This window comes from Macaca mulatta, chromosome 8, assembly GCF_049350105.2.
Source record: "Macaca mulatta isolate MMU2019108-1 chromosome 8, T2T-MMU8v2.0, whole genome shotgun sequence".
NCBI lineage: Eukaryota > Metazoa > Chordata > Mammalia > Primates > Cercopithecidae > Macaca > Macaca mulatta.
The window spans coordinates 14433937-14506025 of record NC_133413.1 but is presented as its reverse complement, the minus strand read 5'-3'; the positions used below and the strand labels follow the sequence as shown (position 1 = coordinate 14506025).

At 44.2% G+C, this 72089-nt stretch overlaps 2 protein-coding genes and 1 pseudogene across 3 annotated transcripts in view; 2 read left to right on the top strand and 1 right to left on the bottom strand.

Moving 5' to 3' along the window:
* The window catches only part of LOC106995552 (SH3 domain and tetratricopeptide repeat-containing protein 1-like), a 19751-nt gene extending 7043 nt beyond the window's left edge, over window positions 1-12708 (bottom strand). Inside the window, exons 1-4 of the mRNA XM_077942761.1 lie at window positions 12672-12708; window positions 4290-4469; window positions 2721-2901; window positions 1406-1556 (exon numbers count right to left, since the gene is read on the bottom strand). Coding sequence (XP_077798887.1) covers window positions 1406-1556; window positions 2721-2901; window positions 4290-4469; window positions 12672-12708 — 549 coding nt within the window. The remainder of the gene's footprint in view (window positions 1-1405; window positions 1557-2720; window positions 2902-4289; window positions 4470-12671) is intronic.
* Window positions 12709-30883: 18175 nt separating this feature from the next.
* Window positions 30884-56399, top strand: LOC100430375 (uncharacterized). The gene is made up of 3 exons (XM_077942760.1): window positions 30884-31045; window positions 38704-39811; window positions 56390-56399. The coding sequence occupies exons 1-2, from the start codon at window positions 30884-30886 to the stop codon at window positions 39679-39681; spliced, it is 1140 nt and encodes a 379-aa protein (XP_077798886.1). The 3' UTR covers window positions 39682-39811; window positions 56390-56399.
* LOC144330571 (zinc finger protein 705D-like) lies at window positions 45418-68521 on the top strand (annotated as a pseudogene). The gene is made up of 4 exons (XR_013396862.1): window positions 45418-45534; window positions 64801-64935; window positions 66668-66742; window positions 67804-68521. The product of XR_013396862.1 is annotated as a zinc finger protein 705D-like (transcript).
* The last annotated feature ends 3568 nt before the right edge of the window (window positions 68522-72089 follow it).

The following is a 72089-nucleotide window of genomic DNA, read 5'->3' as shown; positions in this document are numbered from 1 at the left end:
TGGAAGGATGAATGGACGGATGGATGGATCAACAGGTGAATGGATGGATAGACGGGTGAATGGATGGATGATGAATGGATGGATGATAAAAGGATGGATGATAAAAGGATGGATGATAAAAGGATGGATGGATGAATGGACAGATGGATGGATGATGGCTGGATGGATGATGGATGGATGAATGGATAAATGGATGGATGGATGGATGATGGATGGATGGATGGAAGAATGAACAGATGAATGGATGGATGATGGAAGGATGGATGATGGAAAGATGGATGGATGATAGGAGGATGGATGGATGAATGAATGGATAAACGGATGGATGGAAGGATGAACAGGAGGTGAGTGTGATGGATGATAGAAGGATAGATGGATGATAGATGGATGGATGGATTTATCAATGAGTGGATAAATGGATGGAGGGATGAATGATGGATGATGGAAGGATGGATGGATGAATGGACGAACAGGTGGATGGATGGTGGCTGAATGAAGGGATGATAAAAAATGGATGAATGATGGATGGACGGATGGACGGATGGATGGATGGATGGATGGATGGATGGATGGATGAATGGAAGGATGAACAGGTGAATGGAAGGATGAACAGGTGAATGGAAGGATGAACAGGTGAATGGATGGATGCTAAAGGAAGGATGGATGGATGGATGGAAGGATGAGCAGGCGAGTCGATGAATGATGGAAGGATGGATGGATAACGGATGGATGGATGATGGATGAATGGATGGATGGAAGAATGAACAGGTGAATGGATGATGGATGGATGATAGATGGATGGATGGATGATGGATGAACGGATGGATGGAAGAATGAACAGGTGAATGGATGATGGAAGGATGGAAAAATGGATGGAGGGATGGATGGATAGGTGAATGGACGGATCATGGATGGATGGAAGATGGTTGGATGGATAATGGAAAGATGGATGGAAGGATGGACGAACAGGTGAATGGATGGACGAAGAGGTGAACAGAAGAATGATGGATGGATGGATGGATGGATAAAAGGATGAACAGTTGGATGGATAATGGAAAGATAGATGGAAGGATGGATGGATGGACAAACAGGTGAATGGATGCACAAATAGGTGAATGGGTGGATGGACAGGTGAATGGATGGATGATAAAAGGATGGATGGATGATAGATGGATGGATGGATGGAGGGATGGATGATGGATGGATAGATGGATGGATGTTTGGAAAGACGAACAGGTGAATGGATGGATGATGGAAGGATGGATGGATGGATGGATGGATGGATGGATGGATGATGGATAGATGGATGGAAGGATGAGCAGGTAAATAGATGATGGAAGGATGAATGGATGGGTGGATGGAGAGTGAACAGCACAGGGGTCCTCCTGCATCCCTTGCCACTCACCTGGATGTACAGGTCCACCAGCTCGCTCTGCCGCAGGATGTAATAGATCTTCCCTGCTTGCAGCCAGGCATGCGCCTCCTTCTCTTCCTTCTGAAGGTCAATGAAAATCCCCAGACTTCCTTTGGTGTAGTCCAGAGCGGACCTGCAGGCCCTGGAATCAGACACAGGTGTCAGAACAAGGGCTCTCATCCTCCTGGAACCAGTCTGCCTCCTCCCGTGGGTCTGGTGACAGATGAATCTGGAATGTGCGGACTGGGAACGGCCCTCTTGTGTGTGCAGTGTTCTGCTCTTCCCAGGCTGCTGGGAGGGCCAGGGTGAACACACATGGCATGGAAAAGATGAGGGACATCCTTCAGAGGGAATCGAGCATCATGCTGCCCTGTGGCAGGAGGAGTGTGCTAGTCCATCTCCCCTGCCTCCCAGACATGGCCTGTGTCTTCTCCAGACGCACCAGGAGCCGTTAGTGTTCAGGGGCTATCTGGGCCGATGGTTCTCAAGGTGTGCAGGTATCACAGTCACCCGGAGGCCAGTCCTTATAGCTTGCTGGCCCTGCCCCCAGAGCTTCCGGCTCCACAGGCCTAGAACTCCCACTTGCCACAAGCTCCTAGGTGACATGGATGCTGTTCTACTGGTCCAGGGACTACACTTTGAGAAGCATGGCTCTAGCACACTGGCCCATTTTCCTTCTGTGAACCTGAGACCAAGACTGGAGGCAGTCTCCCGGGTCCCCATGGAATCTGGCTCCTTCCCTGCTCTCTCAGTAAGTCTGACACTCGAGGGGGTGTGACTGCAGCAATGTCACTGGGCCCTGTGGGTGGGGTGGCCAGGGCCATGGTTACCCCACCAGGTCAGGATGCTTGGGGGAAGCCGAGTAGGCCACATATGGGACGTGAGACCTTGAAACCCTGCCACAGGGAAGCAGGTGACACAACTGGCTCTGTCTTCTGTGGGAGAGAAGCCACAGGTGGCTGCTGTGGTCACATTTAAGGGGACAGATGAAGGCCAGGAGTGAAGATTCGGGGCAGGCAGAGGTCAGAGGACAAAAGCCACCATAGCAGGAAGAACAGCCCAGAGTGCACGTACTGCCTCTGCTGGGGTTGAGATGACCTTTGACCCAACAAGGGACGCTCAAGCTGGGACTCACGGGCCAGCAGCAGCCCTGGGACGACCCCAGGCCCACCAGCTCAAAACATCTGATGCCAAGGAACCAAATGATCAAAAGGAGAGGGGCTGCTGGGGTCCTGGGCCAGCTTCCCTGTGCCCCCCTCCCTGCCCTGCCCGCCCCCACCTCCACCACTGCAAAACCAGCCCTTACCGCTTGGTGCCCAGGGACAGGTAGAGTTGACTGATGGTCTCCAGGAGCTGCCCTTCCAGCACCTTGTCGGCCACCTTGTGGGCCAGGGAGAGCTGGAGCTCATGGTAGATGACACACTGGGCCTCGCTGGGCATGACAGTGCTATAGAAGTAGAACAGCCAGTGAACGGCCCGCAACTGGCCTGGGCAGAAGACAAAATGGAAGACGTTAGTCTCCCAGCATCGAAGCGAGGCTGGCTCGGCTCTGAGGCCCCTGCACCGTGCTTGCCTCTTTCACGCCTCTGTGAGCCTGGGCCCCATAGGCGGGGAGACTGAGCGCAGACAGGACATGCACCCGTGCCAGGGCAGACGCCGAGCACACAGTCACATGGGCACACCTTGGTGCAGAGGCTCACGGTAGAGGCCGGCCTTCTTTACAACTCCCAGGGCCGAGGTCCTGGCCAGGCTCGGCCCCTGCACCAGGCCATCTATTTCTGCTTCACAAAGCCCCTCTGGCCAGGACCAGGGCCACCTTCAGCCTAAGCTGATGAGGCCAGGGGCACAAGTAGACCCTGTCGCAGATGGAACCCTGAGAGAGCAAAGCCAAGCGTCATGTCTGCCACACACGGCATCATGTTGGGGGAATGGGGTTCAAAGCCGGGCCATGGCGTTCCCATACATGTTTCTCTCATGCAACCAGACTCCCAAACCACACGCTCACTGGCCTCTCCCAAAGCCAGGGTGCTGGGAACGGTGGAAAGTTTCTGATTTTCTAATGCCAGAAACATTCCGGAGATTAACACAGGAAACCAGGTACGCCGAATGGACATCTGTTACACACGCCACCCAACAACAGCTGAATACACAGTCCTCTCAAGCACCCACGTTTGCGGAGGTCACACAGCAGGAGAACAACAGAGGGAAGCATCATCAGGCTTCGAATATGTTTGAACCAGAGATGGCAAATAGGCTGCAGCCAACTGAAAACACCAGAGATTCATGGTGGCCACCTGAGGGGTCGTGCTCTTAAAAAACAAAAATTAAAATTAAAAATTAAAAAATTAAAAAAGGAAGGGGTCAAGAATCCATCAGGTCTGACTGAGATGTGTATCAGTGACTAACACCCCGTATGGCAAAAGTACTCCGGTGCGCTTTGGGTACTCACAGCTTCAGCAGTATTCAAAGGCGTGTGCTTCCCTAAGACTAAGCCATGGGAATACCCCCCTCCCCCCCCCAGCAACACTGCCAGGAGAAACGTCTCACATGGATTTGGCTAGAAATACAGTTGTCTTTAACAAATTAACACTGAATACATCCTGACTTATTAGAGCCTGCGAGAATGACATTCTCATTGATAACAGTTATCACTATAATCTCCAAACATCTGCAATCCTGCAAGGAGGAACTGACAGCGCAGGCCACGTGTCCAGACTGCTTCCCAGACTGCCTGTTAGAGAATAAAAGAAATGAAACCCCCCTAAGAATGTCTTCACTCACATTTAGCCCGTTGTTCCTTTGTGTGCATCTCTGTGCTAAAATGGCCATTCTTCCCCACAGCCTGAAGTCATACACTAAAATAAATGAGACTCACATGAAGCCAGAAACGTGCAGATGCCAAGGAAACCAACACAAACGAAATGGGCTGGAGAGTGTGGCCAGGAGGATGGTACTTCCCAGGAAGCAATTACTTCATCTCTGCCCATGAAGCAGGCAGCTGTCACTGTCCCCCAGGCCCATGCCAGCCACTCGAAGTAGGTTCTAACCAAACTACCTCCAACAATCAATGTAAATACACCACACAATTGGCTTCTGAAAGGACACCTTGTAACCAACAAGAAACTGTAAGCACAACTTTGACAAACTGTGCAAATAAAATCCTTGGGAAGGGATCAACACTGCCACATTTTGACTCAAATACTGTTTCGTGGTAGCACTGCAATAATTCACTGAAACAAAAGAATGAATGAGGAACATTATATAAATGAATATAAAAGAATGAATGAAGAATGAACATTATATAAATGAATGTTTATATAGGAATCAGAGGAAGCATGACTAATCATTTAAAGAAATAGGTCAAGAAACTGCTAGGTTCAGATGATACCGTGAGACACTGTCAGGGCCTTAGGCAAATTCACTTCTCTTGGTCCTGTTTCTAGGTTCATCAAAAACCAGCTTTGGACTAGGGAATCTGTTGCTTTCCAATGCCTTCCTTCTGCGATTCCAGCCCAGATTTTAGGACTGCTCTCCCACTTGGTATATGAAAGCATTTTCTATGTATAATAGCAAGAGTACATTTCTGTGTTGAATGCGGTTTGGGACCTACTCTATGAGGCAGAATATCATGTAATTTTAAGCATGACGACAAGGCGCACTCTAGGTAAGAATAACACATAAGACATGGCCATACACCTGCGCGTGCCTGGCAGGGAGATGGGGAAGTCTCATTTAATGAAGCCGGGGTGCCTGTTGCACCTTAACATCCTCAGTCCACATCAAGTTCACAACGTCCTTCTGACATCCAACCACAGGTATCACATACTTTTCCACACTTTCCACCCAAGATTAAAATATGCAGAGCACCGTGATAAAGACGCCTCCATCCCCAGCATGTGGGCTCTCATTCTGTAGAATTACATACTTTCGGGGCAAAATGGTGACCATGTTGTAGCGGCAAGCAAGACTGGGCTCCGTGGGGACAGCAGGCCCTGCAGCAGCCACCACTCCTGTCGCCACAGTCTGATGCAGCTGCAGAGAAGCTGTGGCTGAGGCCATTCACTTTGTGAGAGAACCGCACAGGAGGGAAAAGCTAGGGAAGGTAGGGAAGAGGGCAATGTCAGGCTTCTGAGCCCAAGCCAAGCCATCGCATCCTCTGTGACTTGCACGTATATGCCCAGATGGCCTGAAGTAACTGAAGAATCACAAAAGAAGTGCAAATGCCCTGTCCCACCTTAACTGATGACATTCCACCACAAAAGAAGTGAAAATGGCCGGTTCTAGCCTTAAGTGATGATATTATCTTGTGAAATTCCTTTTCCTGGCTCATCCTGGCCCAAAAAGCTCCCCCACTGAGCACCTTGTGACCCCCACTCCTGCCCACCAGAAAACAACCCCCCTTTGACTGTAATTTTCCTTTACCTACCCAAATCCTATAAAATGGACCCACCCTTATCTCCCTTCACTGACTCTCTTTTAGGACACAGCCCGCCTGCACCCAGGTGATTAAAATGCTTTATTGCTCACACAAAGCCTGTTTGGTGGTCTCTTCACACGGACGCACATGACACGCAGGTGCAGAGCCAGGGAAGGCTCTGTGATGAGAACAGAAAGGAATGCACCTCCCTGTACACACGCTCGGATTTTATGACAATGTGCGCAGGAGGCTGAACTGGATGCCTGAGAACATTCCTCCAAGTTCCTTTGCTGATTTTCTAAATATTGGTGTAAAATCTGAACTCAGAAAGTTTTTTTAAATCGCTTCAATCAACATCTTTGTCTGGTGCTCAGCATCATGTCTACATGATCATCTAGAAAACCAACTTCATTTCTAAGGCTCACGTCCTCCTACAAAGTCCCAGGGATTTTACAAGGGAATGCACCTCTCATTCGCATCAAGAACACACATAACTACCATTAAAGAAATGCTTAATTTGCTTACACAATTTTTTAAACACCCAGATTTGAAATACAATAGAGAAGACAACTTTTGATAGCTCTGCTTTGCAACAGGGAACTGCAGGTAGAGAAAATAACCTGCCATGATTTCTAACCAGTCAACCACCTGTCTTCCCTGGCTGCAGTAGGAGCAATCTTTCTGAGCTCAGGATGAAAAAGAACCCAGCTGGTTAAGGGACAGATAATCATCAGTTCTCAGCAGGCCTCCCGGGTCCCAAATCCCCATGTGATACGCGGAAGTAAAAAGCTATCAATGACCAAGCATCTGAACGCTTATCCCACCTCCCCATCTGCTTCTCCTGCCATGCAAATATAAAATTAATAAGCCTGGTATTAGAGAACAGAGTTGGTGCTGCATCTGTCTTCCTAAAATTACGGATAATTACCAGCCCACAATGGCTTCTAATCAGATTTGAGTGATCCCTTAGACAGGAAGCTAAAGTGCCTCAGCCCTAAACTGAGAAGAAAACTGAAACTGGAATGTTCTAGGTTTGATTTTTTCCCCCTTGTTCTAAAGTTGCTGTTCCCAAATCTCCTTCTACTGTCTTGTTTATAAAATGTATGAGAAACAAGGAAATTTAAAGACATAATAGAAATGGCCACTTTTTCTAGGTACAAGCTTTGTGAACATGATTTTCAGCTGCTGGGCTTTTTCTCCACAAACTGTGAGCCTGGAGTACATTTTCTCCCTCGTGGTTACACATTCAGAGTCAGGGAAAGTGGCTTTAGCAATAAAGAGGGGAGTGCAGTGAGAAGTGACCGGGCACTGAGAAGGGCAGACAGGGACTCCACCTCAGTGGCCTGCAGCACTCCTGGGCCTCGGCCTTCACTTTTCTATCTGTACAAGGGATCTAAAGGCCCGTGATTCTAGAACACGACAGCTCTTCATACATACATAAGCAAACATCACACGCCTATGTGAAAGCTGTGACACTTGGCTGATTTCCTGAAGAAGTTGTCTTGTATCATTTCTACTCAAGTACTCCACCTCCTTCCAGACAAGTATCTGAGGATGATGGGCTATCCCACAGCAATGTGTGTAACCTCTCCTGCTTACGATCCCCGTTCACATAGCATTTTCCAAAAGCATTTGCTGTGAAGTGACAGAAGAAAGAAGAAGAAGGTTCTTTCAGCTCATTCATTCATTCATTCATTCATTCAACAAATATTGACTATCTACGTGCCAGGCACTGGTGATTTACCAGGGAACATATAGTTTTGTAGGTAGAGACAGACAACCAAAAAGCATGTTCAAGAGTGATCAATGCAGTAGAGGAAATACACCAGGAAGCAGGAAGAACAATACCCCAACCACCCTACACTGGGGTGATGCTAGCGTTACAAAATGGAAACAGCAGCCGGGCGCGGTGGCTCACACCTGTAATCTCAACTCTTTGGGAGACTGAGGCAGGTGGATCACCTGAGTTCAGGAGTTCAAGATCAGCCTGACCAATGCGGCGAAACTGTCTCTACTAAAAACATAAAAATTAGCTGGACGTGGTGGCACACACCTGTAATCCCAGTTACTCAGGAAGCTGAGGCACAAGAATCACTTGAACCTGGGAGGCAGAGGTTGGAGCGAGCCGAGGTCGCGCCACTGCACTCCAGCCTGGGTGACAGAGCAAGACTCTGTCTCAAGAAAAGTAAAAATAAAAATAGAATGTAAACAGAGAATAAGATACCAAAAGAAAGAACATGAACGATTAATTGTAACAAAAGCCTTTGTAAGCTGATACTTTCCTTCCTGGATCCTTGTCCCTTACAAATGGAAAAACACGGCGGGTAGGGGTAGCATCAAATTGATGGTGATGTTTTAAGATGGCTTTGGGTTGCAGATGTCTGACAGCCATACTCATGTACTTCAAGGAGAAAGCTCTAGCTCTATAAGCCATCTGGGCAATGGTTTAATGTCTTTTTTTTTTTTTTTCCAGAGAGTTTTTAAAATACAGGAAAACGTGTGTGTTTATTTGGCTGCTCTGTGCCCGCACACGTGCAAACTGTGCTAACAGGTTTTTCCATGTTTTCCTGAATTTGCCAGCTTGCCATAAACAGGCTTCCATGTCTTAATTGTCTATAAGTAGCACAAACACCCCAAAATGCAAATCAAGACAAGCTGTCCCTTCAACTGCTGCTGCCATGATGACAGCGAGCGACAACTGGCCAAATCAATACATGGAGACTGAAGCTGTCCGGCAGACAGCACAGGGTCCACTGCTTTTCCCATAGCATTTAAAGAAACAAGCAGAAACGGCTCTCCACACAGGACAGACACGTCCTTTGTCCTTTGAATAAATGCTGCCAATGCCCAAAATACTTTCTCCATCACACTATCTATATAGAATTCAAGTTCCTTCCAATACCATAAGTAACGCCAGTGATAGACTATGTTTAGCCATAATGACCCATTAGCATTCTTTTTCCTCTAAAATGTTGAAATAATAACATTGAGTGTGCACTCACGAGGTGCCAGGCTCTGAGTTTGATCTCGCTGAGTTCTCATTGAAATCCAGTAAGATCAGTACCATATTCTCTCATTTTTCATAGATGAGGAAACTGAGGCATAGAAAGGCTAAGTAAGTTGTCCATGGTCACAGGTTATTTAGGAACTTTTCTCCAAACTTTCAAAAGTTAACTACTGCCACTAATACAAATGAGTTTCTGTTTGTTTGTTTGTTTTGGTTTCTTTTTTTTGAGACAGGGTCTTGCTCTGACCAGGCTGGAGTGCAGTGGCGTGATGATGTTTCACTGCAGCCTCGACTTCCCGGGCTCAAGTGATTCTCGCACCTCAGCCTCTCCAGTAGCTGGGATTACAGGCATGAGCCACCACATCTGCCTAATTTTTTAATTTTTATTTTTTGTAGGGATGGGGTTTCACCATGTTGCCCAGACTGGTTCCGAACTCTGGGCTCAAGAGATCCTCCCAGGTCGGCCTCCCAAAGTGCTGGGATTACAGGTGTAAGCCACTGTGCACAGCCCTACAAATGCGACTTGTACAAAGTCAAAGCAGTGAGCAGGAAGAGAACAGAAACTTCAGTGAGTCTCCTGGCTGTTGCAACACCATATCCCTCCTCCATACCGTAATGTGTCTACACCCACCAAGCTCCTAGACGTTGAAGGCAGGCCAGCTCAGAGACGAAACAGCAGTCAAGAAAGAGAAGATGCAGACATGCGTCTTGATTTCAGCTCGAGCGTGCATCTCTCCCCTGCAGCTGCACAGGCAGAAACCAGGGGCCGTGAGTCTGAGGCAGTGTGTTTGGTTCCTGGCAGGTAATCTTTTGGGAGACCATCCCATACAATTAGTGTTACACTTCTCAAAAAGGAAGTGTGACTTGTATAGAAAAATCGATTCCATTTGGGAGAAAGGTCTAATAAAACCCCAAAGGGTAATACAACAACAAATTAAATTCATCTGTCCAAACTGAAATTCCAAAGCCCTCTGGGCACACGGCTGCTTTTCTGAGCTAAAATTCAGCTCCAGCTGAGAAACAGGTCAACTTTCCTAAAAAGATTTCTTTTTCACATACCTTCAATTAAAATTCCTTTCCCTCACTTGTCATTTTCCAGATTTAATGGCTCTGTTGGCCTTCCTCTTATTTAGACCATGAGCACTGACTTCATGTCTGCTACGGCTGGGACTCTAAGGGAGGCACCCTAGGGAACACAGATGACCGCAGCACAGCGACACCCTCAAGAAGCACACATGGGGAAGGCAAGATGATACCATCGCAGCCTTCACACACAAACGAACTTGGCATCCATACCCCGTCCCATTTCTAGAAAACAACGATGCTGAGTCAGTAACATTTACCGAACAGCCTGCAGTGTGGCACAATGGGGCTTCATGCGGGGAAGAGCACCTTCAGAAGGGGGCATGCAAGCAACGTGGAGGCAGGAGACACCCCCACGCACAAAGGCCAGCCCGGGGGCCTGCAGAAATGCCCATGCATCTGGGAGGACGGAGAGAGGACAAGATACTTAAATGCTCCAAAATGAATAGAAGCCTCCAAAGAACCTCCCCCAAAATGGGGCAGGAATTTACAAAAGACCAAACCGAGCATGCGCAGTTACCTGAGCAGCGCGCCACCAGAGCGAGCTATCCAGGAAGAAACAGGGTCACTAGAAGCCTGAGCCTCTACTCCCAGCTCTGCAACTCATTCACCCTATGACCTTGGTGAAGGCTCTTAGCTTCTGTGAGCCACAAGAGAATCACGGGAAAACAGAAGATATGAAAACTGCTCTGCCTTTTTCACAGAACTGCGAGGGAATAAAATCAGATAATGGATTTTAAAATTCTCTGTGAATTACGAAGCAAAATACAAACGCATGAAATCATTCTTACCATTAACAACAGCACTGTCAAATTAAGAGCAGAGTTAAGACCACAGCATTTTCCACCCCCCCGACTCCTGAGAGAAATAGTGAGTCCAGCCGATGTATTTGGGCAACCCCAGTATCTAGGCTTTGAGAGCCTCAAACAGCTCATGAACTCTGACAGTATCGCTCCAGCCCAGTGCTCACTAAGTTCTCCAAGACAGCCAACTGACAGAAAATACTATAGATTTTTCAGCTGGGCTTGAAGCCCTCCAAGCTCACAGCACAGCTCAACAATGAAGAGTTTTCTGCCACTAGGCTCAAAAGCTGGCATTTGTAGATTCCCATAGAAAGAACATTCAAGGCCAGGCGTGGCGGCTTATGCCTGTAATTCCAGCAATTTGGGAAGCCGAGGCAGGAGGATCACCTGAGCTCAGAAGTTCAAGAACAGCCTGGCCAATATGGCGAAGCCCCATCTGTACTAAAAATACAAAAATTAGCCGGGCATGCTGGCAGGCACCTGTAATCCCAGCTACTTGGGAGGCTGAGGCAGGAAAATAGCTTGAACTCAGGAGGCTGAGGTTGCAGTGAGCTGAGATCATGCCACTGCACTCCAGCCTGGGTGACAAGAGCAAAACTCCATCTCAAAGAAAAAAAAAAAAAAGAAAGAGCATTCTTTTTTGCTGATGTTAAATTTCCTGTGCTAAACACAGAGAAATCATGCAACGCTGAAATCCTGAAAAACATATCATAAAAAGCATTTAGTGACTGAAAAGGTATTCAGTATAACCTGTAACAGTGAGTTCCCCTCCTCTTTCCAGCCAGATCCACTAACGCTGTGACCCTTAACAATGCTTTCCCTAACACAGAGGAAAATTAATAGGACCTCTTACCCCTCTCAGCTGACAGCTAAACCACTGCTTCTCCCTGGGCTCACTAAAGATGACCTTTACCCAAAACCAGGCAGCAACGACCCTGTAGATGTTGACTAACAATTTCAAAATTCCCATATTCTTTGTCCACTCCTAAGGAAGATGAACTAAAGCCAGGTGTCTCCAAGTCAGAACTAACAGAGGCCTTAAACATCAGATGGCCCATCCCCTTCTTTGACAACTGGGGGATCTAAAGCTGAGCTTATGGAAGAAAACAGCCTGTTTAGTAACAAAGCGAAAACCAAAGCCTAGTCACCTAACCTCTGGTCCAGAAGTCCTGTGACAATCCAGCACACATAAAGGATGAGTCTCCCTAACCAGAAACTCTGAAATCCACAACTTTTTCAGTGCCGACGTGATGCTCAACGAAATGTTCATTGGAGCAGCTCAGATTCTGGATTTTTGAATTCAGGATGCTCAACCAGCAAGTATAATACAAATATTCAAAAATCCAAAAATGTAAAAAAATCTGAGACACTTCTGGTTCCAAGCAGTTTGGATGAGGGATATTCAACCCGCATTTTTTTTTTTTCCTCTAATGAAGGAAATTAAAAATGAGGCCCGAGCAAAGTCATTCAATCCATACTAAAGTCATTCAATAGTTTAATTAGTACCCATTTAAAGTTAAGTGCTACCCGCAGATATTTAAAAGGATGAAAACATACATGCCTATAATCCCAGAACTTTGGAAGGCCGAGGCGGGAGGATCACCTGATGTCAGGAGTTCAAGACCAGCCCGGCCAGCATGGTGAAACTCCATCTCTACTAAAAATGCAAAAATTAGCCAGGCGTGGTGGCACACACCTGTTATCGCAGCTACTCGGAAGGCTGAGGCACGAGAATCACTTGAACCTGGGGGGAGCACGTTGCAGTGAGCTGAGATCACACCACTGTACTCCAGCCTGGACCACAGAGCAAGACTCTGTCTCAAAAAAAAAAAAAAAAAAAAAAAATTAATTTAAATTGTGTTTTCACATGGAGCCCATGTTCCCAGAACACAAGCCCTGCTCTATGCTCCAAGGGCACACAGGGTGCCCCTTTATCTTAATACTCACCATATTCCATGGCAGGCATTGGCATGTGTCTGTCCATCGCACTAGACTTCCTGTGCATGAGGCAGGGATCATATATTATTACCTTTCTGTCCCCAATGTCTGGCCTAGAAGACACTCAGTAAATGATTCCTGAACTAAGTCAGATACTAAGACATTTTAAACTTGTATTAACAAAATTGATTCAATAAGTCTGCCAATGCAGCGTTCATACCACACAGCTGAAATCTCAACCTGCGGATTTATCTTGTGTTCTGCTAGATTATCACCTATTAACATTCAGGAGGCACCTAGTATGTGCTGGACATTACTAATTGCTGGGGACCTAGCACTGACAAAACAACATTCCTTGTTCAAAGAGAAGTTCTAGTATAAAGAGGAATAGGAGGAACAGGCTAGATTGATGAGAGAGCTAAGAAAAGGACAGGGTGCCATGGGAAGCACCTGGTCTTGTCTGGATGGTACACAGTTAACGAAGTCTGAGTGCTTCATATAGCATAAGATCATCTCCTCCAAAGAAGCTAATGAAGCTTTGATTCCCCAGTACCAGAAGTCACCAGAAAGGTGCCCACAGCCACATGCTTAGTGTACGAAGTGAAACCTAACAAACAAACAAAGCTCCAACTTCCAGAGGCAACGGTCCAATTATGAAATCCTCTGGCTACGTTCAATTGAAATTCAAGGTATTCAAGAGGCCAATATTTAAGTGATAAATTAACCCAACCACTTAAAACTAAAGTAGTCTTTGGTTCAAGGGGTAAGGGTATACTACCTTTTACAAATTTATTAGCTCTTAATATTTACATTTAAATATGATGAAGATGGTGTAATAATAACTTTACTGAGTAGTTACTATGTGTTAGGCACCAAACTAAGCACTTTACACACACATTTGCACGATCCTGTGAGATGATAATGACCCCTTGTCATCCCATTTCATAGATGAAAGTCAGGTTTATATAAGCTTAAAAACTTGCCCCAAATGACACAGCTAGTTAGCAAAACCCAGGCAGCCTGACTCCATAGGCCTTGTTTAAAGAAGTAATATTTATAAACTGTCCAGCACAGCTGTGGTACAAACGAGAGTTCAATAAATGCCTAAAGGGTACTTCATACCCAAAATCGTTTCCCGCCAATCAAACTAGACTTACTCTGGTTCTGCACAACCAACTGTCAAATTATTGTTCCATGAAGAAAAGGTGGAATGGCTAGAGATCAGAATAGAGTGAATAACTGGTAAATATACTTGATGACAGGTAGTAACAGGATGTGGCATTTAGGCTATTTCCACATTTGTTTGCATAACACTTTTTCACAGTTCTAAAGCACAAGAACCATTCTAAGCTGGTGAAAGCATAAGGCATGTCTATGATCCATGAGTCCAATTCACTGTGGATCAGTGGATCTCAACCTTTATGGTATATCAGAACCACCTGGGGATTTTTAACAGCACTATAGCTGCGCAGACTCCATTCCTGCAGATTCTATTTCAACTGGTCTGGAGTAAGCACGCATGTTTTTTTCACAGCCCCCCAGATGCAGCTAGGTTTGCAAACCACTGTCCAAGTTGTTCTCACACTTCTGCTCAGTTCAACACACACTCACTGAGATTGTAAGCACGATGAATTGGGCTAAGTTAACAAGTCAGGCTCCACTCCCTAATAATATTGGCAAAGAAATCAATATCAAAGATTTATTCCAGTCCAAACCAAATAAATTGCCGGGTGAAAAAAATGCCCTGGCATAGTTTGCCACACAAAACAACTTCCTGTATCTTCCCAGTCAGTAGCCTAGATACTGACTTTGAGCCATGAGAATTCAGAATCAGGGGAAAATGCCAGTCTGAGGCATCTGTCACACTCCTAGCACACCCCCAAAAGCGCCCAGCTACATTTCACATCCACTGTCCTAACAGGGGTCAAAATAGGGAAGAGCAGTGCAATACAGAAAACAGAGGCTGCTGGGTGGCAAAAGGCTGGGAAATACCAGTCCTAGTCCTGCTATCAATCGCTCTGGTCACTTCTCTCTGGTCCTGGTGTGGCCAACAGTTACACAAGAGGGTGAGGCATAAAAACACAGATGTCAGGCAAGCTCCAGCATCCAAAATACATAGAAATTAAAAAGCATTAAGGTGATATCAAGGAATGTATGCCATCAACCAGAAAAGTAACTGAAATATTCCTTTTCCCATTCTTAAGAAATCAAAAGTGGAAGCAGAAAATTGAGCAATCAGCCTACCAAGTTGACTGGGGCAACAGAATACACTCACGGATTCTGTTCACAACAGCGGGGGTGACAGACCAAAAGGAGAACGGCAGAGCGTCCCTCTCTCCTCTGTCCACCCATGCCAGCAGCACGTGAGTGCGTCCACATGCAGCACCCAGTCTCCTGTTCCACTGACGCCAGCGTCCACTCACCGCAAGCGTAATAAGTGCCACATGTGCTATGATGCTCCCTCATCTCATCACCATAGACATCCCTGCTGGAGGTGACTATGTGACAGATGAAAATCATGGAGGCCTAGGGAGGTTGAGACCCGCATTCCCACTGCGGTGAGGGTGTGCTTGAGAGGGACCCCACGGCTGGGCGTCCATGCCGCTCTCCTCAGTAATCACTCCCGGACCAGAGCAGCGAGGGAGAATTTTCTTCCTCTCACTATTTTCAGCCCCTTGGCTGACACAGCATTCCCCAGAAATCTATTGAGTTCTGGCAGCTCTGAGGCCACAAAGCCATAAACGCAGGGGACACACAGCCCATCTGTCTCGAACGGGTCTTTTCCTTGTCATGCTGGTCATTTCTAAGAGAAGATGGGTTAAGAAAGACTTGGCAAGTTACCACGAAATGAACCCTCCACTCCTCCCTGGGGGAAGGCTGACTAGCGAGCAGTCAGGCCGGCTTTCTTCCCCCACTCCCTGCATTCCTGTCCCTAAGGAGCCACAGACAATCCCACCAAATATAGGCAGGAGACAGCCGCCTCCTTCCTACAGCTGGAGGGGGGAAGGGTCCTCTCGGGCCTTTCTAACTGCATGAAAACCAAACTGGGAGTTGTACTGACTCGGGCCTCACCCATGTTGCAGGCATGTACAACACAGGTGCCCAGTGGTATCATCAGGCAGAACTACGAATGTGCTTTCCATCGTTTTCATACAATGATTCCAGAACCGCTATTCACACAGCTCCACGTCTCACACATACGACGTGCTTCACGGATTACACAGCATGTTCACCAAGCCCCTCATCCACTCCTCCCAGCAGCCTTATGTGATCCCTTCAGTATGCTTCCTCATCTCCATTTCTTAAGAAATGGAGTTTCTGAGGTTATGAAACCAAAACTTTCCCAAGAACATCCAGCTAGTGTTAGAACCAGGATATGAGGGCTTCTGATTCTAGAACCAGTATTTGTGCCACTGTTCCACATGGGCCCCTCCAGGGATTTCTGCCTGATCTTAAAATGCAGACAGCAAATCTGTCTCTCTACAGTCCTGGGGTTCCCTATAGACAAGAAGTCACACTTCTAACAGAAAGCTTATACTTATTTGGAAGGCTACCTGGGATATTTCTTTTAAGTTAGTTTGTTCATGTTTTGGAAAGATTGTTCCAATGGCAATGCGGGGCATAAAATGTGGAAAGGATTCCATGATGAGGCAGAGAAACAATTCGGGGGCTCTTACAACAGTTCAAATGAGGCATGAGGTGCAACTAGAAAGGACAGAGGGAAAATGCATTGGAAAGAAATGCAAAATGAAATCCACTCAGACCCAGGATGGAAAAAAGGGGATTAAGCATGATGGTGGTTTCTAGTTTGAAAGACTGATGAACACGGATGTCATTAACTACTGCAGAGTGGTATCTGGGGCCTGGGTGCACCAGTTTGTTTAACCATTCACCTGCCGAGCAGTCTCCGGGCTGTTTCCAGTTTCTAGCCTCCATAAACAATGCTGCTATGAACAGATACATAAAGGCTTTTGTGTGAACATAAGTCTTCATTTCTCTGGGATAACTGCCCATGAATGTGAGTGCTGCATCCTATGGCAATTGCACATTTAGTTTTTTAAGAAACTGTCAAGCTGTTTTCCACAATGTCTGTGCCATCTTCCATTCCCACCAGCCAAGTGTGAGTGATCCCGTTTCCCCGCATCCTCACCAGCATTGGCCTTGTTACTACTTTTTATTTTAGGCTTTCTGATAGGTGTATAGTGACGTGGCTTTAGTGTGCCATTTTCTGATGGCTCATGATGTTGAACAAATTTTCATGTGCTTATATGTTATCTGAAATGTCTCTTCAGGTCTTTTATTCATTTTCAAAGTAGATGATTTGGTTTCACTGTTGAATTTTGATAGTTTTTTATATATTATAGATATGAGTCCTTTATCAGACATCTGGTTTGCAAATAGTTTCTCCCAGTCTCTAGCTCCCCTTTTCATCATTATTTTGCATTTTACATTTTAGTCCATAATCCATTGTGAGTTAATTTTTGTGCGAGGTATGAGGTTTAGATCAGAGTTCAGGTTTTTTTCCTATGAATAATCAGGTAGCCAGTAACTTTTTTAAGAGACAAGGTCTCACTCTGTCACCCAGGCTGGAATGCAATGACAAGATCAGAGCTCACTGCAGCTTCGACTCCTGGGCTCAAGTTATTCTCCTGCCTCAGCCTCCTGGAGTAGCTGGGACCACAGGCAGGCGCCACCGTGACCAGTTAATTTTTTAGTTTTTGTAGAGACGGGGTCTTGAGCCATGTTACCCAGGCTGGTGTGGAACTCCTAGGCTAAAGTCAACATCCCATTTATATGGGGCCAGGCAGTGGCACATGACTGTAATCACAACACGTTGGGAGGATGAAGCAGGAGAATCACTTGAACCCAGGAATTCCAGACCAGCCTGAGCAACAGAGGGAGGCCCTGTCTCTGCAAAAAAAATTTTAAACATTAGCTGAGCATGGTATTGTACACCTGCAGTCCCAGCTACTTGGGAGGCTGAGGTGGGAGGATCTCTGCAGCCTATGAGGCTGAGGCTGCAGTGAGCCATGATCGCATCACTACACTCCAGCCTGGGAGAAAGTGAGATGCTGTCTCCAAAAAAAAAAAAAAAAAAAAAAGCTAGAGCATCACCCATATTAAAGACAGGTTTGTTTTTTTGAAAATTTAATTACAGTTATATAATGGACATGTAAAATGTCCAGTTTGAAAGCTTGAAAAATATATAACTAAGTATTCTTACCTTAAAATTCTGATTCCTACCTAAGATATCGCATACTATTTACATAAGTATCACAATGCCTGGACAACAACTAAAAATGTGTATGAGTGAGAAAAATGAGCATGTATGCCTATTAATTGAGGTATATTTCCCCCTTATTACATGAAAAAGTCATCACAGCAAACCCCTGTGACTGTATCTAAAGCAAGCCTACAGTTTTACTTCTCTGTATTATAAAATGCAAGGCTAAAATTCAAATACTAAACATTTTCTGAAGCCAAGGGTAGTTTACTTAAAATAAATGCCTAGGGTCTATATCAAAAATATGAAAAAGCTAGCTACTTCATAGCCATTCCAATCTAAGTTCAGCTTTTTCTTTTTTAATTGACACACAATTGTGTGCTGTACATACGTATAGAGTACACATAGTGATGTCATAATACATGTAATGTATGTGATCAGTGTAATTAGCATATTCACCATCTCAAACATTTATCATTTCTTTGTGTTGGTAACGTTCAATACCCTTCCTCCAATTATCTGGAACTATATATATATATCTATATATATAGATATATATATTTTTTTCTTTTGAGACAAAGTCTTGCTCTGTTGCCCAGGCTGGAGTGCAGTGGTGTGATCTCAGCTCACTGCAACATCTGCTTCGTAGGTTCAAGCTATTCTCCTGCCTCGGCCTCCTGAGCTGGGGTTACAGGCACCCACCACTATGCCCAGCTAATTTTTGTACTTTTAGTAGACATGGGGTTTTACCACGTTGGCCAGGCTGGTCTTAAACTCCTGACCTCAGGTGATCCACTCACCTCAGCCTCCCAAAGTGCTAGGATTACAGGCATGAGCCCCTGCGCCCAGCCTGAAACTATATATTCTTGTTAACTATAGTCATCCTATGTTATAGAACACTAGAACTTATTCCTATCCAGCTATAATGTACAGTGGTGCAATCTTGGCTTGCTTACTGTAGCATCCGCCTCCCGGGTTGCAGTGGTTCTCATGCCTTGGCCTCCCGAGTAGCTGGGATTACGGGCGCCTGCCACTGCACCTGGCAAATTTTTGTATTTTTTAGTAGAGATGGGGTTTCACCACGTTGGCCAGGCTGGTCTTGAACTCCTGGCCTCAAGTGACCCGCCCACCTCAGCTGCCCAACAGTGCTGGGATTACAGGTGTGATCCACTGCTCCCAGCTAAGTTTTGTGTTTTTAGTAGAGACGGGGTTCACTATGTTGGCCAGGCTGGTTTCAAACTCCTGACATCAGGTGATCTGCCCGCCTCGGCCTCCCGAAGTGCTGGGATGTCAGCGTGAGCCCCACGCCCAGCCAGCTGCTCTAGTTTACACTCCCCTACAGTGTGTAAGAGCTCCCTTTTCTCCATATTCTCGCCAGCACTTGTTATTTTTTGTCTTTTCGATAATACCCATCCTAACAGATGAGATGATGCCTCACTGCGGTTTTGATTTGCATTTCTCTGATTATAAGCGATACTGAGCATTTTTTTCACATATTTTTTGGCCATTTGTATGCCTTCCTTCAAGAAATGTCTGTTCTGTTGGGTGTGGTGACACAACCCTGTAAGCCCAGCACTCAGAATGCTAAGGCAGGAGGACAGCTTGAGCCTAGACCGGCCTAGGCAGCATAGCAAAACCCTAGCTCAAAAAAAAAAAAAAAAAAGAAAGAAAGAAAGAAAGAAAGAAAGAAAGAAAGAAAGAAAGAGAAAGAAATATCTGTGTCTGTTCAGCTTTTTGACCTCCAAAAATTAAGAGTCCATTTTGGAATCGGAAGACCTGCCTGATTCAGAGACAATCTGTGTTTGATTCTACTCTGCTACTTCCTATGTGACTTTGGGAAGTTCCCTTAGCCACTTTGAGCTCAACTTCCTCAACATTAACCAGGAATAAGTAGCACCTGCCTCTGCTGGTTAACGCTGAGGACTGAAAGGAGAACCTCCACAACGCCACTTGACAATGCCACCTTGCGGAAGCCCCTCAATGCGGGGCTGGTAGGATCATCTGAAGCCAAATACAACTTTCCTTTCCACTGTCCCAGGCTCACTCTGCATGCGATTAGCAAGGAATAGCGAATAAAGGAAACCAAAATAATTGCTTAATTTGTAAAAAGTGGGGGTGGTGGCAAAATAGGAGGGAGAGGAGGGGAAGGAAAAGCAGCCGGTCACAAGTTCTAGTCCAGGGCTCATCCCCGGCCTCCTCACCCAGGCAATCACCAGTCCCCACCTCCTGGGGAGGGGTACTTTCTCCGCTGGCTTCACCTACAGGAAAGGCACTGCCACAGGTGTTCAGAAACCAGGAGCACCTTGAAATGGGCAATGTGCTTTGGGTAGGAGACCTACAATTTCCCCAAAGAAACCACGGCACAAAAGTGACCCACATAGGAGGGACCAACCGCTGTAAACCCTTGGTGGCAAAAACGGATGTCATACCTTCTGTACAGGAGACACACACCCAGGTAAAACTTGCCAAAATAGCAGAGAAAAAAATACAGCAGACATCCAGTGCCATTCTGTTACAGAAATATGTATATCCCAAAGCCAGGGACCTCTCTGGAACACTGTCTTTATTTCCACGTTTCATGGAAGATGTTTGAGTGCACTCACATGTGTCTCAACAAACTTCCAGTCCCTGCTCTAAAGCCTGTGGCTTCTCAGCAAAACCCAAAAACAAGTATCAGTTTTCCTTCCAAATGGGAAATTTCCTGACCTAGCGAAACCAGCATCAAATCCACTTATTATGAGATAGCTGATTACAGGCGAAGCCCTCTAGTCCCAGGATGACTCCCCTCCTGCAGGAGCAGGAAGGATGGGCAGAGCACTGGCCTGCCAGACCACATCTCCAGGCAGTTTGAAACCATGGCTGCTCAGGTGAGCCATGATAAAAATCAAAACCAAGTATCTCTGAAAAGTATACATGTCAAGACCCAGACCTCGGACCAGACTCAGCAGAAATGGATGTTGCAAGGTTTGTTCAGAGACCTCCTCTCCATGCCCCCTCTCCCCGGGACCTCCCTCCTTGCACTAGGGTTCCAGGGCCAATGGACCGCTCCCTTACCTCTAGCCCAGTGCATTTTCAGGACCAGCTCCCAGACTGTACCAGACCCTGAAATGTATTCGCTGAATGCACTCTTTCTTGAAATGATCATAAATCATCTGACTATAACAACAATTGTTTTAAAAGTGTTCTCTCTCTGTCTCTCAGGAATCATGCCATGAGTTTGAGCAAGCAGCTTTGCTTCCCTCTACTGCAATTCTATCACTTGCAAAATATTAACAATTACTGTGTTCACCCATAGCATTGTTGTAAAAAGCCTTAAGACCCACTTCATGTAGCCTGCCTGGAGCACAGACCCTGTCACATGGTAAATGCCCACTGAAGGTGAGTTATCTGTAGCTATTATTACCTAGTACTACAGCGAATAAAAGGAGTCCATCAGGTCTCATCGTATCACCATGAAAGGATGTCCATGTAGACTGCGGAGTGGGAGTAGGGGGACTCAATGTTTATCAGGTACTATTTTGTTTTTTACAATGTGTACATGTATCTTTGTAGGTACACTGGAAAAGATCTGGAAGGAAATACACCCAGTGTTAATAGTGACTCCCCAAAGACACATTCATCCAAACACACAGGAGAAAAACACTCACTATCTTTCTGTCTTCCAAATCATTTGAACTATTTTCAATAAGCATCTATGGCTTTTGTAAAGTTTTTGAAAGGAATTTATTGCATTTTTTCCTAGAGAAACAAGCAGGAGCACGAAAAAGGTGGAAACAGAAGGTAAAATGGAATGGGACTGAATGGAATTGAGTCCCAGCCAGGCTCAGCAGGCTCATGAACCACGCACCTCTCACTACAACTCAACACCAGCTCTCTCTTCTCTTGGTCCTATGGCCCAAGACTTAGAGATAAAATGTTTATTGTGATCACATCAATCACACCAAGGAGCTTGGAACCACCCTTTCAAACTCCTCTGGTTCTGTGTACCTGCCCGGGGCTGTTAGCTTTCCTCCTGTGTCTTTGGCTGGCCTGTAATCCCCTAGTGGTGGAAATGCACCCTGACACTTAGCCATCATCCCCACAACACTCAGCACCGCATAGAGACCAGGGCAGTGATGCCCACTCGGACTGTGATTCTACTTATAAAGCAAAGGACCAGGGGCCAGATGGGACTTGTCTTTGGTAACTCACCAGCTGTTGCTTGAACCAGAACAAAGCCAGGTCTCCTGATGCCCAGAAAAGAGCTAGTGCCTGTCCCGCTAGAAACGTGGTGAAAATGTTTTGCTTGCTGTGAAAAGACGCACTACTGGAGAAGATGGGTGCAACTTCTCATGGAGCCACTCAGCCCAGATCACCAGGAAACAAGGTAGCCGGATTAGACCCTCAGCCCAGATCACCAGGAAACAGGGCAGCCAGATGAGACACTAAGCCCGTCCACTGGAAAGGAAATCTAGCTGGGCAGTAGAAGGAAATTCACACAGGTTAGCCCGGCCCAACGGCAGCAACAACATGAACAAAACAAAAAATACCTGACTGGAAAGCCATAGCCTGGCTAGCAAATTCAAAACAGAGCCACAATCCTAGCAGCACATATCACTGCAACACAGAGCTTCAGTCAGTGTGCGCACACTTTAAGTAGAAAGGTAAAATGTCCATGTTTTTGGAACAAAGGGCTATTTTTATGTGTGTGTGTGATGTCAGAAGAAACTGTTGGCAAGGAAATAGAAATAGGCGCCCTTACACATTGACAGTGAGATAACGGTATGGCCCTAACAGAAGGGAATCGAGCAACACCCATCAACATTTAAAATGCGCAGAACCCTAGACCCCACAATTCCATTTCTAGCAATGCACCCTATAAATATATTGACGCAAATATGCAAGAATTATGTACAACTCAGCATTGATTAATCCAAACGGTTGGGAATAACCTAAATATTTACCGGTGGGGAAGTGGTGGAGAACACTGTTTATCTTATGCCAACATCTGTGTTTTAAAAAGAAGATACATAGGCTGGGTGCAGTCACTCACACATGTAATCCCAGCACCTTGAGAGGCTGAGGCAGGTGGATCAAGAGGCCAAGATATCCAGACCATCCTGGCCAACACGGTGAAACCCCGTCTCTACTAAAAATACAAAAATAATCTGGGCACGGTGGCGCACACCTGTAGTCCCAGCTACTCAGGAGGTTGAGGCAGGAGAATCGCTTGAACCCAGGAGGTGGAGGTTGCAGGGAGCTGACATCCCGCCAGCCTGGTGACAGAGCAAGACTCCATCTTGGAAAAACAAACAAGCAAACAAACAAACAAAACTGGCAACAGTGGTCACAGGGCAGTGATGGGAGTAGGACTGCCTTTCACTCTCCAGGACTTTTTGAATGTCGCTCATATTACATATTCAAAATATATGACTACAGTAAATATTTTCAGAGTAACTATGAAAAACTGGGGAAATAATAATATCTAACACACAGGACTGCTGCATAATTAAAGGATGAAAAACATTAATCACTATCAGAGTTCAAAGGAAGAAAGATTAATTCTAGCTTGGATATCAGAGCGGGGATCATGTAAAGGAAGTGAGTATTTCAAGTCTTGAAGGATGGAGAAGATTTAAAGAGGCAGAAGTGTGGAGATGATGTCCCAGATGGAGATAGGAACACAGGCGAGGATGATGTCCCAGGTGGAGATAAGAACATAGGCAAAGACGATGTCCCAGACAGAAATAAGAACACAGGTGAAGACGATGTCCCAGATGGAGACAAGAACATAGGCAAAGAAAATGAAGAAATGAGAAGGTATAAATTCTAAATGCAGCTCTCAGGCTGGGCTTCAGAACAGGGCTTAGGCAACAAGTTGGAATGCAAGGCTGATGGCGGGAACGGAAACACTGAAACCCAACTTGCATATCATGCCCAGATCATGAGCCTTGAAGGCCAAGCCAGGGAACCCGTCCTTGATCTTAACAACAAAAAATCACTGGGGTGGGTATGGAGGCTCATGCCTGTAATCCAGTGCTTTGAGAGGCTGAGGTGAGAGGACTGCTTGAGGCCAGGAGTTTGAAACCACTCTGGACAACATAGCAAGACTCTGTCCTTACAAAAAATTTAAAAATTAGCTAGGCAGGATAGCACACCTGTAATCCCAGCTACTCAGGAGGCTGAAGCGGGAGGATCACTTGAGCCCAGGAATTTAGGGTTACCGTGAGCTGTGATTCTGTTGCTACATTCCAGCCTGAGCAACAGAGCAAGGATGTATCTCAAAAATAAAAAAAAAAAAACGAAATAAAATCAATAAATGTTTGTATAGACATAAAGTATAAAATCATACCATATATGATTTAATCCAGATATATAATATAAATTAGAGGGGGAAAAGAGAAATTAGGAAGCTATTATAAGAAGACAAGACTCAACTAAGACATGAGCAAAGGCCCTGGGCTCACAGTGCTATCTTTATATAAAGGAATAAACTACCACATTTATTTTCATGGCATCACCAACTTAGATACAGGCTACAGTATTCTGGAACCATCTCTGTATCAGTCAAATCAGATGGCCATAATACTATAGGCAACACCATAAAAATACTATAGGCAAATACCATAAAAAAAAATGTAAAAACTGTGTGGTTTAAACATTAGTATATTTCTCACAGCTCTGGAGGCTGGAAGTCCAAGATCAAGGTGTCAGCCAACTCAGTTCTGGGACAGGGACCTCTTCCTGGATTGCAGATAGCCACCTTTCTTCTTGTTTCCTCACACCAGGGCAGTGGGAGCTCTCTGCTTTCTCTTTTTTTTTTTTTTTTTTTTTTTTTTTTGAGACAGTCTCACTCTGTCACCAGGCTGGAGTGCAGTGACACAATCTCAGCTCACTGCAACCTCCGACTCCCTGGTTCAAGTAACTCTCCTGACTCAGCCTCCCGAGTAGCTGGGATTACAGGCACGTGCCACCACACCCAACTAATTGTTGTATTTTTAGTAGAAATGGTTTCAGGATGGTCTCAATCTCCTGATGTCCTGATCTGCCCACCTCGGCCTCCCAAAGTGCTGGGATTACAGGTGTGAGCCACCACACCCAGCCAGGTTTCTCTTCTTCTAAGAGCACTAATCCTGTCAGACCAGGGCCCACGCTCATGACCTCATCTAATCCTAATCACCTCTCAAAGGTCCTATCCCCTAATACCATCACACTGGCAGTTAGGGCTCCAGTACAAGAATCTGGGGGAGACACAAACATTCAGTTTATAACAATGTCTTTTCAATCCTGTTGAAAAAAGCAACCAAATGAGTAGGCGAAGAAGTACCTTATATGTAAACAAGTCAGGACTTTTCATATTTCTGCTAATACATTAAGGTCAATTTAAAATGTCTGATAACAAGAGTCAGAAGCAGAGATACATGAAAGTTAGTTAATCTGCAATTTAGGCCCACATTCAGTTGTCTTCCAGTGACATTGCGGCACAAAGAACACTGCTTTCTATTCCTGGTTTTGCCACCAAAGAAGCTGGAACATTTCCCTGTATTTCCATTTATCTTGAAAATCACTGGGCTGACCTAGCAGACCTCCAAGGTCCCTTCCATTCACAAATTCCACAAATAACTTCCTACCAACAGAGGCTACACAAATAAACTACACTGATGAAGGGGAAAGCTAACACTAGCAAACAATGAGATGAACACAAGACAAGACGTATAGAGAAGTGGATCAACCACAAACTGGTGGACGATGAGCCGGCGGGGGATAAAAACACATTCCCTAACGATAGACAGACAGGCAATGGCGCCGAGGTAGTATTGTTGAAGATTTCCTATTTTACATCTTCAACATAAATGGCCCAATTGTTTATATTCATTCTGATTAAATGTGAACGTGAAAACTTCCTCCAGGGGACGCAGACATCTAAAAAATTCTCAATGTATCCAATGTGTCATTTGATATTTTTACTGACCAGAAAAATGAGGGACTGAATATACAAACAGACCATGCCTGATCATATGTATAAAGACAGAACTCAGACCACAACCTGTAGCTACCCACCCAGGAAATCAATCCCCTATCTACAGTAAACAGCCAGGAGGCCAGCCAGGCTAGCACATCAGACAGGAAGCCAGACTGCTCTCTCAACAACCCAGAAACTAAACCACGACTCTGTCCCACGTGGGCAGGACTTGACTCAAAACTGACAGCCACCCTAATTTTGGCCCCTATTTCCGGTTAGGATAATTCAGAGAAAGCCAAATACGCCCCTAACCAATCACATAGGACACCCCACTTCTGCACAGCCGCCTCCAGCCCCCACAACAGCCTCCACTGGGAGTCATTCTTTTCCATCCTGAAGCTTCCCCACTCCTCATCCGCCACTCACTGCCATGTCAGTCTCTGCCACACGCAAATGACAGTGCCGACTCCCTTGCCACAGCAGCTCTGAGAAAGTTGCCTCTGCCTGTCTCATGTGGGTGGCCTTCCTTTATTTCCCCCAAAGAATAAGTCTTAAATGAGGGGCTTCTCTCCATATGGCCAAGCTATACAATTCAGAAACCCAGCATGGCAATTCCAAGCCTGGAAAGACCATACACCCCTCAGGTCCTCTTTCCACAAAACACAGCTTCCTTGAGTTCCTCAGTCACTCCCCACCAACCAGAGAAGGAACCACGTGTTATGGAAAGATCAAGGGCCTTGAAGTCAAACTTCTGAGTTCATCAAGTACTTCATTTTTCCACTTAAATTACATGGCCTTGGCCAGGCATAGTGGCTCATACCTGTAATCCCAGCACCTTGGGAGGCCAAGTTGGGCAGATCACCCAAGGTTGGGAGTTCAAGACCAGCCTAACCAACATGGAAAAACCCCATCCCTACTAAAAATATGAAATCAGCCTGGTGTGGTGGCGCATGCCTGTCATCCCAGCTACTCGGGAGGCTGAGGCAGGAGGATCATTTGAACGTGGGAAGCAGAGGTTATGGTGAGCCGAGATCAAACCATTGCACTCCAGCCTGGACAAGAAGAGCAAAACTCTGTCTCAAAAAAAAAAAAAACAAACAAAAAAACAAAAAAACGAACAACAACAACAACAAAAAATACAAATGACGTGATCTTGAACAATTTCCTTAACTTGTCTAAGCCTCTATCTTCATCTTCAATAAAATAATTTTACCTCCAAGATTGCATTAAATGGAATCCCACATGTAAAACAGCTGACAAATATTAGGGGCCCAACAGCTGTGTGCTCCTACTGCCACCCCACTTTACCCCAAGGGAGAAGCGCAAGATGTCCAGAAAAAGCCTGTTGATCCCTACACCTCAGCATCCTGTGTTCACACAAGGCGCAGTGGCATCCAGACTTACCCGGGTCGCCCAAATACAAGCCACGTTTTGATTTTTCAACTTAGTTACACATGACTTCTAACGTTCACCATATATGATCCATAATTTAGAAGAGATTTTCCTACACTACCCCTTGATTCTATTTTAGCAGACTCAGATGTGCCGTAATACCTCACTCTCTTAAATCCTCTTCAGTATCAAAAACAAAACTTTAATCTGTAACACAGTTATCAGCAGCGAAAGTGGAAAAGGTACCTATGAGTCAAAATGACCCTCTGCCCTGCCCCGCCCTACAAAAAGCTGTTCAGGAGGATTTGGGCTGCTTATGAGAATGCTGTCTGTATTCCCAGGGACAGACAAATGCCTACCCTGGTTAGAAGCTGCGATGCTCAGCCTCCAGGGTAGAAAGCTCCCCACACCCTCTACCCAAGGAGAAGAGAAGCAAACGGGGTGGCCAGGCTCCAGGACGTGGACTGTTTAGTGTGGTTTCTGCAGTCCAGGTCACCGCCCTGGGTGAAGCTTTTCCTTCCTTCTTTTCCACCGAAGCGGCCAAGGTCCTATGGCTGCTGTAGGGTCTCTTCCCTAGAATGAGCCAGCCCAGCCATTCTCCTTCCTTTTTTTTTTTTTTTTTTTTTTTGAGATGGAGTCTCACTCTGTCACCCAAGCTGGAGTGCAATAGTGCAATCTTAGCTCACTGCCACCTCTGTCTCCCAGGTTCAAACAATTCTCCTGCCTCAGCCTCCCAAGTACCTGAGATTACAGGCGCCCACCACCACGCCCAGCTAATTTTTATATTTTTAATAGAGACGGAGTTTCTACTTGTTGGCCAGGCTGCTCTCGAACTCCCGACCTCAGGTGATCCACCTGCCTCGGCCTCCCAAAGTACTAGGATTACAGGCATGAGCCACCGCATCTGGCCGAGTCAGCCCAGCCATCCTCAATTTTTGTTCTGGCAAAATTACTCTCTTCCACGTCTACCTTCCAAGTAGCTAAATCAGAGATCTGGCCTTGGGGCAGGCTTGAAGAATCCCTGTTTTTTGGTCCTCAAGAGGTCCTACCAGGGTCTGGGACAATTCCAAGACTTGTGTTCTTAAAGAGAAAAGAAGCCTCACATATATGGCTCTCGCAGAGCTCAGGCAGAGCTCACGCAAGGTGTGGGAGGCGGCCCTAAGGTTTGGGTGTGCCATCTATGATAACAGCTAAGAGATCTGAAGCCAGCTGTCTGGGTTCCAACCTCAATTCCAACAGCACTGGCTGTGTGATGTTAGACAACATCCCCAGCCTCTCTGTGGTTCTGTTTCCTCACTGTAAAAGGGCCACAATAATAGAGCTGCTCTAAAAATTAAGTGAATTCGTGCATATAAGGTATTCAGAACAATGCTTGGCACATGGGGGAGTTCAATAAACACGTAATGAACAGAGTAACTTAGCAATTAGTAAATATACTCATGCAGGCCAGGCGCGGTGGCTCACGCCTGTAATTCCAAAACTTTGGGAGGCTGAGGCAAGAGGGTCACTTGAGCCCAGGAGTTTGAGACTAGCATGGGCAACACAGCAATATTCCATCTCTAAAAATGTGTTTCTGTAACATATATGTATATATACACTCATATATTCACAGCGTATTTATAATACACAAAATAGCTGGAATACAGACTTAACTATTCACAATGGTTACTTCTAGAGAACGGGGAATACAAATTTCAGCTTTTTACCCCACACGTATATACTTGTATCATCTGAAATATTTAAGCAAATTGTATGTATAAATTTGCCCCAAAACGCATAGCAGAACAATGTAGTTTTGACTCAAAAATCTTCAAATCATGATGGAATTGTCCTGTGAAAGTATAGAGATGAAAAGTCTCCCTCCAGCCTAAATCCTCTTTCATATGACCTATATTACACACACCAATGCAGACGCCCCAATCCTTTCCCCACTGTCGTAAGAATTTTTCAGTGAACTGCGTTCCCTTTTACAAACTAGATGATAGTTAGAGTTACCAGGCAAGAACGTGGATCCAGTTCTGCTTTTTCAAAGCCCAGTGTTCCTCACATAATAGCAATGTATTCTTCAACCGGTCCACTGCCCCCAACACCTGAGCTCTCTGTTGTACACAACTCAGCGAGGCCTGGGAGAAAGCAGGTGCAAATTTCACTTACTCAGTAACAACACATCCCGCCTGATTCCTCTGCTGGGCTAGTTCTCAAGTAATCTTTTTCTAAGCTTTCATTCGGCTCTACCACACGTAACTAGGCTGGGTAAAACACTTTACCAGGTTTTTTTTTTTTTTTTTTTTTTTGAGACAGAGTTTCACTCTGTAGACCACACAGGAGTGCAGTGATGCCATCTCAGCTCACTGCAACCTCCACCTCCCAGGTTCAAACGATTCTCCTGCTTCAGCCTCCCAAGTAGCTGGGACTACAGGCGCACCCAGGACTACCACCACACCGAGCTAATTTTTGTATTTTTAGTAAAGATGGGGTTTCACCATATTGGCCAGGCTGGTCTCAAACTCCTGACCTCATGATCCGCCCGCCTTGGCCTCCCAAAGTGCTGGGATTACAGGCGTGAGTCACCGCACCTGGCCTACTTTACCAGTTTTATTCCTGAATTAAACCTGTTATTACTATCAATAATGTCAATCAGTGCCATTTCATTCACCGTATGACACACACACACAAAGCACTCCATACTCGCTCCACCTATCTGCTTTTCTGCAATGGCCACAGTGTTCCCCATCTTACATGAGAGGCACAGACAAAGACAATGACTTCTCCAAGGTTTTGTAATTCACAATCAGTGGCAGAACCAACATGCCCAACCAGGTCTGGCCAAGGCCTGTGTTTCAGCCACACCACCTGGTTGCTGCCCCTAACGCTCAATGGGCAAGTAACAGATCACTCCGATTGCAGAGGCTTCAGAAATGCCCTCCGCCATGGTACAATGGACGGTTCGCTCTCAGGAGGGGAGGCAGGGGTGGGAATCAGCACACAGTTCTGCTAGGTTTCTCATGCAGGGCACAGACTATGTATTTTGTGCCTTGCTTTGCAGGTGAAATGTCTCCTGCCCCCTGTACAACAGCTTTCTTTGTCCTCTCCACATAAAAGTACAACTGAGTTCCTCAAGGGAAGGCAGTGATCACTGCCCTGTGCCACACCTGACTGATGTCCAAACAAGTGGACACACAGGCTCTTCTCTTATGGCCCAGGTTGCTCCCATCTGCTAAGCATCGAAAACTACACACAGGATTCGCAGAACATGAATGACATGGAGGTGACCGCTTTATCTCTGTGGAAAACTTACTGCACTGTCTTAAAAAAGGGAATTCAGGAAAAGCTGAACGTTTGAAGCTGGCTGGCTGTAATCTTCAGCTGCTGAGAAAGCCTCAGCTGCTCGGTTCCACGGAGGAAATCCAACTCCTCCCTCAAAGTCCAACTCAAGTACACCTCCTCTGCGGTGCCTGTCCCTTCCTCCCTTTCACAAGCATGTGTTCCCTCTGCAGTTCCAGAGCATTCTATCGCCATCTCTGGAGCCACGCTGTCCCAGCCTACAGCCAGCTCAGTGCACAGCTGCCTCTCCCTGTGTGTACCTGCAGGCCCCACCTGGGCTGGAAGGCTGCCTCCTTCTCCTCCGCACAGAGGCCGCACTCAGGAACTACTGAATGAGGGATGGAGTGGATGAGCAAGATCAGCCAAGGGCTACAGGGAGTGACCTGCAGCTCCCAGCAGGAACAGCCCCTGCCCTGCCAATCCGGAGGTGCTGGCTCTGTTCTCAGCAGGGCCGCTAAAAGCTCCGTTATAACAGCTCTAGGCCACAACGGTCATCTTGGTGTCAGGCCCTAGAGACACCAAAATTCTTAAAAAATAAAGAGGCCGCGTATGCAGCATGCCAGTTAAAAGCACAGGCTTCGGAGTCAGAGCTTGAATTCCACTTATTATGTGACCTTGAGCAAGTTATTCAATGCATCAGTCTCATTTTGTCACCGGCAAAATGACGACATTATCTGCCACACAGTGTTGCTGAAAAAGTAAGAGAGGTGACAGACGCAAAGTGCTTGGCACTTACTCTTACTGGTTTATTACAAAGAGAACACAGGAACAGCCAAATGCAAGAGAGGCACAGGGCACACCACGGGGCAGAGAGGTCGGGGCTCCCATGCCATTGCTGGAAGTGCCACCTCCCCAGCACCAAATGAGTTCACCAACCCAGAAGCTTTCCAAACCCAGTATTTATAGGGTTTTATGGAGTTTTCATAACATAGACATGATTAAGTCATTGGCCACCGTGAGTAGCTCAATTTCCAGCCTGTCTCATCTCCCCTCCCAGAGGTAGGGGTGGGGCTGATATGTCCAACTCTTTAATCATGACTCATCTTTCTGGCAACCAACCCTAATCCTGAATCTTTCCAGGTGCCCGAAGCCATCTGTCATCTCATTATCATACAAAAGACACTCCTATCACCCCAGAGATTCCAAAAGCCTTAGAAGCTCTTGTATCAGGTATTGAAACCTAAGACCAAATATTATAACCAATGATGTTCCTATCACTCAGGAAATTACAAGAGTTTTAGAAGCTCTGGGCCAAAAACCAGGAAGAATACTAAATATATACAATATTGTACTATGTATCCCACTATCACGATACTTTTTTTTTGAGACAGTCTACCTCTGTTGCCCAGGTTGGAGTGCAGTGGTGCGATCTCAGCTTATGGTGCGATCTCAGCACACTGCAACCTCCACCTCTCAGGTTCAAGCAATTCTTGTGCCTCACCCTCCTGAGTAGCTGGGACTACAGGTGTGGGACACTACAACTGACTAATTTTTGTATTTTTTAGTAGAGACGGGGTTTCTCTGTGTTGGCCAGGCTGGCCTTCAACTCCTGGCCTCAAGTGATCTGCCCGCCTCGGCCTCCCAAAATTCTGGGATAAGTCATGAGCCACCGTGCCTGGCCTCACTATCACAATAATTATACTGAGAGGATGGGGGAGAAAAACATGGGCAGCAGGAGAAGCGGGGAAGGTAAGCAGCCTGAATCCTTGTCTTCCACAGTAGGACATCTCCCTGTCTTTCACACAATCTAGAACGAGCTAAAACATAAACACTGTAACCTCCAAGGAGCAGGGATCAGAGTAGAGAAGGGTAAGGTAGGGGATTGCTGGGTTTTATTGTAAGCCTTGTTAATTACTGACTCTTAGAGCTATATGCCTGTACAACTTTGCTAAAAATGAGTATTTACCTATAATCCCAGCACTTTGGGAAGCCAAGGTGGGCAGATCACGAGGTCAGGAGATCAAGACCATCCTGGCTAACAGGGTGAAACCCCATCTCTACTAAAAATACAAAATATTAGCCGGGCGTGGTGGCGGGTGCCTGTAGTCCCAGCTACTCAGGAGGTTGAGGCAGGAGAATGGTGTGAACCCGGGAGGCGGAGCTTGCAGTGAGCTAAGACCATGCCACTGCACTCCAGCCTGGGTGACAGAGCGAGACTCCATCTCAAAAAAAAAAAAAAAAAAAGAGTATTTAGTTTTTAAACAAAATCTGATACTTGACCAACAACAATAGTATATTAAGTAATATGGTTTTTTGTTTTTGTTTTTGTTTGAGAGAGGGTCTTGCTCTGTTGCCCGGGCTGGAATGCTGTGGTGTAATTCTAACTGACTACAGCCTCAAATTAGTGGAATCAGGTGATCAACACCCCCCCCCCCACCCCAGCAGCTAGAACCACAGCTGTGCACCACCATGCCCAGCATTTTTTTTTTTTTTTTTTTTTTTTTTGGTAGAGGTGGAGGTCTCACTATGTTGGTGGTCTTAAACTCCTGACCTCAGTGGATCCTACTGCCTCAGCATTCCGAAGTGCTGGGATTACAGGTGCGAGCCACCACTCCATAGCCAGGATGGTCTCAATCTAGTGACCTCATGATCTGCCCTCTTCGGCCTCCCAAACTCTGGGATTACAGGCATGAGCCAGTGCGCCCGACCCTACATTCTGGTTTATTAAAGGAAATGTATTTCAAGTCAGAGTTTGTCATTTATTGCACAGGAAAATAAAAACTTCGTTAAGAAAATCAAAACACCCACATGATAAAACGAGGTCCTGCTTGGCTTTAAACTACTTGGTGACCACCATCAGTTGTTTTCTTGACCACAGGATGCACCTAATTCCTAACTATGAATAAAGTGCAAACATTGTTTATTGGGCTTTTGGCTTCAGCCTGAGACAATCGAATTCTCTCAAACTCAGGAATATGAATCGCTGTTGGGTGGATGCAGCTGTTTCCATTCTAGAAATGGACCTGGAATCATGTACTTTTCACCCATGAAGAGTCCTTTGGGTAAAACTTGAAAAGGCAAGGTCCCAAATTCCCCATATGGTGTTTCTTCCAGTAGAGGAATTACTCTAATGACTTCTTAGCAAAACTTACATAATCAGGGCAGGCCATCAAAATACTCCAGAACACAAAGTTTAGCTCCGTTTCTGATGGACCTGTCTCCACTGCTATCAGTCTCACCAACAGCCTCACATCAAGTCAGAGGAACGGTTTTTTCATTTAAGAAGGATCTTCATGGCTGGCCGCGGTGGCTCATGTCTGTAATCCCAGCACTTTTGGAGGCCAAGGCGGGCGGACCACAACGTAAGGAGTTTGTGACCAGCCTGGCCAACACAGTGAAACCTCATCTCTACTAAAAATACAAAAATTAGCCAGGCTTGGTGGCATGTGCCTGTAGTCCCAGCTACTCAGGAGGCTGAGGCAGGAGAACTGCTTGAACCCGGGGGGTGGAAGTTGTGGTGAGCCAAGATTGCACCCCTACACTTCAGCCCGGGCAAGAGAATGAGACTCCGTCTCAAAAAAAAAAAAAAAAAAAAAAAAAACAAAAAAAAAGAGAAGGATCTTCATGTTCCTGCCAATTTGCAAAAAAAAAAAAAAAAAAAAAAAATTGGTATCTGTTAACGAGAGGCAATGAAAAGCACCTCCCAGGCTGCTGTAGTAAGTGGATCGGTAACTGTGGTGGGAGAGTCCAACCCCCAAGACCTGTGACTATGTTATGCAGCAAAAGGGCTTTGCCACAGGCCTTAGGAAGAGTATCCTGGGCTATCCAGGGAGGTCCAATCTAATCCCATGAGCCTCTAAGAGCCTAGATCTGGCCAGGTGTGGTGGCTCACACCTGTAATCTCCACACTTTGGAAGGCTAAGGCAGGCAGATCACGAGATCAAGAGATGGAGACCATCCTGGCTAAAATGGTGAAACCCCATCTCTACTAAAAATACAAAAATTAGTCGGGTGTCATCGCGGGCAACTGTAGTCCCAGCTACTCAGGAGGCCGAAGCAAGAGAATCACCTGAACCTGGGAGGTAGAGATTGCAGTGAGCTGAGAACACGCCACTGCACTCCAGCCTGGGCAACAGTGCGAGACTCCATCTCAAAAAAATATTTTAAAACAGGGCATAGAACTTTCTCCGAGTGGAAGAAGAGAAATGCACACAGGGGAACTGGAGAGCCTGACCAGGTCCCTGGGTTAGCTAGTCCTGAGCTGATGGGACCACGTGCAAAGACCAGATAGAGGGAGCTGAGGGCAGCCCCCAACAGATGGCCAGCAAGGGAACAGACACCTCGGTCCTGCAACCACAAGGAACTATATTTGGCCAAAAGCGCTTGGAAACAATTCTCCAGTGAGGAATGCAGCCCAGCCCACATGCTGATTTTTGCCCAGTGACACCCACGTCAGACTTCTGCCCCACAGAACTGTGAGATGATACAATTTCAATTGTTTTAAGCCATGAAATTTGTGGAAATGTGGTAAAGCAGCAACAGAAATGAATACAGTGATTTACGTGGAACCCCCTAGAAGAGTGTCTGGCACGGTGTTGACACCTTACAAGTGTTTCCTGATTTCCTTACATTGCAACGCAGGGCTGGCCACACTCCATCCAAAACAATAGATGATAGACTTGTTCTGACAAAACAGATTCAGTGAATTATAAATGGCCCAGAACACCTACAAATTTTAGGTTTCAGGTAAGTGATTGCCTTTCTTTTCACTTAGAAGCCTCCCAATGCTCATCTTACTGATAAACTCTAAGTACCAGGCAGGAGACTAAACACCAGACAAACCCAGCCCCAGATGCCCCGAGGGAGCCCGTCCCAGCACTCACTCCGCTGCACTGAAATGATGTCCAAGTCAGTTTATCCCACTAGACCAAGAACTCCAGCTCTCCATGTGTGACTCACCAGTGCTGCCTCTGCATCTCTGCTTCTAGGATGGTGCTTCTGCACTTCACAGGAAATCTGTATCAATGTTTGTCAACACTATATATGACAGTGTCACTTAATATCTGCACAGAAAACATCAATTCTTTGAGGACCAGGGCTGAGTTTATTAGCCTTTGTAATCCCACTGCCACTGTCTGAGACATCAGAGGCACTCGGTAGAAGTGGGTGAAGGGAAAGAAAAGGCAGAGGAGAGAGAGGAAAGCGGGACCAACACCGCAGACACAGATTCTGAGGTGGCTGGAGGAGAGGCAGGACAGAGAAACTTCCTGGATGCTGGAATGGGGTTCACTGTGATACCTGCTGCTGGATTTCAAATGTCAAAGGTGACGCTTTGCTGATCTTGACGTCTGACTGCCCTTTAGCTTTCCCGACCTCAACACAGGGCACTTAGAAACTGAGATGTCAAGAAATGATGCTTCATTGAACCATGGGAATATTATTTACATGGACGTTCATTACTGCATTTTTTATATGGGAATGTAAATAATTGAAGAGATTGTTAAAGACTAAATCATGCACATTCAATAACTTTGTAAAATATTAATGATAACTGAAACACAAATTTTGATGTTCTCCCAAAATGCTAACATATAAAAAAATACTGGCCAATTAAAGATAGAAAACAATCCTAATGAAGCTCCCCAACAGACACATTAAAACTTCTCAATACATTAAACATTTGGGATTTCAAAGGAAAACCCAGATTCATTCCATTCTTAATATGGCGTTTAAAAAAAAAATCTTAGGTAATATTTCATTTAAAATTTACAAAATTCCATTCCATTCATAATTTCGTATGATCCTCAAAACAATCTCCTGAGTTAGGCAGAACAGGTATTACTAACAACTAACTCCATTTTATAGGTAAGGGAACTGAAGTTCAGAAAGTACTTGGGCTTAACAAAAGCTTTAATAGGGCCACATATCGAAACCAAATCCTCTGCTCAAAAGAACTAGAATAAGTTATCTTTTACATATTATTCATACTGATATCCTGTCAATATCCAAAAATGTTTTGAGGTAGCCTGCAATAATAGACACCTATCCAATAAAAACATTAAAATGAAAAACGGGGAAAAAAACAGCAGGTGATATGGGAGACAGACGAAGGTAGATAGCAAAGGCTGAGACTTATAATCTAAGAAAACTTCATCTCTGACCTTCCAGTTCCAGGGAGATAACGCTAAAGGAAACAAGATGGTTTATAGACTCAAAATCTGACAAAAGAGAGGTTACATCAGTTCTTAACTCTGAAACACTCCTAGCAGCCACAGCAAATCTCTAGGACAACATACCAATGGCATCAAAGCAAGAGTATACTTCAGTGATAGAGTGAATTAAGTTCCCTGTTTGGGACCCAGGCCAGGGCTAGAGAAAAGAGCTCTGAAATGTAGAGCTCAGAAATACATCCTCTGTCGGCCACAGGCAGTGGCTCACACGTGTAATCCCCAGCACTCTGGAAGGCTGAGGCGGGCAGATCACGAAGTCAGGAGATGGAGACTATCCTGCCTAGCACAGTGAAATCCTGTTTCTACTAAAAATACAAAAAAATTAGCCAAGCGTGGTGGCAGGCGCCTATAGTCCCAGCTGTTTGGGAGGCTGAGGTAGGAGAATGGAGTGAACCCAGGAGGCGGAGCTTGCAGTGAGCCGAGATCCTGCCTCTGCACTCCAGCCTGGGCAACAGAGCAAAACTCCGTCACTCAAAAAAAAACAAAAACAAAAAATTCTTCTCCATACCCTTGTGTCTCCTTCTGTGAGAGACTTCCTTACACTATTGCGAGGAAGAGAATTTTTCTCTGCTATATTTGCTTGAAAGAATTAAAGGTGTAGAGCAAAAATTCTTGGAAATTATGTAGTTTACGATCCTCAAAAGTGAGAAAAATGAAGCCCAGAAGTGAAGGCCTTCCAGGAAAATTCCAGAGCCAGAGGTAGACCCAGTACATTGTTTTTGTTTTTGTTTTGAGAGGAAGTCTCACTCTATGGCCCAGGCAGGAGTGCAGTGCAGCCATTTCACTCACTGCAACCGCCGCCTCCTGGGTTCAAGCTATTCTCCTGCCTCAGCCTCCTGAGGAGCTGCGATTACAGGCGCCCACCACCACGCCCAACTAATTTTTGTATTTTCAGTAGAGACAGGGTTTCACCATGTTGGCCAGGTTGGTCTCCAACTCCTGACCTCAAGTGATTCACGTGCCTAGACCTCCCAAAGTCCTCGGATTACAGGCGTGAGCCAACGCGCCCGGCCGACCTGGTAAGTTTTAATCAAGTACTCTGAACTATGCTACAAACACTAGGAAGTAATAGAAAAAAAATTAATCTAAAAACCCTCTGGAGAGTCAAAGAATTGCAGATTTAAAATAGCATGAATACTTGGATTCATGGTATTGAAAAAGGACCTCGCATTTACCCGTATGTACAAACTGCCTGCGCACTTCTATCACAGCATTTTTCAAGCTGTGCTACAGTTAACTATGTACTGCCCAAAGCCAATCTGTCCCTGCAAATCATAAGCTCTTAAAGACCAGGACTTCAGGAGAACAAGCAAAACTTCAGAGAGAAGAGAGCCACCGAAACAGAGTTCATAGCAATGGGTCGGCAGGAGCTGATGACTGGAGGTGCGCAGTAGCCTTGGGGTCTGGGACAGCGGAGGGCAGAGAAGGCAAAAGGGCCTGCATGACACGCTACAGGGCTAGGAGCCACAGCTGTCGTGATTAGTTCAGTTTTGTCTCCTATGCCTGTTACTTATACACCATCTCTTGTTCAGAAAGAACTTCAGGTTGAGTATTTGGACTCCTTGAGCCTTCTGCTGTTTGTCTCCGGGACGTTTAACACTCTTAAAAGGGGAAAACTGTCCAGTTCGATTTCGCTTCCTGGGACATTACAGGTTTTTCAAAAGTTTGATGAAAGCATTCACTAAGGAGTGATTCCACTTTCTTCGGTGGCTGAGAAATACAGCGTCTGAGGGGCAGCATCAGGTCTTCCCATCAAGCTGAGGTCGGAGTCTCCCGAACCACGGACCTCACCCTCGCTCTCCCCTCATAAGTCTGACCTCTAACTGTAACTGCCTTGGCCTCATTCCGTGGGTGTGGATGCTCCTGCTTGAAACGCATTTTCCAGCCCGCCAAATTCTTGGGATAGTTTCTTCCACTCTCCAAGCGCTAAGAGCTACAAAGTTCAATCTGGCTTTCCAGATTTTTTTTTCTTCCCATTACTAACGGAAGAAATCAAGAAGTGCCGGGCAGAAGGGCCCTGCTCCCTCCAATCAGAGCCCAGCCCGGGGCCAGAGCAGGAAGTGCGGCGATGGGACCCGCGGTGGGACGCGCGGTGACGGCCCCTCGCCCCCCGGGACCCGCCAGCCAGGGCAGAGGTCGGTGCGGCCACTGCGCGACAGCTCCGGGCCCGTGCCTCTCGCTTCCTCCCGCCAGGCAAGTGAGAGGATAAACCGTGGGGCGGGGGCAGTGCGCCCCCACCGACCGCGCCCCCCGCGCACGAACCCCCACTACACGCGCGTCCCAGGCGGAGTCGACCCAGACGAGCCACGGGGCGGCGCACAGCACCACTATCAGGGCGGCCATGACCCACGCGCGCGGGTCCACGCAGCCACCTATATAGGTGACAAAACAGGAAGCCGTCATGCGGGGCCGGGAAAGAGCCCCCACCCAGAGTCACGGACTCCCTCGTCCGAGGGTCCGCGCAGTCCCCTCGGTGAGTCTAGCGAAGCATCCTCGCTGCTAGGGAGGGCGGGGAGGGCGGCGGAGTCTCCCACTCGCGGTGACCCGGACCCCGCCTCACGAGTGGGCCCACGCAGGGCCCCCTCTGCCGCACGCGGGGACCAGCCACGCTGCGGGGGACCGGGCAGAAGCCAGCGCCCGGGTCCATGCAGTCCCCTCCGCGGCAGACGCGGGGAGCCGGGGAGCAGTAGGGACCGGCCCCAACCGCAGGGCGACCGGGACTCCCCCGCGGGCCCACGCGGTACCGCAGCAGGCGCGAAGCCCCCAGTGCCGCCCAAGGCCGAGACAAAGCCCTGGCGCAAGGACCCCGGATCCCGACCTCGGACCCTGCGGAGCCCAGCTCGGAGCCGCCACGCCCGGGGCAGAGACCCCCGCCCGGTCCGGAGACCCCGTCGCCCGTCGTGCCGTCTCACCTCAGGCTGCCGCCTCGCAGCGCTCGCTCCTCGCCGCGGCGCCTGGGCCGACTGAAGCGCAGCTGAGCAGCCGACAGAGCCACTGCAGCCTCAACAACGGAGCCCCGGGGCGGGGCCGCCGCCGCCGCTTCAGCCCGTGTTCCCCGCTCAGGATCCGGCTCGGATCAAGGAGCTGCAGCTGGCGCAAGGCTGCGGCCGGGAAACACACCGCGCAGGTGCACACGGCCCCGCCCGCCGCCCGCCGCCCGCCGCCCCGCCCCCAGCGGAGCCGGGCGCCCAGGACCCGCCCCCCGGCCAATGGGAAGCCAGCTGCGCGAAGAGAGCGGGGCCTGGAGGAACAAAGGGAGGTTGGGCGGGGCGGCGCTGGGACTGGGCGTGCGGGGTCCCGCGGGAGGACCGGACCCAAGAGCTGGCCGGATCCTGGCCTCCTAGAAGACCCAGCTCAACGTCCACCTGGAGTCTGCTCTACAGGACGCGCTCATCTCAAGCCCAGAACTCAGGCTTTTAGGGCAGAGAGCGAGAGACAGGCTTGCTTTACAAAAAGGGAAACTGAGGTCCAAGGAATAGGATTGCCTGCTGACTGAACTCACGTAGTCCCATTCACTCGTTCACCTTGTCATTCAGCAAACATTTGGAAGCACGGATGGTGGGCGTTAGGAGTGAAGTAGGGCCGGGCGTGGTGGCTCGCGCCTGTAATCCCAGCAGTTTGTGGGGCCGAGGCAGGTGGATTACTTGAGGCCAGGAGTTCGAAACCAGCCTGGCCAACAAGATGAAACCCCATCTCTGCTAAAAATACAAAAATTAGCTAGACATGGTGGTGCAATCCTGTAATCCCAGCTACTCGGAAGGCTGAGGCAGGAGAATTGCTTGAATCCAGGAGGCAGAGATTGCAGTGAGCTGAGATTACACCATTGCACTCCAGCCTGAGTGACAAGAACAAAACTCTGTCTCAAAAAAAAAAAAAAAAAAAAAAATTGTCTCTTGCCACTAGCATGAAGGTCCCATGAGAAGAAAAATGGAAACTCTTGCTCATAACAGTGCCCCAAATGCCCAGCACATTGTAGCTGTAGGGCAGTTGGTAGATGGTGGACGCTGCTGGATGAAGGGCCCAGCTGGCCCTCCCAACTGCCTTCTCCCTGGTCACGTTCCATTATAGAGAACAGAATAGTTTCTTGCCCTTCCAGAGTCCCTCTTAGTGGGGATTGGCCAAGTGACATTGTCCTGCCCCGGGAGACATAAGTGGAAGTTGGCTGAAAGGTTTCTAGCCTTGGTGTGCTGGGACGATTTGAACCAGCACATGACAGCTGACCGTCCATTGTTCAGGAATTCTGCAAGTTAGTTGTTCAATACATTCAGTACTTCAAATTTTAAATAATATATACTCGCAAATTAAAAAATGCATTAGACCAGATGCAGTGGCCCACATCTAACACATTGGAAACCTGAGGCAGGAAGATCACTTGAGCCCAGGAGTTCAAGACCAGCTTAAGCAAAAAAGGAAGACCCTGTCTCTACAAAAAATTTTAAAATTAGCTACGCATGGTGATGTGTGCGTGCAATCCTAGCCACTCAGGAGGCTGAGATGGGAGGATCGCTTGAGCCATCTGTTCAAGGCTCCAATGAGCTATGATAGTGCCACTGCACTCCAGCCTGGGTGACAGAGCCAGACCCTGTCTCAGAAATAAATATATTTCATATATTAATAAATTTATAATAAATGTATATATACACATTTATGTATTATAATTATATATTTAGACATAAAGATGTATTTCTTGTTTTATTTATTTATTTATTTATTTTGAGATGGAGTTTAACTCTTGTTGCCCAGGCTGGAGTGCAATGACACAATCTGGGCTCACTGCAACCTCCACCTCCCAGGTTCAAGTGATTTTCCTGCCTCAGTCTCCTGAGTAGCTGGCATTACAGGCACGCACTACCACGCCTGGCTAATTTTTGTATCTTTAGTAGAGATGGGGTTTCTCCATGTTGGTCAGGCTAGTCTCGAACTCCTGACCTCAGGTGATCTGCCCACCTCAGCCTCCCAAATTGCTGGGATTACAGGTGTAAGCCACTGTGTGCAGCCTATATGATATATTTACATATTATAATTATGTATATTAATTTTATATAATTATATATAAATATAAAATATAAAAACTTTCCTTGCCTTCTCTTGTTTCTACCTACAGTCAGTATATACCCATGACTTCAAATACTATCTACATGTAATAATTTTAAATGTATATTTTATATATATATATATTTTTTTTTTGAGACGGAGTCTCGCCCTGTCACCAGGCTGGAGTGCAATGACGCAGTCTTAGCTCATTGCAACCTCTGACTCCCAGGTTTAAGCGATTATCCTGCCTCAGCCTCCCAAGTAGCTGGGCTTATAAGCGCCCACCACCATGTCCAGCTAATTTTTGTATTTTTAGTAGAGACAGGGTTTTGCCATTGTGGCTAGGTTGGTTTCAAACTCTTGACCTTAATTGATCACCCGCCTCAGCCTCCTAAAGCGCTGGGAATACAGGCGTGAGCCACCTTGGCCAAAATATTTTTTTGTTTCCAAACATTTTACATGAGAGGAAAGTGGAGAATAAATCACCTGACACTCTACTCTAAAAAAAAAATCTTTGTGCCTCTCTTCTTTTCATCCTTCCTAAGTGTACATATGACCAAAATGTCTTTAGGTTGAGGTCCCCCCGTGAAAACGTTACAGGGTGTTGTGTCCTCAGCCACCCTCCTGTCTTTTCCTAGTCCTGGCATTTTAGAACTGTCTGGGAATGACCCAGGGTACCCACAGTGGCCATGTCTATTGGAGGGTCTAGTGAGTATCAGCCCCGGGGTCATCTCATCCCCAAGGACAGAGTCTCTCATGGGAGCAGCTGGATGGTCTTGGCCTTAGAGTAATCTCCTGGTATAGTTTCATCTAAAATGGTGACCCCTTAGGGTTATTAAAATTTTAGGACATTAAAATGAATGGACCATACAACGTAACGTCATTAAAGCTAGGTCATTAAAGCTGTTCCTCTAGCTGGAGGTTTTATTCCTTGGAGACACATTGACGGTCTGCCAATGGGATGCTGATATTGAGAGTAAAAGGCAGAAATGATTTCTGCTCTCTAGATTGTCTCAGACTTGTGAAGAGAGAAAAACTGTCCCAAAGGATGAGGAAAACCCACCCCAGAGAGGATGTGCAAGAACCTAAATATGAAAATGCTCTGAAGGCACACAGGAGGACAAAGAGCAGTGCCAGTGCCTCCTAGGTGGTCACTGAACAGGATGGGTGTCCCGAGGGATAGAATGGCCTGCCGTGACACTTAGAAAGGTCTGCGTTGGAGTCAGCACTGCCTCTCCCTGAGTTTGTTACCTTGAAAAGGCTTGTCCTCTTATTTGAGTTTCAGTTTTTCATTGACTGTAAGATACATTTTGTCAGTACAGCTTGAAAGATAAATATACTATTTCCAAAGAGGCAAGATAAAATGATGCATTTTATTTGCTAAAAATTCGTATTTATTTCTTCCCCAGAGTGAGTGTAGTAAGTTTTAAAGGTCTGTTCTTTTTAAGGGTAATTTCAAATGGAATTGTAGGACTTAGCTTTGTCAATGCTACTGGTGAAATAAAAGTGTGATAGATAAATTGATGATTTACAAAGATTCACCAAAATGTCAGTTCCCCTCTTGTAGCATGGTGAAGAATTTATGACAGTGGACATATCTGTATCCTCTTATCTGGATATCTGAGGGGGTTTTTCGTGTTGTTTTTTGTTTTTTTGGAGACACTGTCTTGCTCTGTAACCCAACTGGAGTGCACTGGCGCCATCTCTGCTTACTGCAACCTCTGCTTCCCGGGTTCAAGTGATTCTCCTGTGTCAGCCTCCCGAGTAACTGGGATTATAGGCACCCACCACCACACCCAGCTAATTTTTGTATTTTCAGTAAACACGGGGTTTTAGGCCTGGCACGGTGGCTCATGCCTGTAATCCCAGCACTTTGGGAGGCCAAGGTGGGCGGATCACGAGGTCAGGAGTTCCAGAGCAGCCTGGTCAACGTTGTGAAAAACTGTCTCTACCACAAATACAAAAAAATTAGCTGAGCCTGGTGGCAGGCACCTGTAATCCCAGCTACTCGGGAGGCTGAGGCAAGAGAATTGCTTGAACTCGGGAGGTGGAGGTTGCAGAGAGCCAAGATCTTGCCACTGCACCCCAGCCCAAGCGACAATGCAAGACTCCGTCTCAAAAAACAAACAAACAAACAAACAGCAAAAAGACGGGGTTTTGATATGTTGGTCAGGCTGGTCTCAACCTCCTGACCTCAGGTGATCACCCGTCTCATACTCCCAAGGTGCTGGGATTACAGGCGTGAGCCACCATGCCCAGCCCACTCTATTTTCTTTTTATTCCCTAAATTTTAATATGTTTGAGTTTGTCTGTTCCTTTATCACTGTTTTCTTACATAAAAGAAATTCTGCCTAATCCTTCATAAAAAAAAATCTTCCTGTGACTTCTGAAAGTGTTCTGGTTTTATCTTTCGTATTTGAATATATAATAAGTTGATTATGGATCATGGAATGAAGAAGAATGCAATGCATTTTCCCAAGTAGATGCCAGCCTGGTTTGCCTTATATTTTAAAGTGCATGTGATTTCTTTTTCTATTCTACAGTGCCTACTCTATCATTCATCAACTTTCCATATAAATGCTGGGTCATTACGACTTTTCTTCCCCTTGGTCTGCTTGCTCGTCTCTCTGCTAATACTGTGCTGTCCTGAGTATTGTCGTTTGAAAATCTTAGAAGTATGTTAGACAAGTCATCACTCTTTTTTTAGATGACTAAAAAGCATTAGACATTTGTCATTTTTACTACGCATGAAAAAGTAGTTTTTCCTTCCTAAAAAAAACCTGATTTGGGAATTTATGTGATTTCATAGGAAGAGCTTCTGGAAGTGGTGACATTAATGTCATTTTAAAAAACATGTGTCGTATTTCCTCTTATTCCTTTCTGCCTTGACATTGTGCAATAGAAATTTTAAAAATTGTTGTATTAGTATTGTTAAATATCAATTATTGGTTTTATTTACTACTCAATTAAATTTAGTAAGCCTACTTTCTCTTGGTATAATCACATTGAATGGGCTCAACTCCCCAGTTAACAAGTGACAGCACATGTAAAATATTGTCTACCAGGGAAACTCATTGAACACTTAGTGTTCAGACTGTGTTTTGGTGTCTGGTTCCCTAAGCACCACTGCAGTGAAAATAATAGACCTTCGGCAGAAAAACTTTTGGCAAATATATTGCATAAGCCATTTAGATGCAGTGAGTCATTCTTATTACTTGGGTTGGTGGAATCCCTTTCAAAATGTAAGTTACTATTACAAACAAAGGTGGAACTTTGTGAGCAGGCATTTTTAAGAATAAGTAGTCTCAGGACTGATAATATTAACTCCCTTATGCACATCAGGTAGGACTTTATTATGACAGATACTAAAAATGCACAAAGTGAAGTTAAAAGGTAACTCCTAGCAGCACATCTTACTCCCTGGATTCTCTAATGAGATGGGTGTTTCTACTTTGCTGTTGCCTTTCTGAATAGTTCAATTCCAGCATTAGTACTGCTGTGTGGGAGGGAGTATGTGTGAACAGAGTAAGAGTTGTGACAATCAAGTCATAGAAAAAATGTTTGGAAATTTTAGAATCATGTAAACAGCTTATGGATTGAGTATAGATTCCCAGTGCAGTCAGTCTCACCCATCCTTCTATCCACATGTGTGGAATGTTCTAGGACTCCATGGCTTTTGAGGATGTGGCTGTGAACTTTACCCAGGAGGAATGGATTTTTCTAGATTCTTCTCAGAAGAATCTCTACAGAGAAGTGATGCAGGAAACCTGCAGGAACCTGGCTTCTGTAGGTGAGAATGACAACATATTTCACCTAATTACAGAACTATTTCCCTATCATCAGTGCTATTTGTGATTTGGAATGTGGCAAGGGAATGATTTGGTGACTAAATCAGGCATGGACACTGTCCACAAAGAACATTAAATCTAGTAATGTTTCTGTAGTTTGTAATAATTCATGATAATTTTGTGGGTCTGCATTTTAGGAAACAAATGGAAAGACCAGAATATTGAAGATCACTTTGAAAAACCTGGGAAAGATATAAGATAATTTGTACTGAGAAGAGGAAATAAAGTCCTCTGAAGGAATCTTATCAAGTCATGAACTTAAAAACAAGCAATCAAAACAAATAAGAGTCACTTGAAATTTATTTTTTTTTAGAAAAAAAATTTATTTTTTTTTAGAAAGTGGGAATGTTTCATTTCTCTCATACCCACTCAAGGACATATGAAAATGCACACTGTAGCTCCCTGGACCTTGTTAATACAAGAACGTACACAGGATTAACACTCTAATAGTTTAGAAACTGCAAGAATATTTTCAGTTTTCTCATTTACTTGAAAAGTCATGTGAAAACTCCCACAGGAAAGAAGTTCTATAAGTGAAGCTTTTCTAATTTGGAAAGCCTGATGCAAATTAATTACGGTGCAGTGCTTGAAAAAATGTATGAAATGTTACACAAGTTACAAGTATATTGTTTTTATCAGTGGCTCATTCTTAAGGAGTCATGAGTATACAATTCACCTTGTTTTGCAGGGAAACCTTGAGGTGAGAGTTCTGTAATTGCTCTTTAAGCGGTAGTACTTGAGTTTCATAGATAATGATATTAAGTTTATTGGTAGGATTTTTGTCTATTCATTTGATAATGTGCTGGATTCATGGTTGAATTTTAATGTTTTTCTAATGTGTAGGTAAGTTTAATTTTTTTTATTTCATTATTACCTTTTTTTGAGATGGAGTCTCACTGTGTTGCCGAGGTGGAGTGTAGTGGTGCAATCTCGGCTCACTGCAACCTCCGCCTCCTGGGTTTAAGTGATTCTCCTGCCTCAGCCTCTGTTGTAGCTGGGACTACAGGTGCCTGCCACTACATCCAGCTAATTCTTTGTATTTTTAGTAGAGACAGGGTTTCACCATGTTGGCTAGGCTGGTCTTGAACTCGTGGCCTCATGATTTGCCCACCTCAGCCTCCCAATGTGCTGGGATTACAGACATGAGCCACTGCATCTGGTCAGGCAAGTTTCGCTTTTATGTATTGTCCTGTGATTAACGGACCAGTGAATAATGACTGTGAATTGCTGGGATTGTCTTACTAGCCTCATTTGGCAAATTTTGATTATCCCTTGTTCATTATACACATTCCACCTTTCTTTATTAAAGGAAAAACTACTCTTGATGTAAAGATGTTTATTTTTTGCTAATAATGAGTTGGTATTAATTCCTAAGTACATAGATTTTACTATAGAGTATCATCTCGTGAGTTCTTTGCATTTGTTGCCCTTTATTCTTTATTATTTCTGTCTATTATTTGGGTCATTCACTTTGAATGAAGGAGAGAGGACTGTGATAGGACAATATGTTGTAACCAATCTGAGGGAGGAAGCATTCAATCTCTCAGTCACATATGATAGCGTTGGGCTTTTCATCAATGCCTTTCTTATTGTAGTAGATAGTATTGCACCATTATGATATGATAGTTTATATACTGTATTTTAGAGTATTACAGTCTTACCAGTCAGTGTCACATGATTCAGTTCCCTACCAGCCAATAGACAAACCAATCACATACTCCTGTAGGAACAAAGGAACATCCTCGGCCGCGTGGGTGGATCACGCCTGTAATCCCAACACTTAGGGAGGCCGAGGCCGCTGAATCATGAGGTCGGGAGATCGAGACCATCCTGGCTAACACGGTGAAATCCCGTCTCTACTAAAAATACAAAAATTTAGCCGTGTGTGGTGGTGGGTGCCTGTAGTCCCAGCTTCTAGAGAGGCTGAGGCAGGAGAATGGTGTGAACCCGGAAGACGGAGATTGCAGTGAGCCAAGATCACACCACTGCACTCCAGCAAGGGTGACAGAGAGAGATTCTGTCCCCCCCCCCCAAAAAAAAAAGAAAAAAAAGAACATCCTCACTTTTTAATGCTATACCACTGCTATACCACTCTCTACTCCCAAGTTAATCCCTGTTTGGGCCTGTGGGAGCTTACACCACCCTCCTATATGTAATTAATAACTGATGTCTGGCTTATCTGTTTAGTAATAGATGTTATGTGTTTAACGGTGCCAGTAAACGTAGGGTGCTCATTCCTTCCTCACCAGTGGAGTACGTGAGACGCTGTTGAAACAATTGGCAACACAAATGGAACGGACCAGCCCTCATGAAGGACACCTGCTCAACTTGACCTACCTGCTGTGGGCTGACGGTCCCGTAACACATCAGCAGTCACCTGGGTCAGAACCGTGAGCTGATGATGGGTCTTCCTTTTGGTCTGCACAGCGTTTTGTGGTCTTCAGGTGTTGTCATCTTCTCCCACACTAAACTGCTCTCATCTCCTAGACTTGAATGTTTACTTGCACTCAGCATGACATTTGGCCTGTGCTTAGCAGGCAGTTTTGAGGCCCTGGCTTATTAATGCACAAAAGCGCAGCACATAAGCCGACACTTAAGTCCTAATTAGCAAGGATCAGGCTGTATCTCTGTAGTCCCTGCATCTACTCTGGTCACCATCTCTGTATGCTTAGGGCAGCCATGTGAACATTATTAATTATTGTATACTCCAAGACAATAGTTATTATGTAGGCAGAAGTAGTGGCCTTGTTTGTTTCTTGTGCTGCTGCTCCCCTTGCCGCTGTCCCCTACACCCTCCTGATGAGGTGTACATCTATGGTGCCTCATGGTTCAGTCACGGATGAGTAAAGAAAATGGGAAGAAAGAGTTTGATATTAGCCCCTATGAAAGCATATGAAGAAGAGTCTCAGCTGCTTTCATTGAAAAATTCCTAGCGAGTGTGTGGGTTTTTCTTATCACTGCTGCTTATCAGCATGCCAAAAGTCGAATCTTCGGACTGCAAGTCTTGCCGGCCTTAGACATAATGGCCTTACTGCATGTGGAGCTAACCCCAGGAAGATGGAATGACAGTCTCTGGAGGATTAGGTGGTCTCCTCCAATGTGGCTTGATGGGCTCCTGAACTCTTTCCTGTAACCATGCAGAGAGTCTACACTGCCAGCAATCATGTGCCTCAACTCTGTAGATGTAGAAACTCAAAATATTCAAAATATTCTGAAACAGTTTCCATTGAAAGGAAAGAGAAAGGCAGTTAGGTGCCATGCTCCGGTCAAGAGAACTAGTGGATGGCTCACAAGAACACTCTGTCGCTACTGTCTGTGCCTCTGTCACAACAAATATCCTGATCCTTCAGTTTTAAGGGTGCAGGGCCATTTTCCTCCCTTTCTTACTGGTAGTTCTCAAGATAACTGTATGATGTGCTGGGAAGGCAATATCCTGAGAATCAGGTGACATTGGTCAGAACAGCCCAGGCTCTGTTAGAGTCCCTGCTCAAAACAGAATGGCCTTTAACGCTTGTGTCCAGCAAACCACATCATTGGAGAAAACCCAAGGTGGGCTGCTTTCTGGGGTCCCTCAGTTGTAGTGCAAGTGAAGTGTTTACATCAAAACTCCATCCATCTGCTCTGGGTAGCCTTCCTGGTCTTGTGGTAGCGGTTCATATTGAATCCTAGACTTCTGTTGTCTTTTGTTTGCTATTTGTAAGTAATAAATTCACTTCATGGAATTTATGTATGAATATGTTTGGTCTCATTGTACTCAGAAAAGTTGGTAGCCATTGCACAGTGAACCCGCTTCATAATTGGTGAAAACACCTATGCCCCCCTTGTGCCACAGCAAGGAGGTTCATTCAGCCAAACATAAACTTCATGTGCGTAAAACCCTGTAGCACAATTATTACCATGTGGAAGGCCTTTAACAATGGTGATGCTGATTTGAAGAACTCTGAAGGAAGAAATTTACACAAATGGGTTGGGTACACGGGAGTCCCTCCTAACGTAAAGCAACCCTTACTCCCCTCTGCCTAAAAAGAGTGAAGAGGCCAGGCACGGTGGCTCAGGCCTGTAATTCGAGCACTCTGGGAGGCCGAGGTAGGCAGATCACAAGATCAGGGGTTCAAGACCAGCCTGACCAACATGGGGAAGCCACATCTCTACTAAAACTACAAAAATTAGCTGGGCATGGTGGTGGGCACCTGTAATCCCAGCCACTTGGGAGGCTGATGCAGGAGAATTGCTTGAACCTGGGAGGCGGAGGTTGAAGTGAGTCAAGACCATGCCACTGCACTCCAGCCTGGGTGACAGGGCAAGACTCTGTCTCAGGGGGAAAAAAAAAAAGTGTATAAGAACTGAAACAGGTTTAAAATTTCACCTAGTTGGAAATGCAAAGTTTACAAAAATAATATTAAAATAAAATGCTAAATGAGTGCTCATTGAATTTTATGCCTCCACAAAGTGGATTGTGAATTAACTTCCACATCTGTTGAAAGCCACCAAAGTTCGGCAGCCTCCGTGTCTGAAATTCACATGTGGCTCAAATAAGAATTATACCTGGGGATACCCCAAAGTTTAAATATGGTATCCCCTGTGATATTATGAGGAATTGCTGTACATAAAACAGGTTGTCTTCCTTTAATTCTGAAAATAATATTATCTTGCCTAAATTCTCCAAAACGCATCACTCTGCAGTATCCGATAGAGGACATAGGTTTCCTGACCAATGAGCACTGAAAGTAAGTGTGTGCGACTCACCTATGTTCTTATCAAAATGGAAATCCCCGAATCCCACCAGTTAGAATAACATGACAGAATGTCAGATTTTTGGAATATATAGGTTTTCTGTGAGGTTATTAAGTATTGATTCCATTTTTAAAATAGATATCAATATATTTAGATTACCTATTTCTCCTATGTTTTAGTATTAATAGATTGTGTCTTTTAATTCATCCAGTTGGTCTAAGTTACCAAGTTTGTGCATTATAGAGATTGTAATATTGTTTATTATTTTATCATCCATGGGCTCTCTAATATAAAGGCCTCTTTTAATTCTTCTATTATTAGGTTGGTGCCAAAGTAATTGTGGTTTTGGACCATGAATTTTAAATTTTTATAACTAGGCTTCAACACATCTTTATTAATCAAAATAGAACCCATTACAATGGACTGGGCACAGTCGCTCACGCCTGTAATCCCAGCACTTTAGGAGGCTGAGGCGGGTGAATCAGGAGGTCAGGAGTTTGAGACCAGCCTGAGCAACATGGTGAAATCCCGTCTTTACTAAAAATACAAAAAGTAGCCGGGTGTGGTGGCATGTGCCTGTAATCCCAGCTACTCAAGAGGTTGAGGCAGGAGAATCTCTTGAACCCAGGAGGCAGAGGTTACAGTGAGCTGAGACTGCACCTTTGCACTCTGGCCTGTGTGATAGAGTGAGACTCAGTCTTTAAAAGAAAAGAAACCATTACATTGAGCACATTTTTGCCAATGAGAAATAAACTTGTTTATTCCATGCTTTCAGGGTTCGATGAACTCTTGGAAAGCATTTTCTGCATCCTGCTGGTTGTGTAAGTGTTTTCCCTGCAAAAAGTTGTCAAGATGCTTAAAGAAGTGGTAGTTGGTTGGCGAGAGGTCAGGTGAATACGGCAGATGAGACAAAACTTCATAGCCCAGTTTCTTCAACTTTTGAAGCCCTGGTTATATGGCATGTGGTCACACGTTGTGGAGAACTGGGCCCTTCATGTTGACCAGTGCCAGCTCCAGGTGCTACAGTTTTCCATGCATCTCATCGATTAACTCGGCATACTTCTCAGATGTAATGATTTCACCAGGATTCAAAAACTGTAGTGGATCAAAAGACCGGCAGCTGACCACCAAACAGTGACCGTGACCTTTTTTTGGCACAAGTTTGACTTTGGGAAGTGGTTTAGAGCTTCTTCTCAGTCCAGCCACTGAGCTGGCTGTTGTATGAAATCCACTTTTCGTGGCATGTCACAATCTGATCAAGAAATGGTTCATTGTTGTTTCATAGAATAAGAGAAGATGACACTTCAAAAGGATGCTTTTTAAACTATTTGGTCAGCTCATGAGGCACCCACTTATCAAGATTTTTCAGCTTTCCAATTGGCTTCAAATGCTGGATGACCATAGAATGGTCGACATTCAGTTCTTCGCCAACTTCTCGTGTATCTGTAAGAGGATCGAATTCAGTGGTTGCTCTCAATTGGTCGTTATCAACTTCTGGCCCAGAGCCTGGGGCTGAGGCTGCCATGACCACCCTGTTCTCTACCTTCTGATGCGCTTGGGCCCAGAGCCTGGGGCTGAGGCTGCCATGACCACCCTGTTCTCTTCCTTCCGGGGTCCCCAGGAAGCTCCCAGGACTGAACGATCACCACAAAATACAGTGGCCAGGATGGGAGGGCTGGAGGTCAACTACCCCCCCGCCCCTGCCACCACAACCAAGAGGCCCCCATGGAGGTTGGCCCTGAGATGTGGGTCCCTGTGGGATGCAGGTCCCTGTGGGATGCTTCAGGGGATGAGCACGGGTCCTCCTGGCTGACAGGAGCCTGGTGGGCACTGGGTGTGTGGGGTCTATATAGGTGGGTTGGACAGAACTGGGCCTGACCAGGGAGCCAGAGACTGATGTGTCTTCCCGATTTCCGATGAGATCCCCTATCTGGTCATTGATGATGGTGATTTCTCTTTGAGTACTGAATCCCTGTAAGGTGTTAGGCACTCCATTCTTACCAAGTTTATTTTGTTACCTGGTAGAACCTGGCTCATAAAGAAGAAAACGGTGAAGAGGAGGACAGGAATCCTCATGGCTGAAGAAAGAAGAAAGTTTGGCTTCATTTCCAGGAGGCAGAGAAAACTTCCGTCTGTGGCTCTCTAGCACCAGTGGAATGTCTCTGTTTGGATAATGAAAGCCTTTCTGTACCTCATTAAGGATATTCATAGATAGAGGTGTTCTATGCATGCAAAATTACTTTTATGGGAGGACTGATGTGGGTGCACAGTTTTGGCCAGAAAACCTTGTTCAATGGGAACATGAGCTACAAACATTTTGGCAAAAGATGAAAGTTTATGAACAAACAACCATTTATATTGTTATAATAAATTAGACTATGTTGAGAAACCAGTTGCTTTCGTTAATGATCAGACATTTTGTTAGTGAACACTTCCCAGACTTTACTAGCCCTGCTAAGAATTAATCACCCCACTTGCTCCTGGTCTGAAGCCCCAAAGTGCTTTGTTGATGTTACAGTGCTTACTGCCTTGTATGTTAGATTAGTGAATGTATATTTGCCTCTTCCACCACTGTATGAGCTTCTTGCTTGCTAGGACAAGGCTATATTCCTCAGAGCAGAGGAGGGAGTTGAATCATGCGGCCATTTATTCTCAAATCCTCTTCACCAAGTGGAACAAAACAGAACAGCGAAAGACCACTGCACATGGAAGCAGGAGGTCTGGATTTGGGTTCTAGTTCTCTAGATCTATTACTAACTGGAGGTATGGATAGAGTCAGGAAAATTTTCTTCCTTAGATGCTTCCTTGATAGCACCTATAAAGGTTGAGATCTGTTGGATCTAGATCAGGGGATTCTCAATCACTACTATGCATAAAATCAACTGGGAGAGTTGCTTTGCAATACAGATGCTTAGTTCCATCTCATGATATTTTTACTGTTTTTTAAAATTGATCTAGTATTTTTCATTAAATAATGTCAACTTTCTTAGTCTACATCTAATAAAACTCCCACCGGCATACAAATACATTGAATGATATTAGCAGCAGAATCTTTAAAGAAAGTAACCATATACAACTATTAAACCATTTTTTTCATTACTTATTATTTCATGCTGTTTGTCACTATTGTCATCATAATCAGCATCACCCTACATTGCTGAACACCCATTATGAATCATATGGCATAAACATTTTTCCTACTCGTAAGGAGCATACATTCTCTATACGCATATGAAATTAATGTCTGAACAAAGTGGCTTAAACTAGGCAGAAGTTTATTTCTTTCTCACTTAAATCTATAGTTACATGTATCATGGCTGGTACAGATGTTTGCCAAATTCATTAGGGATGCAGGCCCCTTCCAGCTGTCTGCTCTGCTGCATTTTAGAAGAGGCTCCAGTTTGGCTGCTAAATGCCCACCTATCATTTTTTAATTCCAGGCAGCAGGAAAGAAAATAACAAAGAGAGGAAAACAAGGGGACGTCTACCCCTCCTTTTAAATTTTTTAACCAACCCCCTCTTTTTTTTTTTTAACCCAATTTGTTGAGCTATGATTACATTTAAAAAGCTGTCCATGTTTAAGGTACGCATCTCAGTGAGCCTGGGGACCTCCAGAACTTACTTATATGGTATATCTGAAACTTTGTGCTCTGACCACATCTACCCATTTCCCCTGCACCACGGCCCCTGGCAGCCACCATTCTACTCTCTGCTTTTGTGAGTTTGTCTATTTTAGATTTCAAATGCAAGTGAAATCATATAGTAATTGTCATTCTGTGGCTGGCCTATTTCATATAACGTAATGCCCTCAAAGTCCACCCATGTTGTCACAAATGACAGGGTTTCATTATTATGTAACACTGAATAATATTCCAATGCATATATGTATTAACCATTTATCCTGATACTCTCCCTCCACCTGCCTCCCCAGTGTGTGTTGTTCCCCTCTCAGTATCCATGTGTTCTCATTGTTCTGCTTCCACTTGTGAGAACATGCACTGTTTGATTTTGTATTCCCGGGTTAGTTTGCTGAGGATAATGGCTTCCAGCTCCATCTATGTCCGTGCAAAGGACATGATCTCATTCCCTTTTATGGCTGCATACATAGTATTTCATGGTGTGTATGTACCACATTTTCTTTATCCAGTCTATCATTGATGGACATTTGGGTTGATTTCATGTCTTTGCTATTGTGACTAGTGCTGCAATGAACATGTGTGTGCATGTATCTTTATAACAGAATGATTTATATTCGTTTGGGTATATACACAGTAATGAGATTGCTGGGTCAAGTGATAGTTCTGGTTCTAGGTCTTTGACGAATCACCATACTGTCTTCCACAATGGTTGAACTAATTTACATTCCACCAACAGTGTAAAAGTGTTCCTATATCTCAACAGCCTCATCAGCAGGTAGTTTTATTTAAAAATTTTTGGAGAAACCTTCATACTATTATCCAAAATGGCCATAGTAGTTTGTATTTCCACCACGAATATACAAGGGTTATCTTTTATCCACATCCTCACTAATACTTACTATTCATCTTTTCGATAACAGCTATTCTAAGAGGTGTCAGGTGACATTTCATGGTGGTTTTTATTTGCATCCCCCTGACAATTAGAGATGGTAAGAATTTTGTCATGTATTTGTTGGCCATTTGTATCTCTTCTTCTGGGAAATGTCTATTCAGATCTTCACCTATTTATTTATTTTATTTTATTTTATTTTTTGAGACGGAGTCTTGCTCTGTCACCCAGGCTGGAATGCAGTGGCATGATCTCGGCTCACTGCAAGCTCCGCCTCCTGGGTTTATGCCATTCTCCTGCCTCAGCCTCCTGAGTAGCTGGGACTACAGGTGCCCGCCACCTCGCCCAGCCAGTTTTTTGTATTTTTAGTAGAGACGGGGTTTCACCGTGTTAGGCAGGATGGTCTCGATCTCCTGACCTTGTGATCCGCCCGCCTCGGCCTCCCAAAGTGCTAGGATTACAGGCTTGAGCCACCGCGCCCGGCCCACATCTTCACCTCTTTAAAAAAAAAAATTCAACTTTTATTTTAGATTCAGTGAATGCACGTGCAGGGTTTTACATTGGCACATTGTGTGATGCTGAGGCTTGGAGTATGAATGATCTTGTAACCCAGGTAGAAAACATAGTATTTCATGGTGTATATGTTTTTCAGGTTTTGGTCCCCACCTTCCCTTCCCCTTCTTGTAGTCCTCAGTATCCGTTGTTCCCATCTTTACATCCATGTATAATCAGCGCTTTGTTCGTACTTATAACTAAGAACATATGATATTTGGTTTTTTCTTCCTGCATTATTTTAGAATAATGGCCTCTAGCTGCATCCATGTTGGTGCAAAGGACATAATTTTTTTAATGGTTGCATAGTATTCCATGGTGTATATATACTACATTTTCTCTATCCGATGATAGAGAAAATATTCATGTCTTTGCTACTGCAAATAATGCTATAATAAATATATGAGTGCACGTGTCTTTATGGTATTTTCTTTTGGATACAAGGGTCAGTCCCCGTGGCTGCTGTCGAGGACTAGCATTGAGTGCCTGAAGCTTTTCCAGGCTCAGGGTGAAAGCTGTCAGTGGATCTATCATTCTGGGGTCTGGAGGATGGTGGCCGTCTTCTCAGAGCTCCACTAGGCAGTGCCCCAGTGAGGACTCTGTGGGAGCTCCTACCCCATATTCTCCCTCTGCACTGCTGTAGTAGACATTTGCATGAGGTCTCCACCCCAGCAGGCTTCTACTGGATATACAGGCTTTTCCATACATCTTTTGAAATCCAGGTGAAGGCTTCTGATATGGTTTGGCTCTGTGTCCCCGCCCAAATCTCACCTCAAATTGTACTCCCACAATTCCCACATGTTGTGGGGGACCCAGTGGGAAATAATTGAATCATGGGGGCAGTTTCTCCCATATCGTTCTTGTGGTAGTGAATAAGTCTTACGAGTTCCGATGGTTTGATAAGGCGAAACCAGTTTTGCTTGGCTGTCATTCTCTCACTTGCCTGCTGTGATGTAAGACATGCCTTTCGCCTTCTGCCTCCCCCCAGCCATGTGGAACTGTAAGTCCAAATAAACTTCTTTCTTTTGTAAATTGCCCAGTCTTGGGTATGTGTTTATCAGCAGCGCACTCCTGTACTTTGTGCAACTGCAGGTTTAATATCCCATGGAAATTGCCAAGGCTTATGGCTTGCACCCTCAAAGCAGTGACCCAAACTGTGTCTGGGGCCTTTTTTAGCCATGGCTGGAGCTGGAGTGGTTGGGAGGTAGAATGCTGTGAGCACTGTCCTGCGCTTGCCCGGGGTGGTGCAGCCCTAGGCCCAGCCCACAAAACCAGTCTTCCCTTATAGGCCTCCAGGCCTTTGAAGGGAGGGGCTGCCACCAGCCAAGGTCTCTGAAATGCCTTTCAGGTCCTTTCTTCATTGTCTTCTATTAGCATCTGCTTTCCTTTTAGTTATGCAAATGTCTTCAGCCTGCTTGAGTTTCAGAGGATACCAACGGCCTTAGAAGTACCATATGACCCCTAACACTTCTTGACTTCATTTCTGCAATATATTTTATTTTTTTTACGTCATCATGAGCATTGAAACTTTTTATATCTATTCACTTTCCATTTGTTTTCAAGTCCAGTTTACTTCCAAATAATTTTAGAATATAGAGTCTCCATAAGACTCTAGTTTGTCTGGTTTCTTGCTGTACCCCATGACTGCGAATGCTTTCTAGTACATATAATACACTCAAAAGTACTTATGAGGCCGGATGCGGTGGCCCACGCCTGTAATCCCAGCACTTTGGGAGGCCGAGGTAGGCGGATCATGAGGTCAGGAGATTGAGAACACCCTGGCTAACACGGGTGAAACCCCGTCTCTACTAAAAAAAATATAAAAAAATAGCCGGACGTGGTGTCGGGCGCCTGTAGTCCCAGCTACTCGGGAGGCTGAGGCGGGAGAATGGCGTGAACTCGGGAAGCAGAGCTTGCAGAGAGCCGAGATCTCACCACTGCGCTCTAGCCTGGGCAACAGAGCAAGACTCCATCTCAAAAAAAAAAAAAAAAAAAAGTACTTATGAATGAAAAAAGGAATGAATCTTCCTATTTTTCCTTCAACATAGCCTTAACTTTTTGGTTTCCAACTTTATGTGGGGTTTTCAGTAGCTGTCTCAAAAATCCAATCAAATTGAACCGGGTGTGTCTCCAGAATGCAGTTTTGATTAGGTTCAGTATCTGTGCAGTCAGGGCATGCCTCTTGGAATGTAGTGCTGATTAGGTTTATTAATTGTTTTTTCCTATATAAGGGGAAGCCAGAGGATGCGTTTTCCCAGAGAAGGAGCATCAGAAGAGTTTAAGACCTTGGGGAAAGGGAGTCTTGCTGCTTGCTTGTGGGACTTGCCTTGGAAGGTAGATAAGTTCACAGCATCCTCCAACTTTTTATTTTTGGTGAGTTCTCCGAGCACTGAGATGTGAACTGGCCCCATTCCCTTACAATGATACTGTTACCAGTAGAAGAGATTCGAGTTACTGGCAGCATATCTGCATGGGTCCATAAGCAACTTCAGTCCTTACCTCCTCAGAAGAAAGAATTCGACTGAGGGGCATACAGCGGAAAAAGAGACTAAGTTTCAGAGCAGGAGTGGAAGTTTATTTAAAAAGGCTTTAGAACAGAAAGGAAAGGAAAATTCTCCTGGAAGAGACCCAAGTGGATGCCTGAGGGTCCAAGAGAGAAAAGAGAAGGGCCTTTAACCTTGATCCTGGGATGGGCTTGCCTCTTTCCCACGATTCTGCCTTTAGGGAGAGTTTCCGGCATGCACAGTGCTTTCCTTACCCTTTGGAATTGAGCATGCACGGTGTGTTTAGGGAGTTATATGCGTGTCCGTCTGAGGCTTTCTTTCCTTTTCCAGTGGAGTGTGTGCCCGGAAGATTATACTTTGCCATTTTTGTCTCTTAACATGAATGCCCAAGAAGTTGCTTCTTCCTGGGGTCTGCATTTAATTAACATTTTTGATGTTAACAGGTGTAGACCACCAGGAAATGGCCTGTCTCTGGTGCTGCCTAATTATCATTGTTAGAGAGGCAAAGTGATCACTAACAGGCCATCACCTGACATTTCTAGTGGGTAGGGGAAGAGCCCTCTCCTGCCCTGCTCCTGCTCTTCTACCTGTAACAAGACAAGCCTTGAATAGCATCAGACATGTGTCCCATCAAGGCAGCATCTCATTATTAAATTTTACTGTGTGAATCGATACTTCACATTCTCATATTCTGTGTTCACTATTTGTGTGCCTTTTCCATTTTTGTTTTGACCGTATCTCATTATTTTAACTGCTTTCTCCAAGATTCTAGATCTGCATTGACCAATAGAGTAACTACTAGTCACATGTGGCTATAAACTGTAAATTAATTATAATTAAATAACTAAATGGCATATCCTTAGTAGTAATTGCCAAATTCGTGGCCAAACTAGAAATTCTGTAACTACATATGTGTGGTAGTTACTGCATTGGACAATGTAGATATAGAGCATTTCTTTCATCACAGAAAATCATGTGGGGCATGTTGGCTGCCACTTATTTTTAATTTATTTTTATTTTTTATTTCTTCGAGACAGAGTTTTGCTCTTGTTGCCCAGGCTGGAGTGCAATGGCATGATCTCAGCTCACCGCAACCTCCGCCTCCCAGGTTCAAGCGATTCTCCTGCCTAAGCCTCCCTAGTAGCTGGGATTACAGGCTTGTGCCACCACGCCCGCCTGTTTTTTGTTTTTTTTTTTTTTTCTATTTTTAGTAGAGACAGGGTTTCTCCATGTTGGTCAGGCTGGTCTCAAACTCCTGACCTCAGGTGATCCGCCTGCCTCCGCCTCCCAAAGTGCTGGGATTACAAGTATGAGCCACTGTGCCCGGCCTTATTTTTAAATTCTATTTGTGTGGTTTATAGTTAAATTATATTCTGCTTCTCTATATTCATTTCCTTTCACAGATTTTCTCAGGCAATTTTTAAATTTCATTCATTTACCTTCTTGAGGAAAGTACTTAGATCATTTTTTTAAAATAATGTACAGCAAATAATTTTTCCACGGATATTGTTTTAGCTTTATTGTGTTGGTACTTTTACATACTATATTCAGGTATTATTATTTTTCATAACTTACTTTAAAAATTGTGCCAAGTTTATTTAAAAGAGATTTCTCCCTTGATTTTCAGAGGTCAGATTGTGTCTTCCATTGCTGTTATTTTAGTTTAATTTTATTTTATTATATGTAAATATGTTGCATATTCCTTTTTTAAAAAATATGAGATTTTTTCTCTGGTTACACAAACTTTGTATGAAGTGTTCATTATGCGCTTTAAAAATAAATATTTTGTTTCAGGGCATGGTGCTTTCACACATGCAACCTTAGAATAATTCTAAATTCCATTGCACTTTCACCATTCCTGAACTGCTTTGAATATATTGGATGTTGGAAGCCATGAGAGGTTTTGACTTGCAATCCAGTCAAGATAATAGGATTTTCCATTTATAGTGTAATCTGATATATATTCATTTTGGTTTCATACTTTTAAAAAATCTATTCTCTTTTACTCTGTGGTGATCTTTGCTTTTCTATTTGTGCATTACTAGAATGTCAGCTGCTGTTTCCCTAGCACCTGAGATGTTACTCAACACTGTATAGTGCTGGTGTTGAGAATTGAGAGAATCTACTAAATAATAGCACTTTTTGAGACTGCAGTTCTGAATTAAAAGGAAGGGAAAGGACAGGCAAAAGAATATAGACATCAGCTATTTTTACTGAAGATCTGTTGGAGAACATGGTTTTGGTGTCCAGGAACTTGAGACCTAATGCTGCATTCCTAATACTTCACTAAGGTGGGCCTAAATAGCCCTGAAAGGGCTAGGAAGTCACAAGTCAGCCTCTTAATTGTTATGGGTGTCCTTAAAATATTAAGGTAATATTGAGGATGCAGAATGGCTCCTTCCTCATGACTTTTTAAGAGATCTGGGCCGGCGCTGTGGCTCATGCCTGTAATCCCAGCACTTTGAGAGGCTGAGGCGGGTGGATCACCTGAGATCAGAAGTTCCAGACCAGCCTGACCAAATTGGAGAAACCCCGTCTCGACTGAAAATACAAAATTAGCCAAGCGTGGTGGCGCATGCCTGTCATCCCAGCTACTTGGAAGGCTGAGGCAGGAGAATAGCTTGAACCTGGGAGGTGGATGTTGCAGTGAGCTGAGATTTCACCATTGCACTCCAGCCTGAGCAACAAGAGTGAAACTCTGTCAAAAAACAAAAAGAGAGAGAGAGAGAGAGAGAGAGAGAGAGAGAGAGAGATCTGGAGGGAGATACTAAGCTGTGCAGGCTCTCATCTTGAAGTCACCAAATACGTAAGTTGTTATTCCTGCTCTGGTGAGAAGTTTGTCAATACATTTTTTCCATGAATTAATGAAAATTTTAGACCCATAACATAAGTTTTAAAAAATTTATCCTAAAGATTGCTTGTGTATGTGTCTGTTTTGAAATATATTTAATCTCTATATCTTGAAATAGTTTTTATAGATTCCACACAAGAGTCCTTTAGGAAATAAGCGTGCTTTGATTTTCTTATAATATTTGTCCTTGTTTGTCCCTGGCACAGTCTGTATATGACCATTTAAATTACTTTTAGTTCATGTTTGGGTTATAATCACACACAAATATTCTCTAAAGTCCAAATCTTATTTTGATATTCGAGGAAGAGTTTACATGGTAATAATATTAAGGGTTACAGCTGGTTTCACTGAAGCTTTGTAGGCATTCTCTAATATCTTATTTTTTTGAAGGAATATCTGTTCTGCTTGAATTATAGACTGCATAATACATGTACTGTCAGGTACATTCATGGAAGGGACAGGCAGATGGAGTGATATGTTACTGAAGCCTTGATAAACAGATGTAGGAAATAGACCAAGGAATAAGAAAAAAGTTGATATTGAAAAGTGCTTGTTGAAGTCTGTAAATGTGCATTAAAATGTGGCAGTAAAAATAGACACAGTGAAGTTTGGGAACTGGGGTCTAAATCCTGCAGTCCCCAGAATCATAGAGAACCTTGGTTAGGGGAGTAATTTTGTAAAAAAGCAAGAAGAGGCAGTGACAAGGCAGAATATAATTAAAAATATTGCTGTGTCATTTTCCAGTTTTGTAATTTTGTCATATTTTTCAAACTCTGTTGATCATTTATTGAACTGGTAAATAAACTATCATCAGCAGGGTTATTATAAGGGTTAAATAAGGAAATTTATGTATATCTGTAAGCACAACATCACAATTAATACAAAGTTACCCTTTTTATTTTTCCTGGACTTCATGTACATGGGTCAGTTAATTTTTTGTTTATGAAACATAATTATCATTTGTACATAAAATATATTTAATTTTTTTATTTTTAGCAGGGAAATAATACATGCATGTTTTCCCCCATCTCAAACACATGCATTCATATAAACATATCCATCTCTATACCTACATATCTATGTATGAATATACACATGGACATCAGTATTTCTCAGCAAATATGTATCATGATAATCAGAGATATTGCAACTAACAAAGACTAACATAAACCATGATTGCAAGAATTTTAGATACCACCTTAGTAAAATATCAGATTGAGCTGCTAAATTTCTCTCAGCCCTAAGTCATTTTGTATTTTCTGAGCATCTTAGAGGATTGTGACTGTATACACAGGACAGAAACACCAGACCCAGGGTACTGCTGCGAATTTCTGATGCAGGAGATATTAAGGGCTAGATCAGCAGGATGGGAGTGTTGACCCTCCAAGTGAAATAAATTCCTGAATTGATTATCCCCATCCTAAAACAGATTTTTTATTTTTTATTTTTTTTTGATACAGAGTCTTGCTCTGTCGCCCTGGCTGGAGTGCAGTGTTAGGATCTCGGCTCACTGTAATTGCCTCCTGGGTTCAAGCGATTCTCCTGCTTCAGCCTCCTGAGTAGCTGGGATTACAGGCAAGCACCACCATGCCCAGCTAATTTGTGTATTTTTAGTAGAAATGGGGTTTCACCATTTTGGCCAGGCTGGTCTCGAACTCCTGACCTCAGGTGATCCACCTGCCTTGGCCTCCCAAAGTGCTGGGATTACAGGCAAGAGCAACCGCACTTGACCCTAAAACAGATTCTTACTTGATTGATTTCCAAGTTCCAAGGGGAAATACAAAAGTCGAAATTGAGAGAAAGTAAAAGTGGAGTAAGGCTTCAGAAGGCTGTGATTGGTGTTGGAGAAACATTGCTAGGGCATAAAGCTGGGATAATAAAATCTGAGAAATCCCACAGTGTTTATCTACAGGTGGAAATCATATTCCACATGTGGGCAGAGTCAGGGATCCCTGTATTTTAAAATCAGTGAGGGAATTGAATATCTGGACTTGTGTCAATTAACATACAAAACTCAGTGCTTTTAATGTTCTCGTTCACAAGATATCTGTGTTCCTTCTTTGTCAGAAACCATAGTCATAGGCTTCCTAATTTTGACCTTGGGGAAAGAGGAGAGGCCTCTGTGTGTTTGTGTGTATTGGTCAGGCTGTGGTGCAGGTGGTGTCACACTTCAGTGAAGGTCTGGCTTTTCATCACAGGTTGGTCTGAAAATTGTGTACAAGGCTGGTGTCTCACGTGTTCTTTCTCCAACCTCAGCTTTTTTTAGTGCCTGAAGTGTCTGCAAGTGGAAATCCAGAAGAAGACAGAGAGAGACTGAGTTCTTGACAATGCGTTCACTAGTGAGTACGGGATGCCTCTTTCTGCTGAAATGACACCCATATTGCTGGCAAATGGGCAGTTTTCTGCAGTTTGCATGGGTGTTTCATTTTTATTCTTTTTGTTTGTTTGTTTTCATGATGCAAAATCCATCCAGCCTGGGTGTTCCAAATGCAATCAGGAGACTTTCAGGTATCTGGCCTCCAATTAAGTTTTCTCAGGACTCTAGGTTGGGTATCATGTGTCAAAGATTCCTAAATTATCAATATAATTTCTAATATTACACTACTTTATTCCAGCCCCTATTCAGGCTATTTACAAAAAAAGACATGAGAGGTCTCATTTATGTATTTCTTTTTCTTCTATCCATCCTATAACCTCATAGGGAAATAATTGACCCATTAACTGTACCGTTGGCTGAAATAGACTTAGGATTTTGATGAATGCAGGCAATAGAGATGCGTGAAGAGCAGAAGATCACAGCCCAATAATGAGGCTGATGTTCTAGCAGCTGAGTTCAATAAATCCCGTGTGATAGGCCTTGGGCAAGAGCTGCACAGTGCTGAGGAAAAAGGAGAGTTTGATAAAATATATTTGTGCTTTTAAAAACTTTGCAAAAGGACAACTAAAGAAGTCATTATTATTCTTATCCCCATTCATTTTACCTTTTGATAATTAACCTTTTCACCTTCTGGTAACTGAAAGTAACATATAAGAAATACAATTACTTAATTATGGTTGCACACTCAGGAGAAGGAATATAGTAGATAGAGTACAATTTAGGGTTCTGTGGAAATGCTTCATAAGGGCTGGTTAGAAAAAAGCAAAACAGTAAAGAGGTCTTTTTATCCTTGAACAAGCCAAGTGACAAGGTAAAGTTAAAAGAGAGGCAGTGATAACTGATGTTTGGATTGCCCAGAGAAAGTTGAGAACAGGAAGCCTCATATCACAGGAATCATCAGACTAAGACTTCCTCAGTGTACCAGCCTCAGCGGTCTTGTATTGTGCTGCTCGACTGTCTTCAAGCCTTGTCATGAACACCTGAATGACATAACATTAGAGTGACTCTATGTATAAATTGAATCCTATATTCTGCGTAAAACTTGTTCCGTTCTGAAGAATGCTGGAGTCTGGTTCATTACTTTCTAACTTTTTAATGAATAAGGGACCAATGACATGTATTTAATAAATATTTGCTAGATAGGAAACATGTTTTCTATTACTTCGTTAGATTATTCAAAGCACATAATAGGTCTTTTAACCATTTGATTGGTGAGAAACCTGTGGTTTATCTAGAGAAATAATTTATTTAATCAGAGTCATGTTTAAAAAGTAGTAAATCATGGTTATTTGTCTTGTGACTACTCTGTAATTTTCTTGAAATTCATGGTAAATTTGTTTTATTTATGAAGGTTCAAGCGAAAATTTTATAATCAGTTATGTACAGGTGATTAACACATTACTGAAAAATATCTGGGCTATATTATGTCACACCTCATGTGATATTTCTTCATAGTAAAGTTTAATGGATTAAGAGTGGGTACGTCTCTGTGAGTGAATCGGAAAGGCAGATACCAGCTTAGTATTGAGAATGAACTGGCTGGAACCTAAAACACTGGGAATTCTGCATACCCAGCTCCTACCTATGTCATCTCAGCCTTCCTCCTCTGGACGTTAAAAGGGATTCTCTGTCTAAACTAAAGTGTCTGTGATGTTTTAGAAGAAAGTGACTTTTGAAGATGTAGCTATTGACTTCACCCAGGAAGAGTGGGCCATGATGGACACATCCAAGAGAACTGGATGGACACATCCAGTTGTTGGTGACTGGAAAACAACAGTCACCTGGTGTCCCTCGGTGAGTCCCTCAACATTCACATATGTATGTAGACACACATTGACTCATTCATTCAATAAGTGTTGGAACAGCTTCCCCAAATCTAACTCTAATCTCTTCTCTGATTCTCTCACAGATCTTATCTGAAAAAGTTTGAGCTCTCTAAATCTGTCTGAAAGAAATATCTTTATTTTATTTTATTTTGTTTTGTTTTATTTAGTTTGTCACTCAATTAGAATGTAATCTTGACAAGGATTTCATGATTTCCTTGGTACTCAGTGTCTAATACTCAGAACAGACCTGAGAACTTAATGAATATTTTCTTTTCTTTTTTTTTTTTTTTGAGACAGAGTCTCGCTCTGTTGCCCAGGCTGGAGTGCAGTGGCGTGATCTTGGCTCACTGCAAGCTCCGCCTCCCGGGTTCACGCCATTCTCCTGCCTCAGCCTCCAGAGTAGCTGGGACTACAGGCGCCCGCCACCTCGCCCAGCTAGTTTTTTTGTATTTTTTAGTAGAGACGGGGTTTCACCGTGTCAGCCAGGATGGTCTCGATCTCCTGACCTCGTGATCCGCCCGTCTCGGCCTCCCAAAGTGCTGGGATTACAGGCTTGAGCCACCGCGCCCGGCCTAATGAATATTTTCAATGTATTAAATTTAATATTTTCTAAATAACTCTTCTGCTTTAGTCGCTATGCTTAGGCTGAGACCAATTAGTGAAAACAATAGCAATATCTTTTCTGTATAGAACATCAATTATTTTTGTAAATCAAATTTTTTTTTTTGTTCTGCATGAGAATAATAATAAACATACTGTGCAGAGGTTTAATTAATCTCTTTCTGAAAAGACTGTGTATTCTGCATTGTGTCTTGGAACTTAGGCATGGACTCAGCATTCATAGGTCCTGACTGTTTTGAATTTCCTTTTCCTGATGGACCTTTCATTTGGATTTATTTTCTAGTCTCATGTTGGGTCAAAAAAATCCTGGGGAGTTTTCTGTGTTCTAGGTCTTGTGGCCTGAGCTGACCTTCACTGTTTTATTCTTCCTTGATAGCCTGCCTTACAGTTGGTGATAATGCACATTTATTGACAGTGAACTCAAAACACATGTACTGTTTCCACTAACAGGGTACCAGATAAGCAAATCCTATATAACTTTGCAGCTGGAGGAAGGAAAAGAGCTCTGGCGGGAAGGAAGAGAATTTCTCCAAGGCCAGAATCTGGGTAAGCAACAGGGTCCTGTGCTCTAATAGGAGGAGGTGCTTTGTCAATGAATAATATCAGTCAAATATTAATGAGAGGTTTTATTAAATGAGTGGTAATTTCTAAAATGTAGGTTAAGCTACTGGAGCAGAATTCCTTAGATGGTATCATCATTTTTGTTCATATGTCAGATGCTACTCTTGTGTCCTCTTGCCTTTTCTTTTACTTTCAGGAAAAGGATAATTCATGTACTCGTTGGGGTTAAACTGTCACATGCTGACTCTTTTACCGATACCCCTGTGAAGACTATCCCTCTATTTACCTGCCTGATATCTCATGTCCATTTTAAATCTTTTCACATTTTAATTTTAAGACTCTTTTCTAATTGCTGACGCTGTACCTTCTGTTCTATTGAAGTATTTTCTTCATTTGACACATTTGCCACATCTAAGTGTCAATTTTTGAAAAAAAGTAAACAGGCCTTGTGGTTTTTCAAACAATTTTATTACCATAATACCAAGGTAACAATTTATTTTTCAATTATTTCAAACAAGGAAAGTGCCCTTAAGAAAAAACACACGATAACCATGCATCCTATCAGAAAAGATGCATCCACCGGTATGACAATGGTGAGTTTTATAGCTCTGTACACCAGTCATCTAAGTTAAAGATCTGGTAATGGGTTAAGTTAGTAATGACGCACAGTCACCTGAGTGTAATTAGGCTGGCACTAAGTGCTTTCTAAGCAAAAAAAAAAAAAAATTTGATACTTTGAATTCAGTGAATAAAGTGACCTGTGTTGTAAACCATAACATGAGATCTTTAAAATAGAACAAGTGCATACACATTACTCATGCTCAGACTTTGAAAGATATTGATATCATCACAATCAATGGAATAACTCTGCAGTTGGGATCTTACAAAAGAGAAAATATCTGTGTCTGCAGGAGACAATGTGTACGCAAGTGTCAATCGAGAAAAATGACGAGACAAGTCTCAATCATTTTAGGAGATGTATTTGCCAGAGTTAAGGACATGCACCTGGGGAACAGGTGTATACCTTTCTCCAAAGATAATTTTCTCCAAATTTAAAGGGGGAAAGGGTGGGATATTGAGAAGTACACAATTTTCATGTAAAAGTTGGGTAGAAAAAAATAGTCATTCATGAATTTTTCTGGCTTAGTGAATCTGGATTTTTTTTCATAAGATGACATAAACAAATGAGGCAGAGGAATAACGCAGGAAAGCTGCATTTTATATAAGACAACATAGGCAAAATGGGGCAGGGAAACAATTGGATATGCATTTGTGTCTGGTGAACTGGGGATGACTGCGCCTGTAAAGACAAGCTATCAGTTTGCATTGTCATGGTGTAATTTTAACAGCTCATCAGGAATCTCCTTGTGGGCAAAATATGGGGGAGGCATGTAGCTTTTCATCTTCTAGCCATATTATTTAGGAACCAGAAGGGGGAGGCAGGTTTGTGTGACCCTGTTCCCAGCTTGATTTTTCCCTTTGGTTAAATGAGTTTGGGGTGCCAAAATTTAATTTCCTTTCACACAAGTAACATTGGAAACATTTCAACTGGGCTCTACCACTGAATGGTTGGCCTAGGATCCAAAGGTGGTGAAATGAATGTATAGATGTATGTCGGTAAATCATTAAGAGCTTTTAATCTTTGTCTCTAAAGGAGAACTCTCTCATTCTGGAGGATCCCTTTGAATGTAATGATTTGGGAGAAGATTGCACTCACAGTTCCACAATGACTCAGTGTTTGTTAACTCAGAGTGGAAAGAAACCCTACGTCAGCAAACAGTGTGGAAAATCCCTTAGTAATCAGTTGTCCCCTAAACCACATAAACAAATTCATACTAAAGGTAAATCATATCAATGTAATATATGTGAAAAGGCCTATACTAATTGCTTTCACCTTAGACGGCACAAGATGACTCACACTGGAGACGGGCCATATGCATGTCATCTATGTGGAAAATCCTTCACTCAGCGTCCTCACCTTAGAAGACATGAGAAAACTCACACGGGAGAGAGACCGTAGAAGTGTCATCAGTGTGGGAAAGGCTTTATTCAATCCTTTAACCTTCGAAGACATGAGAGAACTCACCTTGGATAAAAGTGTTATGAATGTGATAAAAGTGGGAAAGTCTTTAGTCAAAGCTCTGGCTTTAGAGGACACACAAGAATTCACACTGAAGAGAAACCACATGCTTGTCTTCTATGTGTGGAAAGCCTTTAGTCTATCTTCTGACCTTAGATGATAGGAGAGAACATGCACTGGAGAAAAGCCATATGAATGCCATTTATGTGGGAAAGCCTTCAGTCAACGTACTAATCTTAAATAACATCAGAAAATTCACCCTGGAGAGAAACTTATAAATGTCTTCAGAACATATTCTGACTTTAGATGACATGGTGTTAGGAATGATGGACGTAAGGAATATGGAAGAGACTTCAGCTGTAGTGTAACATCTAAACATGCCAAAGGACCCACATTTTGAAGAATTACTATACCCAACATGGACGTTACTTCAGTTGCCTTTATTCTTCAGTCCACATCAATAAATTCATATGGAAGAGAAATTGTACGACATGTGTGTACCAAAGACTTGTTAGTGATCTGATCATAAATGACACGAGAGAGCTGAAACTGTCAACATGATAAACTAAAAGTCTTCAGCAACAGTTTTAATAATTTAAAACGTGTGGGACTTTCAGGTAGAGAATCTCTAGCTCTGTGTTCAGTGTGAAAATGTTTTTATGTGCAATTTGTTGTCAAATAACCTAAGAAAACTTTACTTGGATGAACCCTTTATTGGAATTTTCTGTGAATAAACATTCAGCCAAGCACTAGGCTTGATGTTCACAAGAAAACACAGTGATAAAATGCTGCTAAAATGGAAAATAAGAAAGGAAATCCTTTATAAGCTAAATAAGAAGGGAAAGTCTTTCCAAGGGCAATGAATTCTCTTGGAATACCAAACACTTCTTACTGGAGAAGTTATGCCTTGAAAAATCATGAGAAATCCTTTCTTCACAGAGTAACGCTTGTGGTACATGTGAGATTTCACACTGGACAAAACACGGTTAGCATCTTGAAAGGAGAAGATTATTTAGTGGTAATTCATTTCTTAGTTGACATTAAGCTTCTCACCTTGAGGAGCTATCAAATTTGAAAATCACTGTGGAGAAACCTGATAGATTTCTCATCAGAAAAGTGAGTCAAGAAGGTGGACCTCTAGAAAAAACTCTTAACACATAGTTTAGCAAAATAATTAAGAAATTTGAGAAAATGTCTATTCATAAAAATGCAGCACATAAATGTGTAATAGCAAAGTGACCTGGGCATAAATTGAATGCAGAATTATATAAGAAATCTCATTAAACATTTCCAAAAGATCAATACTTACAAATATTGAAAGAATACAATCGGTTGTTGAAAAAACTTAGTGTGTTGGTGAAGTCCTTCTTCCATTTATGCAGCCCTAACAAATCGATGTGCATCTGCACTCCTTGGCTTATGGGTCGACATTCTACCCCAACTTCCGAGTCTCCCCAGTCTTCGACGGCTCTTTCCTCACAGCTCACCTCCCTTTACTTCAATGTCCACTGAAACCACTTGTTTCCATCCAACCCTGGAACTGACACATCAGGGATCTTCAGCCCCACTCGCCAGATTTCTCAGTGTGTCATTGCATAGATTTAGCAAGGAAATGGAGGCTGGATCAAAGACACCTAGTATATGCATTTGGGTGTCCCCAGCCCTTGCCTCGGTCTCTGAGTAGTTACCTGGGATCCGAGAATAAGGCAGCCCTGCTCTTCTATCCCTCAGAAATCTCTTGAAATTTTGTCCCTGAAGCCTCTCTAAGTGGAGGTAGCAGTTCATCTCATGACACCCCAGAGTTTACTCAGGTAAGTCCTGAGTTATTACACAGAGGCAGATATAGCTGTGTTCCTTTTACTTCTGTCCAGAAGATAAAACACCAGCATGATAAAGCAGGCGAACCTGTCAGCCACCATGCAAGCCTTTCCTATATTTGACTCAATGTACTTTTCCAGAAGCAAAATGAAAGTTCTCACAGAGGGGGCTTCCTCTGCCTTGTCCTCAGAATTGGAAAATGTATTGTCCATCAAGGAGCCTCAGTACTGACCTAAAACTCAAGAGAAAACGTTTCCTGAATAACAAGTGGGATGATGACATGAAATTTTGCAAAACAGGCACAATCTTAACACGATAGGTCTTACTAAGGCTAAATGGCCTTATCCATGGTTGAAATTGACACATCATTATATTAAAAAATCTCCACAAGTGATTGATTTTACTCTGCAGCCAGGGTTTATGTCAAGTGTGAGGATGGTGTCTTGCATTGTCGCTTGGGCTTGGGTGCAGTGGCAAGATCTTGGCTCACTGCAACCTCCACCTCCCGGGTTCAAGCAATTCTCTTGCCTCAGCCTCCCTAGTAGCTGGGATTGCAGGTGCCTGCCACCAGGCTCAGCTAATTTTTGTATTTATGGTAGAGACAGTTTTTCACCATGTTAGCCAGGCTGCTCTGGAACTCAGGAACTCCTGACCTCATGATCCGCCCACCTTGGCCTCCCAAAGTGCTGGGATTACAGGCATGAGCCACCGTGCCAGGCCTAAAACCCCGTGTTTACTAAAAAAAACAAAAATTAGCTGGGTGTGGTGGTGGGTGCCTATAATCCCAGTTACTCGGGAGGCTGACACAGGAGAATCACTTGAACCCGGGAGGCAGAGGTTGCAGTAATCAGGGATGGTGCCACAGCAGTCCAGCCGGGCTACAGAGCAACACAGTGTCTCCAAAAAAACAAAAAACAACACCAAGAAACCCCTCAGATATCCAGATAAGAGGATACAGATGTATCCACTGTCATAAATTCTTCACCATGCTACAAGAGGGGAACTGACATTTTGGTGAATCTTTGTAAATCATCAATTTATCTATCATACTTTTATTTCACCAGTAGCATTGACAAAGCTAAGTCCTACAATTCCATTTGAAATTACCCTTAAAAAGAACAGACCTTTAAAACCTACTACACTCACTCTGGGGAAGGAATAAATATGAATTTTTAGCAAATTATATACGTCATTTTACCTTGCTACTTTGGAAATAGTACCTTTATCTTTCAAGCTGTACTGACAACATGTATCTTATAGTCAATGAAAAACTGAAACTCAAATAAGCGGACAAGCCTTATCAAGGTAACAAACTCAGGGAGAGGCATTGCTGACTCCAACACAGACCTTTCTAAGTGTCACGGCAGGCCATTCTATTCCTCGGGACACCCATCCTGTTCAGTAAAGCACTCAGTGACCACCTAGGAGGCACTCGCACTGCTCTTTGCCCTCCTGTGTGCCTTAAGTGCATTTTCATATTCAGGTTCTTGCACATCCTCTCTGGGGTGGGTTACCTTGTCCTTTGGGACAATTTTTCTCTCTTCGCAAGTCTGAGACAATCTAGAAAGCAGAAATCATTTCTGCCTTTTCCTCTCAATATCAGCATCCCATTTGCGGATCGTCAATGTGTCTCCGAGGAATAAAAGCTCCGGCTGGAGGAACAGTTTCAATAACCTAGCTTTAATGACATTACGTTGTATTGTCCATTCATTTTAATGTCCTAAAATTTTAATAACCCTAAGGGGTCACCATTTTAGATGAAACTATACCAGGAGATTCCTCTAAGGCCAAGAGCATCCAGCTGCTCCCATGAGAGACTCTACCCCCTACCTCGGGCTGTCCTTGGGGATGAGATGACCCTGGGGCTGATACTCACTAGACCCTCCAATAGACATGGCCACTGTGGGTATCCTGGGTCATCCCCAGACAGTTCTAAAATGCCAGGACTAGGAAAAGACAGGAGGGTGGCTGAGGACACAACACCCTGTAAAGTTTTCACGGGGAGACCTCAACCTAAAGACATTTTGGTAATATGTGCACTT

Coding starts and splice junctions, on each gene's coding strand:
- LOC100430375 (XM_077942760.1), top strand. CDS start 30,884: ATGGAGTGGATGAGCAAGATCAGCCAAGGGCTACAGGGAGTGACCTGC. Junction 31,046..38,703: donor GCCACAACGGTCATCTTGGT/GTCAGGCCCTAG, acceptor TACTAACGGAAG/AAATCAAGAAGTGCCGGGCA.